Source organism: Henckelia pumila, chromosome 4 (genome assembly GCF_033568475.1).
Source record: "Henckelia pumila isolate YLH828 chromosome 4, ASM3356847v2, whole genome shotgun sequence".
NCBI classification, from domain to species: Eukaryota; Viridiplantae; Streptophyta; class Magnoliopsida; order Lamiales; family Gesneriaceae; genus Henckelia; species Henckelia pumila.
Window position 1 is genome coordinate 111,534,920 of NC_133123.1, and position 72,089 is coordinate 111,607,008.

At 37.4% G+C, this 72,089-nt stretch overlaps 2 protein-coding genes, 2 long non-coding RNA genes and 1 other non-coding gene across 5 annotated transcripts; 3 read left to right on the top strand and 2 right to left on the bottom strand.

Moving 5' to 3' along the window:
* The first annotated feature begins 10,119 nt into the window (after positions 1 to 10,119).
* Positions 10,120 to 10,225, top strand: LOC140870010 (small nucleolar RNA R71). The gene has a single exon (XR_012146996.1). It is a non-coding gene; the product is annotated as a small nucleolar RNA R71 (small nucleolar RNA).
* A 25,695-nt stretch (positions 10,226 to 35,920) lies between these two features.
* On the bottom strand, positions 35,921 to 38,237 carry LOC140866991 (uncharacterized). Its single transcript, XR_012145009.1, has 2 exons — positions 37,853 to 38,237; positions 35,921 to 36,160 (listed from the first exon to the last, which is right to left on the bottom strand). It is a non-coding gene; the product is annotated as an uncharacterized lncRNA (long non-coding RNA).
* Positions 38,238 to 40,567: 2,330 nt separating this feature from the next.
* Positions 40,568 to 41,873, top strand: LOC140860181 (chlorophyll a-b binding protein 5, chloroplastic). Its single transcript, XM_073263036.1, has 2 exons — positions 40,568 to 40,776; positions 41,134 to 41,873. The coding sequence occupies exons 1-2, from the start codon at positions 40,637 to 40,639 to the stop codon at positions 41,783 to 41,785; spliced, it is 792 nt and encodes a 263-aa protein (XP_073119137.1). The 5' UTR covers positions 40,568 to 40,636; the 3' UTR covers positions 41,786 to 41,873.
* A 2,742-nt stretch (positions 41,874 to 44,615) lies between these two features.
* LOC140894397 (uncharacterized) lies at positions 44,616 to 45,600 on the bottom strand. The gene is made up of 3 exons (XR_012153812.1): positions 45,414 to 45,600; positions 45,176 to 45,232; positions 44,616 to 44,836 (listed from the first exon to the last, which is right to left on the bottom strand). It is a non-coding gene; the product is annotated as an uncharacterized lncRNA (long non-coding RNA).
* A 12,342-nt stretch (positions 45,601 to 57,942) lies between these two features.
* On the top strand, positions 57,943 to 62,996 carry LOC140864456 (threonine--tRNA ligase, chloroplastic/mitochondrial 2). The gene is made up of 8 exons (XM_073268648.1): positions 57,943 to 58,262; positions 58,879 to 59,025; positions 59,173 to 59,320; positions 59,479 to 59,732; positions 59,923 to 60,300; positions 61,724 to 62,032; positions 62,123 to 62,323; positions 62,538 to 62,996. Exons 1-8 carry the CDS (start codon positions 57,954 to 57,956, stop codon positions 62,796 to 62,798), a joined length of 2,007 nt encoding a protein of 668 aa, XP_073124749.1. The 5' UTR covers positions 57,943 to 57,953; the 3' UTR covers positions 62,799 to 62,996.
* The last annotated feature ends 9,093 nt before the right edge of the window (positions 62,997 to 72,089 follow it).

Here is a 72,089-nt window from a genome sequence, read left to right on the forward strand (position 1 = left end):
TGACGTAGGAGTTTTGTCTCCGAACATCCATAAACATCTCTGTGTTATTACATTTTTGTCAAGCTATATATTTATTGTTCAATCTGTTATGTGGCCTCTTTCCGCACATATATTTGTTGGTCAATTAACATTGATACACGAAAAAGAATAGAGTTAGTTGCTTAACAACAACTGCTTACATATAAGAAGATTGTCAAGCAAACTGCTCATGGAAGTTGTATAAGAGCAGTTCGGAATCAATCCTATCATTATATTTCTTTGGTATTATTGTTTCCTTCGCACAATTGGATCAAACTTTCCTATATTTATTTCCAGTTGTGCACATTTTTAACTTGCTGAATGTGTTTTTGTTCAACGTCTAGTCTAGAAAATCTTTTGCCACATTGTCTAAGTTTGTTTTCTTCTTATCCTCTATAGTTCATTCACTCCTAGGAGGTTTCTCGATTGTTTGAGGGGCTCCACCACTAACTGCTACTGCGGAATTGGCTTTTGGTGATTTTCATAGGATCATATGTGATTACATACCACATATCGCCATCTCGTGATGCAATATTGGCTTGCATTCTAATATTCAGTCATCAAATTCATATTTGGAGAACATAGAGACTTTGCTGAATGATTCCATTTGGAATATATTTTCAGAAGAAAGAAAGATTCTTGTTCTGATACCATTTGTTAGGATTGTCTTGGTGTGTACGATGAGAGTGAATACACAATAAATAAATATTTTGCTACAAAAAATCAGTTCAATTGAGGTAGCAACTGAACCACTTATTTTCTTGACCATCAATGTAAATTAACCAACAAAAATTGTGCGGAAAGAGGTCAACTGACATATTAGAAAACATGAATAAATGACTTGAAATAAGATCGAATTAAAGTAAATAATCAAGAATATGTTTCTGGATGTTCGACGATTTAAATACTCCTATGTCACCCCTTCTTCCACTCACTAAAAGGATTTCACTAGAAAAACTTTGTGAAGTACAACTTGTAAAACCCCAATTCATTTAGTAATTATCACACTGCCTAAACTGAAACTCCTAGTCTCAACTAAATTATTACGGTATACAATTGATGTGTGGTACAATGAATTACGACTCAAATACTTGCACAAGTGTGATCCTTAATACATGATCAAATGAGAACTTGATATGTGTGCTTGATATGTATTTGAGAATTCAATTGACTCTTTAAAACTCGTGAGTGCTTGATAATGTTTGAAAAATTCAAAGAAGCTTTTCAGTTGATCTTCAACTCCTATTTATAGAAGAACTTCTACAATGGTCACAAATTTCAAAGCTAATTTTTCTTACAAAATAGTAGTCGTTCCTTTGTCCTTTTGTCCACATCATCATCTTTATCCACAATACAAAGTAGTGCGTCTGCATCCCTTATAAATATGTGTTGGAGTGTACAAAAATTATTATCCATAAATGGCTTGGCACAACTAATTGTCCTCTGAGAATGTGACTGGTATATTCGAATATTATTTCAAGTACATTAGTTTTGGTTCTTTTCCAATTATGCTCGGGTCTAGTTGAGTTTTTCTTGTCCAGTTAAGGAAATGGTTTAGTTAAGGTATCAATCCAATCAAGGTGATAACTTCAGTTAAGGATTTCATCCAGTTAAATTTTTTTCAGTCAAGTACTTTATTTAATTTATAAAGTTGTCGAGTTTAGGTACTCCAATTAAGGTTGTGGACCAAGTTCATTAACATAGTTGACCTAATTCAGTTCCTTTGTCATTAATCGTTTATTTAACACCAAAACTTATAAATGATATACCAACAAGCCTCGAGGGTCTAATCTAGCGACGTGAAGCAGTACGAAATGCAAATGTTCAATTGCCTTTTATCCTACGAGCTAGTTTTTAGATCCGGCACAATCGATCTTCATGCAGATCCCTGGCTCTAATATCAGGAATCTCTTTGGGACACTAGAACCTAGATATAATGGCCTTGGAGATGTTGTTTGGAACACTGGAACATTTTAATATTAGCAGGTCAGCCAAATCTCCACGGATCACCCATATTTTCTCTAATCAGGTAATATCATTTTTTGACTACATCACAAACAAAACATACTTTATAATAAAACATTATACAGTTTTTAGGGATGACAACAGAGCGGATCTAGCCTGTAGCGACCCAACCCGGATCCACTACTGATAGTTGTGTTTTGTTTGCATATTTTGTTGGTATTTTGTTAATAGTTTGCATGCATTTAATTGTGTTTGTTCATGTTTTATCTTAGTTTTGTCTTTTGCATGCATTTATATTCATAACATACTCTCGGGTTTAATGTGTAGGAGATTTCAGGATGAAGAAAGCAAAGGAAGAATTCTGGAGATTTTGGTGTGCTCGATCGCATGTACTCAGAAGGATCGAGCGCGGGCCGAGAAGTTGAAAACAGAGAAACTCATATTTTCACGCGATCGATTGGGCGTACTCCATGCGATCGAGCGCGCGGGCCTATTCGAGAATGATTTTTTAATTTTGGAAATTTTGTTATTTTGGACTCTAGGTTTTATTAGACTCTTAATTCTGTTTTTAATTATTATTATCAGATTGTGGAGACTCTCTCTTGGAGGCTAGGTTTTGTTCCTCAATTTTCTTCTCTAGTTTTCTTCTTTTCTTTGAATTTTTATTGATTTGGTGATGAATCGCTGTAGCTAAACCTTTTAATACTTGGTTGAGGGAGACGAAACTTTGATATATTTTATTCATGAGATTCGATTCGTAGTGTTTAATCTTTATTAAGTATCAATCTTTGATCTGTTTGATTTCATGTTTGTATGCGAGATTTTAGAATTGGCCATCTTAGAGTTTTGTATCGCGAACGATAGCTAAATTAGAATTCAAATCCATAATTGTTTGAACAATCTAATTTGCGAAGCAACTATGTTTGATATTTTCTGATGTTGAATTTATTAAATCGTAGGATCAATTATTAACCACGCTAAATACAACCGCTGGGGTTTGTATTGTCTAGGTTTGTCAGTTTTACTAGTTTGAATACTACCGTGGATTTAAATCTAGATTGTTGTTATCAAGTTAATTCATTGGTAAGGGTTAATTTAGAATGCTGTTTTCTAATTAACTAAAATTACGGTGAAACATGAATTTAGTTTTCAGTGACGAATATTTAATAGGATTAATTATTTTTAGGAAATCGATGATTGAATGAATGAATATCAAGGGTGTAGTAGACCGATACCAAGTCTCGTCTCTTATTGATTTCTCCAAGTTTATTATTCAATCTTGCATGTTAGTGAATTTTAATTGTTTAAAATTTTCAGTAGTTAATCTCAAACTTCAAAACCCCCTTTTATTTATTTATAACGCATTAAATTTACCTTTCCTCGTGTGAACGATCCCTACTCACACTACTGCATTATTTGTTTATCTGATTGAGTCGGGTAATTTGGGCGTGACACGATTAAGTGGTACCAAATTTTGGCGCCGTTGCCGGGGAACGGTGTTAATTTATTGTGTTCCTTTTCTTTTTGTTTTGTTTTGATTAATCTCACTCTCTTCTCTTTTCTTTGTTCCTAATTCTCTCTAGTTCATGCTTTCAGGTGATCTTGCTGACGAAGACTTTCTCTACGATCCGAAAATTGAAAGGACTTTGCATAGGCAAAGGAGAGAACTTCATAGGCAACAACAAGAAGCCGCTGCTTGAGCTGATTTTCCGAAAGAAGAAGAAATGGTTGCTAATGCTAACCTGAGTCTCAGAAAATTGGGCACTCCTGATCCCAATCAACAACCTTTATGCATTATTTTTCCTACATTAGAAAATAATGCTACTTTTGAGCTTAAATCTGGATTAATTCACTTACTACCTTCCTTTCATGTCTTGCAGGGGAGGATCCAAATAAACACTTGATGGAGTTTCACGTGGTCTGCACGAGTATAAAACCCCATGAGGTGACAGAGGAGCAAATTTAGCTGAGAGCTTTTCCTTTCTCTTTGAAGAGTGCTGCTAAGGATTGGCTATACTACTTACCCTCTGGCTCCATCACAACTTGGACGGAGATGAAAAGAACCTTCCTGGAGAAATATTTTCCAGCCTCTAGAGTTGCAAACATCCGGAAGGAAATCTATGGGATCAAGCAATACTCCGGAGAATCACTGCATGAATACTGGGAGCGGTTCAAGAAGCTTTGTGCTAGCTGTCCGCAACATCAGATAAGTAAAAATCAATTGATCCAATTTTGCTATGAATGTTTGTTACCTCATGACAGGAGTATGCTAGACGCAGCCAGTGGAGGAATTTTTGTAGACAAAACTCCGGTACAGGCAAGAAATTTAATAGAGAACATGGCTGCCAATTCTCAACAATTTGGCACCATCAGGAATGAGCATCCACCAAGGAAGAACAACGAGGTAAATTTCTCTTCCCTTGAACAGCAATTAATTGAATTGACAACTCTTGTGCGTCAGATGGCTGTAGGGAATGGATAGACTGCAAAGGCATGTGGGATTTGTGCTGCAATGGGACATGCTACTGATATGTGTCTCACACTTCAAGAAGAATCAGTTGAACAGGTCAATGCTATTGGAGGATTTCCTGGACCACCCCAGTGGAAATATGATCCATACTCCAACACATACAATCCTGGTTGGAAGGATCATCCAAATCTAAGATATGGGAATCCTCAAGCAAATCAATCGGGGCCTCAAGCACCACCACATAATCAAAATTATAGGCCGCCGTATCCTCAGCAACAACAGCAGCGTCCTCAGATTCCAAGCCCGGGTGAGTTCCTTGAAAATATTGTTAAGGATCTTTCAACTAACACTGTAGCCTTTCAACAGGAAACAAGAGCAAGTATCCAAAACTTGAACACCCAGATGGGACAGCTCGCCACCGCCATTAACAAGATAGAAGCACAGCATTCCAATGTTTTACCATCTCAAACAATTCCAAACCCAAGAGAAAACGCAAGTGCAATCACTCTAAGGAATGGGAAGGAGCTGAAGATCAAGGAAAAAAAGTGGAGGCTTCACCCAAGGAGAAACCGCAAGAAGAGTCGAAATCGACTGATGGAGAAGCATCTAAGGAGGAAGCGCCAAGAGGTAAGTTTCCTCCACTTTCTGAATATAAGCATGTTGCCCCTTTTCCCTTAGCACTAAAAGAGTCTAGAAAAGATGAAGGGATAAAGGATCTTTTTGAGAATTTTTGTAGATGTGAGGTGAATATTCCGCTGTTAGATGCTATTAAGCAGGTGCCTCGATACGCAAAGTTCTTGAAGGAACTGTGCACAGCCAAGAAGAAACAGACATTGAAGGGTTGTCAAAAAGTGGAACTTGGTGAGAATGTATCTGCTATGATCCAAAAAAAATTGCCCGCAAAATGCAAGGATCCAGGTATGTTTTCTATGCCATGCACCATAGGGAATGTTAGACTTGAGAAGGCCATGTTATATCTAGGAGCATCAATCAATGTTATGCCTTATTCTATCTATGCATCCTTGAAACTTGGCCCATTGAACAAAACTGGAATTGTCATTCAACTAGCTGATAGGTCTAATGCATACCCTAGGGGAGTAGTAGAAGATGTGTTAGTGCAAGTCAATGAATTGGTGTTTCCTGCAGATTTTTATGTGCTAGTGTTGCGTGTTTTTCGCTCGCAAGCACACGATGTCAAGTTATAATATATGAATTAAGTCCAAGTCGATCCCACGGAGAATGAATAAATGATATTATATCAAATATTTGCAACTAATAAAATCCTAATTCTATGTAGAGCTACGAAAGTGGTTTGATTTTTATAAAACTAAAATTTGCAAGAAATAAAACTAAATAACCACGAGTTCACGAGACAAAAAATCAATAAGCGATGAATTCTAGAGGTTCGACTTCACTTGACCATCCACCAGTTTAATTCATAGAGAAATCTATATCATAAATTCTTCTAGTTTACTAACCAAGAATCCCTATTATTTTCTACTACCTCTCTCGAGTGTCAAGCAGAAATTCGTATTCAATAGCAAACTCAATATCTCTATCTAAGTTCAACTATTAAATCCGATAAATAGCATAATAATTCTTACAAAAGCTTCAATGGAGTTATAGGCCTCTCGAACTCTATAAACACCAATGATGTATTTTCCTACGGTCCTATTCAAAATCGCCTCTCTCGAGTGCTAGATTTCAAATAAATTTAACAATTCAAGTAATGATCAGTTAATTGAACGCAATCAATTCAGGAAAACACAAATAAACCGAATGAATAATTTTAATATATCAATCAAAATATCAAAAACATGGTTTCAAGTCAAGCTACGTCGTTCCTCTAGACAAAGGAATTAGTTCATAATGTAAATAAAAATCAAACAAAGCATGTTCTTGAACATCATTCAAAAACTAGGAGAAAGAATGAAATAAAAATGAAGGTAGATGATGCTTCTCCGTCTCCGGTAGTCACTTCGTCCGTCTTCGCGCCAAGAATGCTTCTTCTCCCTTTTCCTTGGTCTTTAGCCGTCCTTAGCCTTCAAAAACTCTGAATACTCTCTAAACCCTCGTATCCCTCAAAAATAAGCTATCAAAACCCTTTTAAATTCGATTAAAGACTTTCCATATTTTTGGAGACTGCGCAGCGCTGGAGCGCTGCTTCCTCGGCGCTGGGGCGCTCAAGTTTCGTATTTTATTTTTTAATGACGGACGTCTAGCGCTGGAGCGCTTCCAAACTGGCGCTGGGGCGCTTAAGACATGAAATTACGGGCGCTGGAGCGCTGGAAAACTAGAGCTGGGGAGCTGAAATTTCGAATAAAATCCTTTTACTGAGCTACAGAGAAGCGCTGGAGCGCTCCCAATGAGGCGCTGGGGCGCTATTCCTTTTGTCCAACGCGCAGCAATCTTGCAAAAATCATATATTGAGTTTTAGCCGTCGGATCAAGCTAAAATTTTGACAGCAACTTTAAAACATCCAAAACTTCAATTTGAACAGTGGAGATTGGATTTGGATATTTTATAAGCTCCAGTAATTTTGTAAACTTTGTTGTCTATAATTCGTCTTTCCGCTTCTTCTTGCTACTTTTCTTCAAATATTTGCAACTCACAAAAACAACAACAAATACACATAATATCCACTAGATACATCACAAAATCCAAGTCAAATCATATATAAATTAAGTGCATAAAATGCACTTATCAAATCCCCCCAAACTTAGACTTTTGCTAGTCCTGAACAAAACAATAATGAGCAATATATCGGCCTCCGAATTTTTACATTCCAAGATTAAATACACATGCAAGCTAATTTTCTCAAGAGTTCTTGTGTGTGTGTGATTTCGCCAATCTCATCTACCCAACCAACTTTCGATAAAATAATGCAATCCGTAAGCTTCACAGATTCATTAATCCCGCCCTCAAGTTTCAAGACACTCTCCACCAAGTTCAACTTCTAATTGCACAGATCAACAGGACTTTTTCGGTTAACATTAGGCTCAAGTATAATCAGCATGAGATAAGCATCCATATGTATATCAATGTAAACAAGGACTCAGGATTCAAAGCAAAGGAAATTGAATATTTTCAATTTGTGCAGGATGATGAGTAGCTAAATTTTTTTTTATTTGCATTGCCAGACATTAGTCTTGGCTTTCTTCTACTCCATATATCTCCATCTTTATGCCTTGTATTTGGACTAGAATTTCAATCCATTTTTTTTTCTTTTCAAGGCCTCCCCTCACCTTACTTTCTCCGCCATTACTTTTCTTTGAACTTTTTAGCTACTCAATTTGTTGTGGATTTTTCATGAATATAGAATGGCTAAAAAAAACTCAATAGATTCGAAAAAAACGCCTAAATCACTTCTGTGTTCATAAAAATCTATCTCAGTTTCAAGCAAAAATCACAAGAGTTAAGAATCAATTCCTCTAATCCACATCACAAATCCACATAATTTTTTTCTAATTGCTAGGAGTATCGAAAATCATGGCATTCGTGCATAAATGTGAGAACTCAAGATTAAATATAGCTAACATAAACTTTTAACACCAAAAATTATTTTTATCATAGGCCAATGCAATTACACATCATGCTAACTCAAACTAACTCATCAAATCCCCCCCCCCCCCCCCCCCCCCCCCCCCCCCCCCCCCCCCCCCCCCCCCCCCAAACTTAAATATGTGCATTTTCCTCAATGTACGATCATTCAATAACAAGAACGGAGAAATGCACATACCTGTGGCATGACCGTCAGTAGTCATAGCCCATCAGAATTTCGGGGGCATGTACATTGATACTCGATATTTTTTTACAAGGACCTAGAGTGGAAAATTCAATGTTAAACAAAAATAAAATAAAACTTGGGTTGCCTCCCAAAAAGCGCTTGGTTTAAAGTCGCCAGCCCGACTTGAAACTGATTTTAGCCAATTCCTGTCACTTTATTGGAGGTTTTGTTCCTCTCTTTCACCCTCCAAACATACTCAAAAATCATCTTGGACTTAGTTTTCTTTTTCACCTTCTTCACCATCTTTGGATTTTGCCCACTTTTCAACTCTATTCCTACACCAAAATTATTCACAGAGGAATCAAATAAATCAATGTGATTACAAGCACGTACTTCATCTTGGTAATTCGTGGTCTTATATATATTAAAAGTGACCGCTTCACCATCAACTCGTAGAGTTAATTCACCCTCCTGCACATCAATTAAAGCTCTTCCAGTTGCCAAGAATGGTCGCCCCAAAATTAGAGGGACATCTTGAGCTTCTTCCATGTCAAGCATTACAAAGTCAGCAGGAAAAATAAATTTATCTACTTTTACCAATACATTCTCCACAATACCGCGAGGATAAGTCAGGGAACGGTCAGCCAACTGCAGAGTAATCGTGGTTGGTTTTACCTCACCAAGCTCCAAAGACCTGAAAATAGAAAAAGGCATTAAATTAATACTTGCACCTAAATCACATAATGCCTTATTAACAGTTGCACCACGAATAATACAAGGAATAGTAAAACTCCCTGGATCTTTCAATTTTTGTGGCAGTTTCTTTTGTAGGATGGCGCTGCACTCCTCTGTCAACTTCACTATTTCAAACTCTTCAAGATTTCTCTTCCTTGCCATCACATCCTTCATGAATTTTGCATAATGTGACATCTGCTCCAAAGCATCAGCGAATGGAATATTAATATGAATTTTCTTGAAGATGTCAAGAAACTTAGAAAACCTCTCATCCAACGCTTTCTTCTTGAACCGCTGAGGATATGGCAGAACAGTTGTTGGCACAGGTGGTTTCTCAGGCATAACTACAGACTTGCTAGAATTTTTACTGACAGATTCTTCAGATTCAACCTCAATCTGTTCAACTCGATCCTCATCATCCACTACTTTTGGTTCATCTACCCCAACTTCCTTACCACTTCTCAAAGTAACAGCCTTGCATTGCTCTATTGGATTCACCTTAGTGTTGCTAGGAAAATATCCTCTCTGCTAATTCATCAAGGCATTTGCAAGTTGACCAATTTGTATTTCAAGATTTTTCATAGAAGCACCCACATTGGTCAGGTGTATCTCCATATTATCAAGCCTATTCTCAGTTCTCTCAAATCTTTTTGTTGACTCGGAAATAAAATTACCAACCAAATCCCCCAAATATGACCTACCCTCATCCTTTTGATTATTGAACTCCGGTGGAGGATTCAACACATTATTATAATTTGCATATGAAAAATTATCATGATTGCGCAAACTAGGATGATATTGATTTGGTAAAGGATTACCTCGATAGCCAGTAAAATTGCGGTTGTTCACATACTGAGCTTGCTCCACACTATCAAATCCATCAGCAGAATTTAAGGCAGTCGCCAGTGATGCTGTCTTTGTAGAACTTTGATTTCCTTTGGTCAGTGCAGCCAACTGTGTAGAAATAGTAGCCATATGAGCAGTCAAGGCAGTGAACGCATCAAACTCATGAATTCCAGCAGGCTTCCTTAGAGCAGATCTCTCACTCGGCCACTGATAACTATTAATCATCATTTGCTCAAGCATCTCATAAGCCTGTTCAGGAAATTTAGAAAATATTGAACCTCCAGCTGCAGCATCCACAGAAATACAAGTTGGCCCATTCAAACCATTGTAGAATAACTCAATCTGTTCCCAATCCAGAAAATTATGGTTTGGACACTTCCTAAGAAACTCCTTGTACCGCTCCCAAGCTTCATAAAGCTGCTCAAAATCTTGCTATTTGAAAGTAGTGATCTCAATTTTCAGCTGGGCAGACTTGGCAGGAGGAAAGTACTTAGCCAGAAATTTGGATGTCATGTCTTCCCATGTAGTGATACTCCCAAGAGGTAGTGACTGCAACCAACTACGAGCATTGTCTCTAAGAGAGAATATGAACAATCGTAGTCTGATGGTGTCCTCAGTAACACCATGAATCATCACTGTGTCAGCAATCTCCAGAAAAGTACGCAGATGCAGATTTGGATCTTCAGTAGCTGCACCCCTGAACTGATTCTGCTGCACCATATTAATCAGAGCTGGCTTCAACTCAAAATTATTTGCCGTGATGTTCTGCCGAGCTATCCCAGAATAATGAGTATTGATCACTGGTCGAAAGTGATCTTTGATCGGCACCGGAGCATTATTGACAGCTCTTTCCCTTTCTTCAGCCATTTGTTGCAACTCTTCTCTTCTAGCTTTTCTCAAAGCTTTAGCAGTTTTCTCGATTTCCGGATCAAAGAGCAGTAAGTCGTAACTTTGGCTTTTTCGCATAAACTGCATAGACAGGAAAGATTAAAATTAGAACCAACAAAATAAAATAAAATGCTCTAAATCAAAATTAAGACCAATTAGCATAATTTAATATAAATCAAATAAAATTCAATCCCCGGCAACGGTGCCAAAAACTTGTTGCGTGTTTTTCGCTCGCAAGCGCACGATGTCAAGTTATAATATAGGAATTAAGTCCAAGTCGATCCCACGGAGAATGAATAAATGATATTATATCAAATATTTGCAACTAATAAAATCCTAATTCTATGTAGAGCTACGAAAGTGGTTTGATTTTTATTAAACTAAAATTTGCAAGAAATAAAATTAAATAACCACGAGTTCACAAAACGAAAATTCAATAAGCAATGAATTCTAGAGGTTCGACTTCACTTGACCATCCACCAGTTTAATTCATAGAGAAATCTATATCATAAATTCTTCTAGTTTACTAACCAAGAATCCCTATTATTTTCTACTACCTCTGTCGAGTGTCAAGCAGAAATTCGTATTCAATAGCAAACTCAATATCTCTATCTAAGTTCAACTATTAAATCCGGTAAATAGCACAATAATTCTTACAAAGGCTTCAATGGAGTTATAGGTCTCTCGAACTCTATAAACACTAATGATGTATTTTCCTACGGTCCTATTCAAAATCGCCTCTCTCGAGTGCTAGATTTCAAATAAATTTAACAATTCAAGTAATGATCAGTTAATTGAACGCAATCAATTCAGGAAAACACAAATAAACCGAATGAATAATTCTAATATATCAATCAAAATATCAAAAACATGGTTTCAAGTCAAGCTACGTCGTTCCTCTAGACAAAGGAATTAGTTCATAATGTAAATAAAAAACAAAGCATGTTCTTGAACATCATTCAAAAACTAGGAGAAAGAATGAAATAAAAATGAAGGTAGATGATGCTTCTCCATCTCCGGTAGTCGCTTCGTCCGTCTTCGCGCCAAAAATGCTTCTTCTCCCTTTTCCTTGGTCTTTAGCCGTCTCTAGCCTTCAAAAACTCTGAATACTCTCTAAACCCTCGTATCCCTAAAAAATAAGGTATCAAAACCCTTTTAAATTCGATTAAAGACTTTCCATATTTTTGGAGACTGCGCAGCGCTGGAGCGCTGCTTCCTCGGTGCTGGGGCGCTCAAGTTTCGTATTTTATTTTTCAATGACGGACGTCTAGCGCTGGAGCGCTTCCAAACTGGCGCTGGGGAGCTTAAGACATGAAATTACGGGTGCTGGAGCGCTGGAAAACTAGAGCTGGGGAGCTGAAATTTCGAATAAAATCTTTTTACTGAGCTACAGAGAAGCGCTGGAGCGCTCCCAATGAGGCGCTGGGGCGCTATTCCTTTTGTCCAACGCGCAGCAATCTTGCAAAAATCATATCTTGAGTTTTAGCCGTCGGATCGAGTTGAAATTTATACAGCAACTTTTAAACATCCAAAATTCAATTTGGTGGAGATTGGATTTGGATGTCTTTATAAGCTCCAGTAATTTTGTAAACTTTGCTGTCTATAATTCGTCTTTCCGCTTCTTCTTACTACTTTTCTTCAAATATTTGCAACTCACAAAAAAAACAACAAATACGCATAATATCCACTCGATACATCACAAAATCCAAGTTAAATCATATATAAATTAAGTGCATAAAATGCACTTATCAGCTTGACATGGAAAACGGTGATCATAATAGTCCTATTTTGTTAGGCAGGCCGTTTTTGAAAACTTCCATGACAAAAATTGATGTTCACAGTGGCACACTTACTATGGAATTCGATGGAGAGGTTGTGAAATTTAATATTTATGATGCCATGAAATTTCCTGATAGTGATTATTGTGTATTTTCTGTTGATATTGTGGATTTCTTGGCCCAAGATTATTGTGAGCATGCAGGGAAAGATGAGCTAGAGGTGGCTATTACAGCACCCACTATGCAGACGAAAGATGGGATTCGATGCAGTCATGAAGTGGAAGAGATTGAGAAACTTCTGAATAGTTCGCCTGAGCTACCTCAGTTAGGTAATGCCTCTTACTTATCCTTGCCAATCTCTAATACTAGGCGTCTTCCATCTGTTTTGCAGGCACCAGTGGTCGAATTAAAGACGCTTCCAAACCATCTGAAGTATGTTTTCCTTGGTGAAGGAGAAACACTACCGGTTATCATCTCCAACAGTTTGGGAGTCGATCAAGAGGAGCAGTTAGTCAAAGTATTGAAAGAGCACAAGACTGCTATTGGATGGACTATAGCAGGCATCAAGGGAATTAGCCCTTCCACATGCATGCACCGAATATTGATGGAGGAAGGAGCAAATCCCTCACGTCAACCGCAAAGAAAGTTAAATCCACCAATGATGGAGGTGGTAAAGGCGGAAATTCTGAAGCTGCTTGAAGTTGGGGTCATCTACCCGATCTCTAACAGTCAGTGGGTCAGTCCTGTCCAAGTGGTACCCAAGAAAACCGGAATTACTGTGGTAAAAAACAAGGATGACGAGATGGTTCCCACCCGTATTCAAAATGGGTGGAGGGTTTGTATTTACTACAGGAAGCTGAATGCCGGAACCCGAAAGGACCACTTTTCTTTACCCTTTATTGATCAAATGATTGAAAGGTTAGCGTGTCATCCTTACTATTGTTTTCTTGATGGATATTCTAGTTATTTTCAGATTGCTATCGCACCGGAGGATCAGGAAAAAGACGACGTTCACATGCCCGTTTGTCACCTTTGCGTATCGACGGATGCCCTTTGGACTTTGCAATGCACCAGCCACTTTCCAACGGTGTATGGTTAGTATTTTTTCGGACTTTATTGAGCATATCTTAGAAGTTTTTATGGATGACTTCACTGTCTATGGTGAGTCCTTTGAAAACTGCCTATCTAACCTTGCACTTGTCCTTAAGAGGTGTGTCGAGACCAACTTGGTTTTAAATTCTGAAAAATGTCATTTTATGGTTAGGCAAGGTGTGGTTTTGGGTCATGTAGTTTCGTCTAAGGGCATAGAGGTAGATAGGGCTAAAATTGATATCATTCACTCTCTCCCTTACCCCCACATGTGTGCAGGAAGTGCGTTCTTTTCTTGGCCATGCAGGTTTCTACAGGAGATACATTCAAGATTTCGCCAAGATCGCATCCCCAATGTGCAAGCTTTTACAAAAAGATGTGTCATTTGAGTTTAATGAGTCTTGAAAATCATCATTTGACAAATTGAAGAACTCCTTGACATATGCACCAATAATCCAGCCGCCGGATTGGAGCAAGCCATTCGAGATTATGTGTGACGCCAGTGACGATGCCGTTGGCATGGTTTTAGGCCAAAAAGTTGGGAAAGCTTCGCATGCTATTTATTACGCTTCGCGTATCCTGAACGATGCCCAACGGAACTACTCCACCACTGAAAAGAAGCTTTTATCAGTTGTTTTTGCATTAGAAAAATTTCGCTCTTATTTGCTTGGTTCTAAAGTTATTGTTTACTCTGATCATGCAGCTTTTCGTTTTCTGATGGCAAAGAAAGAGGCAAAACCAAGACTGATCTGATGGATATTACTTTTGAGCGAATTTGATGTGGAAATCAAGGACAAAAGAGGGGCCGAGAATCAAGTTGCTGATCACTTGAGTCGCCTAGTTCACGTTGATGAGGAGCTGAAATTGCGAGAAGAATTCCCTGATGAGCAATTATTTTCAGCGAGCGCCGAATTACCATGGTACGCAAATATTGTGAATTATTTAGTTACTAATAGTTTCCCATCTGAATTTTCCAAGGCGCAAAGGGACAAAGTGCGAAGCGATGCGAAGTATTATGTGTGGGATGATCCGTACTTGTGGAAACACTGCGTTGATCAAGTTATACGTCGATGTGTCCCCGTGAGCGAGGTAATCCCTATCCTCACGTTTTGCCATTCTTATGAATGTGGTGGCCACTTTGGGGCGAAAAGGACATCCAGGAAGGTGTTGGATAGCGGATTTTTTTGGCCTTCCTTATTTCGAGATGCTTACCTGTTCTGTAAGTCGTGCGCTCAATGCCAAAAGACAGGTAACATCTCCCAACGCAAGGAGATGCCACAACAACCTATTCTAGTTTGTGAGATATTTGATGTGTGGGGCATCGACTTCATGGGATCCTTTCCGAGTTCATATGGTTATGTTTATATATTACTTGCTGTGGATTATGCCTCGAAGTGGGTGGAAGCAAAGGCCACCCGTACTAACAATTCTCAAGTTGTTGCAGAGTTTATCAAGCATAACATTTTCTCTAGGTTTGGAATTCCGAGAGCCCTCATCAGTTATAGAGGTACACACTTCTGCAACCGAACTGTGGCGAGTTTGCTTAAAAAGTATCATGTGACGCACATGATCTCCACTGCATATCATCCACAATCCAACGGTCAAGCTGAGGTATCAAACAGAGAGAACAAATCTATCCTAGAAAAGACCGTGAATCCTACTAGAAAGGATTGGAGCCTGCGTTTGGATGATGCCTTGTGGGCATATAGAACCGCATTTAAGACACCGATTGGAATGTCTCCATATCGGTTGATTTTTGGAAAACCATGTCATCTGCCAGTGGAATTGGAGCATAGAGCCTATTGGGCTATCAAACATTTTAACATGCAGATGGATGAGAGCGGCGAGCACCGGAAGCTGCAGTTGCAAGAGTTGGAAGAGATTCGCAATGACGCATATGCCAGCTCTAAGATCTACAAGGACAAGACAAAGACCTTTCACGACAAGATGATCTCTAGAAGGAAATTCAAAGTCGGTCAGAAAGTTTTGCTCTATCATTCCCAACTTCGGTTGTTTCCAGGTAAGTTACGTTCGCGTTGGAATGGACCGTTTGTTGTAACTAATGTCTTTTCTCATGGTGCAGTCGAAATTCAAAGTTTGGACACATCCAAAACATTCAAGGTGAATGGCCACCGGCTGAAGCACTACCATGAAGGAATCCAAGTGAACGATGGAGAGGACGAGCATGACATCACTCTTGATGCTCCGCCAAATGTCGACTAAATTTGCGGCATGCAGTCGAGCTATAGACTTACTGTAAATTTAGCGCTGACTGGGAGGCAACCTAGTGTTTCTTTCTCTTTTGCTTTTACTTACTTTTATTGCTTTGTTTTAGTGTTGCTTTTTATTGTTTTTGTTTGTTTTTCGTTAAATTTTGAAAAATTTCAAAAATAATTTTTTTTAGCTGTGTGCGCTCGATCGCATTGAACTCACGCAATCGAGCGCACGATTTCACCCCTATTCTCTGTCCGAAATTGTTTGGGGCTCGCTCGATCGCTTCGTACTCACGCGATCGAGCGCGCAGTTTCAACCCCGTTCTCTGCCCCTGATTTATGAAGCGCGCTCGATCGAGCGAACTCAATGCGATCGAGCGCGCTCCCCTGTGGCCGCCTACTTAATGATTTTTTTTTCTTTCCTTAACTTTTTCTTTCCCCCCTTTGCTCGATTTTCCTAGAACCCTAAACCCCCAATTTTTGAATTTTACTAATCCTTACCAATTTCCCTTGAAACATTGCAGGAATCATCCCAAGGATTGCACTCCCCATTCTTCTTTTCTTCTCCACATCTCCAGCGCCAGATTTTGCCAAGAAACACCGGAATTCTTAATGCACGCCAAGTGTTCGATATATTGCCCCGGTCAAGTTTCTTGCTAGGTTACCACAATTATGGGCCCGAAACGCACTCGAGAGCGCGGAGAATTGTCTCACCAAGGAGCTAGGAATACCCAGGACCCAATCCACCCAGCCGGCCAATTCGTCAACCAAGCGGCTCGGGATCGATACGATCATGCTAAAGCCCATCGCTCCCCTATTACTGAGAGGGGTTTTGCTCTAATGGATTACGAAAGAGATGTGGCTAACCAAGTTGTCAACCGAGGGTGGGGGCCATTTTCTCGACAGCCATCCCCAGCTATTGTCCCTATTTTTTAGGGAATTCTATGCCAATGCAGCAGCACTCACGGATGATAAGGCCTTCGTTCGGGGTATTCTAGTTTCATATGCACCACAAGATTTGAATAGCCTTTTGGAGACGCCCAACGTCGATGACAGTTTCTACCAGAGCATAGCTTCCGGCCCGGATTTGGACGAAGTCATTCAGCAAATATGCATGGCCGGGGCTGCTTGGAGGGATCCGATTACATTCAATTGCTTTAAAGAGAAATATCTGCTGATGGATCCGGCAACTTGGTACATCTTTGTAGCCCGCCGCCTCATGCCCATTACCCACACGAGCGAGGTCCATGTTGAGAGGGCCGTCCTACTCTACGCTCTTGATCTTCAATTACCGGTGAATGCGGGGCGTGTGATACACAGTCAGATGAGGCATTCCATCACTACGAGGACGGCGGGTCTCTACTTTCCGATGATTATCACGCAACTGTGCTTGCACGCTGGGGTGCCACATCAACCCGACGAAGAATGGTTACAACCCATGCGTCCTATTGACGGCGCGACTGTCGATGCCAAACGAGAATATCGGAGTAGCCAGTTCACGGTGGACAATCAATTTGTGCCGGTGCCCGACCCACTACGCCCTCCACCGCTTCCACGCCGAACCACTACTGTCACAGTTTGAGCGTTGGCCAATCAAGCCCAATATCAGAATGCTTTCAATGCAGCGGTGGCCTCGAATTTTCAGGCCTTGGACTTTATTTGTCGAGGCATTTCCGAGCGGCTCGAGATTGACCCCACCACATTGCCCCCGGCTATCCCATTTCCACAGCCTTCTGACTTTCAAGGCGCCGATCCCATCCTACCTCCCGAGCATGAAGAGGAAGATGCCGCCGACCATTGAACCGAGTTTTGCTTTTCATTTGTCGCATAGCATATTGTTTCGTTGTTTGTTTGTGTTTTTTCTTGTAATGCATTGAAGACAATGCTTAGGTTAAGTGTGTGTGGGGGGGGGTGCATTTTATGCATTTTGCATTTTTTTTCTTTTATTTTGCATTTTTCTTGTGTTGTTATGCATCGTATTGTTGTGTTGTTGTTTTTGTTGTTCAAATGCATAAGTTGAGGATGAGTTGTTAGCCTATGATGAGGTAGTTGAAAAATGAAATTTTTGAAAAATTTTACTCTTGATTGGATTTGAAAAACCGTAGGTTGTTTGTTGAATATTCTTACACACGCATGTTTAACCGGTGAAGTGTAGTGATGTATTAGACTTTGTGGATGTCTGTTGGACCATTGCATGACAATAGGTGTTTGTGGAACTTGATGGTTCTTAAGTCTTGATGATCCTGTTGATTTAGCATTTACTCTCTTGGGTATTTTTAGAAGTAGGAAAAGAAAAAATCAGCTTTTATAGCATGTTTATGAAGTAATCAACTCCATCCGGGTTGCAAGCAAGATGTTTGAAATCCTACTCATCTTGTTTGTGGCTAAGTCTGCGGAAAAAAATAAAATGGGGTTTAGCCTTGAAAAAAATAAATTAGTAAGGCATCCGTTTTTAATTATTATTATCAGATTGTGGAGACTCTCTCTTGGAGGCTAGGTTTTGTTCCTCAATTTTCTTCTTTTCTTTGAATTTTTATTGATTTGGTGATGAATCGCTGTAGCTAAACCTTTTAATACTTGGTTGAGGGAGACAAAACCTTGATATATTTTATTCATGAGATTCGATTCGTAGTGTTTAATCTTTATTAAGTATCAATCTTTGATCTGTTTGATTTCATGTTTGTATGCGAGATTGTAGGATTGGCCATCTTAGAGTTTTGTATCGCGAACGATAGCTAAATTAGAATTCAAATCTGTAATTGTTTGAACAATCTAATTTGCAAAGCAACTACGTTTGATATTTTCTGCTGTTGAATTTATTAAATCATAGGATCAATTATTGACTAGGCTAAATACAACCGCTGGTGTTTGTATTGTCTAGGTTCGTCAGTTTTACTAGTTTGAATGCTACCGTGGATTTAAATCTAGATTGCTGTTATCGGGTTAATTCATTGGTAAGAGTTAATTTAGAATGTTGTTTTCTAATTAACTAAAATTACGGTGAAACAGGAATTTAGTTTTTAGTGACGAATATTTAATAGGATTAATTATTTTTAGGGAATCGATGATTGAATGAATGAATATCAAGGGTGTAGTCGACCGATACCAAGTCTCGTCTCTTACTGATTTCTCCAAGTTTATTATTCAATATTGCATGTTAATGAATTTTAATTGTTTAAAATTTTCAGTAGTTAATCTCAAACTTCAAAACCCCCTTTTATTTATTTAGAACGCATTAAATTTACCTTCCTCGTGGGAACGATCCCTACTCACATTACTGCATTATTTGTTTATCTGATTGAGTCGGGTAATTTGGGCATGACACGATTAAGCGCTACCAACTACCTAATCAGAGTTAAGAACATAATTAAGCATGCATTAAATAAAAGGCTGTGGAAGACTTAAATAAAAGCAGACCGGCAGAATACAACCGGTTAATAAAATTTGATTCTACAACCCAATCGAATAAATAAGCCTAAAGGGCAAAAACCTACAGCTAATCCTGCTGTCTTCACTGGTCACTGGCTACTCCAAGCTCCTGATGCTCAATCCTGCACTTACACCTGCCCCGTCGAATGGGGTGTCCAGATACACAGAAAACTATTAGAGTAGGTGCCCGTCGAGCCAATGTGTTGGCCGATGGTCCTTGAGAGAACTCTTGTATGACAATTTTTATTTTAATAATATTTGACATTATTTAATTTGGCACATCTTTATCTTTATACCCATGCAAGCTGCATAGATAAAGCCCTTGAATATACAAATAGTAGAAAGAATATGAGATGGTCATGTGATGACTATCATGAAACTCATATTTGGAATACTGTATATTCTAAACTGTTCCTAGTCGATTCAGCCGCCATAAAGAAGGATAAAGGCCGCTCGAGCTTGAGACTAGTATTTGCGATGTGAGTACCATGTTTCATTGGTAGGGGACATGGAGATGTCCAAGCATGCAAATAGGTGCTCCTTGTAGAGTGCACTGAACAACCCTCCCTAAAGGATTTTCCAAGTGGTTCTCACTTATCGAGTGGAGAAGTCCTAGTTTATGGTTGTACACCATTAGTCCTTATAACCCGGGACAACATGGAGACTCTATATGCTAGTGCTTCACTTTGACTTGTTTACCGACTCATCTGGGGTCATCAGGTGGCAATGTTGGGTGTTGTGACGAAACATATTGGAGTCAATGCATTGTAGTCGGGGATTCACCGCTTACCTACGGGTATGGATATCCTATGTTATATCATGCATACGTAGCTTGAAATCTCTGATCAGAGTAAGTGTAATTAAGAAAGGAGTTTCTTGAATTACATTTTCGATGCAACTACGGCATAACACATAGTTATTGATTCAATGACAACTCTCGATAAACCAATGGTTGTCGAATCGGTCCGGATATATGAGTTGAAGGGACCGTACTGTACGCTAACCATAATTGATTGGTTCTTGCAGGCACTATCATTTGATACCTAGGGAGTCATGTAAGCAATGCTGCTAGATGTTTACATGACTGGTTGGGTACTATCAGACTTGAGTTTTCTGACATTCTTATTATCAATGTGTTGATTAATAAGAATGGAGCTATATAGGGTATGCTCATATAAGGGACTTGTTGATCCCGAATCACATGGAGATGTGAACCCACTGCTAGTTGTATCATTGAACCATTGAGGGTCACACAAGTACTAGCTTTCTAGATCTCGTTGAGATTAAAATTAGTTCATTGTGTTGAACAACTTATAAAGGAGTTTATAAGTAAAATAAATTAGAAGTTTGACTTCTAAATTGGAGAATGAATGGAATAAGTAACTTTTAATTTGTGAATGTGTTCCAAGATTAAAAGTTGACTTAAAATAATTAGTTTATGAAAATGGTGATTTTCTAAACTATTATTTTGAACTTAGTTAATTAATTCAAGTGTTGAATTAATTTAACACTAGTAGACATTTTAATGTACAAATAATTAAATTAATTCAAGTGTTGAATTAATTAAACACTATTGAGTCTAGTAGAGCTCAAATTAATATAGTGTTGTATAATTATTGATACTAGTGGACTTGAATGGGTTCAAGTTAAATTTAATTAATTGATTAAACATAAATGGATTTAGGTTTAATAATTAATTAAATATAAGTTCAAATGACATTTGAATATATATATTTATATATGTATATATATATAGGCGTGTATATATATATATATATATATATATATATATATATATATATATATATATATGTGTGTGTGTGTATGGAATTTGAAGGGTTGAAAGATGGTTTGCAATTTTCCATGCATGTCTTGCAATTTTCCATGCATGGCTTAATTGTACTCATTAATCCCTCTCCTTTAATATATTATTTGAAATAATATATACACATATACAATCCATTCCATTCCAATTTTTTGAAGTGGCCGAACACTCCATTATTTTTCTCCAAAAAGTTTTCTTTCATTTTTGTGGGAGAAGGAAAAGAAAATCTCAATGAAAAATCCTCTAAATATTCTAGTGCATATTTAGAGTGGATATAGATCGTCTAGTCGTGGACCTAATTCGGAGGCTCGAAGTGTTGAATCCATTTTGAGCAAGGAGTGCTCTTGTAAGCTTGTAGATTGAGTCTACCATTTTTCAAGAGCCTAGTTGTTTATCAACTTGGTTGGAGCCATAAATCAATCTTTGAGATTGATAGGTAAAATTCTAAACACCCTATGGTTGTTTGAGTTTTTGAATACTACACAAGTGCTCGGATTTCTTTTATTAAAAATTTTATATTTCCGCTGCGTTTCCGGGCACGAGTTAACCGATCCCCTTCAAAAACACTGGACGTGAGCTCTAAGCTCAATATGAAAGCACGAGTAAAACATACAAATATGATGCATGCACATGACAGGGTATCCATATCTGGGATAACTGTATACAACTGCTCAGTAATTGCGCCTAGGACATGAGTGGTACAAACCAGGGAGCAAACCCTGCGTACACTGCTCATTCCTAACAGACGTAAACCGTGTCTTACAGATGCCAGTGCCGGCTAACCCGTCGGTCGATGGGCGCTCGACATCAATCGTCCGAACAGGGCTGAGCGGCCCTACATGGCTCATCCCAAAAGATGGACAGACACAATATGATATGCACATGCTGCATAATAATGACACACAAATGCAACATATAAGCATGCAAAACCCGCTGGCTATCTCAGTCAGTACTTACGTACCTTTCTACAGGTAGTCCTAGCAGTCCCACTCTAGGTTCCAAGCCTATCATCAGCTCTACAATGAAAATACTCATGCATCATTAATTAAGCTCTAAAAGCCTTAACTAAGCTATTGCATACTCCTAAATAATTTAAGGAGACCATAGCTATACCTGCGTTCGTCGTTAGCCCGCTGATGACAATTTCCTCAAAACTAGGCCACAGCTCCGCTACGACGCCTGGATCGCTATGCCACTTCCGAAATCCCGATAGGATTCCTAGATCTCCCTAGATCTGAGTTTGAAGGCTAAGGAATCGAGAGATAAAAAGGAGAGGTGCGAGTTGAAATGAAGCCTCGGATCCCATATTTATAGACATGGAACGGAACGTCCGTTCCTCCATCGTTGCATCAGTTCTCGATCGTTGCGTCCGTTCTCCCATCGTTGCGTCCGATGTCTCATCACGTGCGTAAGCAATGATGTCATCTTGCTGATGTCACGGATGACATCAGTAGGCCAGCACGTTGCTTTCGATCCATGAACTTTTCTTCCGTTCCTGGTCACCCTTCGGGCCTTTTCCGATCATTCTGAATCAATTTCTGAAGTCCGTTAATCCAACAGAAACTTTTTTAATCATGTATTAATAAATCAAAACATGATCACATTATTAATTACTCATTAATCATTAATTCTGGATACGGGTTACTATATTCTCCCCCCTTACTAGAAATCCTTGCTCGAGTGTCTGTCGAAATATCTCCCGACATACTCAGACTCTTGTCGAATTCCCTGCAAGCTCCATTAATGCTGAACCGCATTAAAAACCTCCCAACTGAAGATTACTGCGCTACTGGTTGACATTCAAACTTTCTTGGCACTAATGTATCACAACACTGATACGTCTTCCATACTGACCACGATCTCTTTGATCACGAAAGATACCAACACCCACTTGATCAAGATCATCGTCCCAAGGAAAAGTCTTAGACTGTCGAAGACCAAATCATAACCTGATTGGCTTACGACATTCGTCGAATCACCAAACTATATCTAACCATCTAATGGTTCCAAAAGTTCTCGGTGCTCAACACCTCTAGTCAGGAAACACCAATCCCAACATTGTGCTGACACAAGAAATCCCGAATTTCTCCTCAAGAGAATCTAGTTGCCACAAAGTCATACTTCAACATAACTGCTTATCAAGATTCCCAGACTGGTCATCCTTCTCATGCCCTACCGAAGCAAATGAGCTTCCCAAGAAATACTGAGAATTCAATCTACCATGTCCTGTGAGAATCATAGTTCACGTTTCTCATTATAACTCAACATTATGTCTTGATGAAAACTATCATCGCTCACCGATAATGACGTTAAGTCATCCTTTAACCATTGGCCCACGAAATCACGCATACACTGCAATAGATGTTATTACACCTCTGATGATCTACATCATCTCAACCATAGGTTATTCACCCACGAATTCAATCGATAGACATCCTCCTTATAGTTATAAATACTCGCAATCACTGTGCACACATCAAGACTAAGGCAAGCTCCCACTTATGATCGACTGGGACATTCCACAGTACACAGACATATGGAAACGCTTCTTGTTTCGTCTCAAAACTCGATAATTGCATGTGCCTGGTATAACTCAACTCAGAGTCTCTGGTGATACCATCATCGCTCGTCCCAACCTACCACGGTTGAACATAAAGATTCTGGAAACTAAATTCCAACGGATTCTCAACAGTCAAATCGCTCCTTTGCTGAGAGCATCAGCCTTAGCGCTGAAAGGACTAATTCATCTATTCCATAGTCACTCCGGGAAAACACTTACGCTCGAAGTAACTTGTCACACAAAACGCCTCTGATTGTCGTTCATTGTTAAAACGCAATATCTTTGACAAACAGTCTGCATGGATGTGACTCACTGACTCGAAAGAACAAATTCGATCTGTCACGATCTTGCGAAATCTTCGATCCCAAAGGCAAACCTTGTTGGCTACTAAGTCGATCCTTGACTATCTCAGTCACCTCAGAGATATCGCACATCACTCGCTAAAAGATTAGTGACACAACCTGCTGGATCTCGAGAACTAGATCCCAGCTAATGTCACACCTCACGATCAGACAACTGATGTCCATACGAGTACATAATTCTCGTTGGATCTCAAACCCAACGGTATAATAAGACATCATCACAAGAACACTATCCAGGGAGCTACCAATTCCTTCGCTTTTCTCCACCGTCAAGTTATCACCTAACTTGACCATATAAGTTCAATTGCAATTGTTTCCGATTATATCCATCCCAAATTATTCGTCTCCGGCAATCCTAGAGACTCTAAATCATCCAAATTTTCGAATGCTCTGAGACTGTACAAAGTAGTCATCTCCTAAGCACTAATAGAAAAATACTACCCCAATTATTTCTTAATTGTTACACCTCGATCATCACTGATTGGCTCAACAAATCAAACTTGTCGATCTACTTTGGCTCGCACTCATCAGATCAGACCACCACTGATCATCCATCCTACGTGGCTAGATCAACCTTGATTTCGTTGCCATAACGAATTGTTCCCAACACTGGAATACTCAAATCGCTCTGGTTTCAATACACCCATACTTGATAATCCAGACAATAGATATTGCCTATCGACACAATCTCCTGCTTTACTACTGACAGCTGCCTTGTATACTAAACTTAATCAACCTAACTCTGACAGAGTTAGCCAATAGCCACTAGTAGTCATTAGCACAATTCCCGTGCCACATCAGCATTAGTAATCGATGTTTTATTCACCCAAAGCGAACATCAAGACAAACTAAGCCCAAGATTTCCTCGCGATCTATCAACTTAGACCATTCCCATCCCCTGGAAAATCCTACGCTCAACCTCTGAAAATATCAGACAGTACTTAGTGCAAACACTGGACTCACTATCCTTGCCTCGTTCATTCAGGATGAACATCACGATTCGTCAAGTTCAGAAATCATAACTAAAGAATCCCAAAAATTTCCACAATCTTAGGACACGCTCCTGATTATATCCCTCGCTAATATTGTGCAACAATTCAAGACTAAGGTAGCTTACCACGATAACCCACCTGGACAACCACCAAGGCTTCACGGTCATAGGCCATGCTTCCCTCACATCTCAAATAGTCCTGTACAATCCTCAACATCTGATATAATCCATCACAGATGAAGCCAATCATCATGGAGTAGTCTTCGTATTCGAGTTGAAGTCTTAAAACAACATCACATCCAAGTTCTTGGATGACTTCTATCGCAGGGAAACCCTAAACACAACTCTGATGACAACCCCTATTCATCGCTGGTAGAAATCCGTCCACCTACTAGATCCACACATCTAGCAGTAACCCAAAGGTTAAAACTTATCTGCTCAGAGTACACACTCGTCAAGGAAATCCCTCCAAGATTGGTTCCCACAGCAGAATACTCAACATATATCTCTGGCACACCAGACGATACCAAATCATTGATATCAAACCTGATATCTAATCCAAGGTCATACCTCGTCGTGACTGTTATCAAAACTCTAGACTGAGTAGTCTTCCCATCGTCATCCCCTTAAGCACAAAGACTCCCAGGTACATCGACATAGGATCGCGCATCCTCACGTCAAATCATGGTCATAGTCCACAACTCTCGGCATATTCTGGACCTGAAATTTTGATGAAAACCCATCATCACAAGTCTCAACCTAACGAAGGTCAGACAGCCTACTGTTCTAAGGAAACAACCTAGAACAAAGCCCAATGTTCGAAACCAAACAATATTCCCATGCCTCCAGATGAAACCACCTCATCACTAGCACTAACTTAGTCCACTGACTTATTAGGTCAATCCTAGGGAAACGCCTAGACTAACCATAAGTCAAACAGTTACAATCGGCCCACTCAAACCCCATGAGCTACAATAGTACTTGAACAGTTAATCAACTAGAACCAAGCCAAACTTCCGCACAATCATGCAATCATTCACGAATTGCTGGATAAATAGTACATGTATCATTGCTTCAAGTTACGTACAATTCTTTTTATTACAATTCCATGTAATACAATTATAGTATTCAAAATACAATGAAATGTACAACCGAACTTGAAATGATACAACCAAAGTATGATGATTCATTACAACTGAAATACTGTTTACAAATTACATCAATACAGTATTTAAATCATCGTACTAGTCTTGTTCCTTGAGTATGAAGCTTCTAATCAACACACACATCAAGACAAGAGTACTCCCATCCAAGTCTCTCTACATATCTTCCCGCGAAGAACTCCGGAGAAATGGCACGTGATAGCTAACCAGCTATGCTCTGCGTCAGTGCTTGTCAGTCGACCTCTTCTGCTCACGATCTACTATCAGCTTTCTTCTTGTATTCATATAATGCTTTTGAACATGAAGTTTCCTGTTTGCCTACCGAACGCATCGATACAAGCATACCGGCAAAACCATATTCTGCATGAGTTTAATGAACTTACGCTCGAAACCTGTCATGCCTTAGGCACTCGAGGCATTCCCTGGTGAAGGTCAATATGACATTCTCTCCAACTAAGACTGAAGAATCTTCAGAGTAGTGTCATCATGGTACGGACTGTATAGATGAAAACATCAAGTGTGTCCCAACCAATCCTCTGGCATCCGGTACTCAATCCAAAGCTAGGACCCATATGAGTAGAAGTCTTGAAAACTCGGACACGATTCCTCGCTCCTGTTCGCACTTGCTGGAATCCCATAAGCCAAATCTTCAGAATTCCTGCCGATGATGATAGTCTTCGGGCAACCTAATCGCCGCATCATCACCTCTTCCAAGGTCTCATCAATCCTATAAGGATAACCCAAAGTATTAATACTATATCCCAAGTCTCTTGCATGCATGCTCTGATACCAATAAATGTAGCGACCCAACCCGAATCCACAACCTAATCAGAGTTAAGAGCATAATTAAGCATACATTAAATAAAAGGTTGTGGAAGACTTAAATAAAAGTAGACCGGCATAATACAACCGATTAATAAAATTTGATTATACAACTCAATCAAATAAATAAGCCTAAAGGGCAAAAACCTACAGCTAATCCTGCTATCTTCACTGGTCACTGGCTACTCCAAGCTCCTGGTGCTCAATCCTGCACCTACACCTGCCCCGTCGAATGGGGTGTCCAGATACACAGAAAAGACTAGACGTGAGCTCTAAGCTCAATACGAAAGCACGAATAAAGCATACAAATATGATGCATGCACATAACAGGGTATCCATATCTTGGATAACTGTATACAACTGCTCAGTAATTGAGCCTAGACATGAGTGGTACAAACCGGGGAGCAAACCCTACGTACACTGCTCATTCTTAATGGACGTAGACCGTGTCTTATAGATGCCAGTGCCGGCTAACCCGTTGGTTGCTGGGTGCTCGACATCAACCGTCCGAACAGGGCTGAGCGGCCCTACATGGCTCATCTCAAAAGATGGACAGACACAATATGATATGCACATGCTGCATAATAATATGACACACAAATGCAGCATATAAGCATGCGAAACCCGCTGGCTATCTCAGTCAGTACTTATGCACCTTTCTACAGGCAGTCCTAGAAGTCCCACTCTAGGTTTCAAGCCTATCATCAGCTCTACAATGCAAATATTCATGCATCATTAATTAAGCTCTAAAAGTCTTAACTAAGCTATTGCATACTCCTAAATAATTTAAGGAGACCAAAGCTATACCTGCGTCCGTCGTCAGCCCGCTGATGACAATTGCCTCAAAACTAGGCCATAGCTCTGCTACAACGCCTGGATCGCTATGCCACTTCCGAAATCCCGATAGGATGCCTAGATCTCCCTAGATCTGAGTTTGAAGGCTAAGGAATCGAGAGATAAAAAGGAGAGGTGCGAGTTGAAATGAAGCCTCGGATCCCATATTTATAGACACGGAACGGAACGTTCGTTCCTCCATCGTTGCGTTCGTTCCTGATCGTTGCTTCCGTTCTCTCATCGTTGCGTCGATGTCCCATCACGTGCGTAACCAAGCTGACGTCACAGATGACATCAGTAGGCCAGAACGTTGCTTCCGATCCATGAACGTTGCTTCCGTTCCTGGTCACCCTTCGGACCTTTTCCCATCATTCTGAATCAATTTCTGAAGTCCGTTAATCCAACAGAAACTTTCTTAATCATGTATTAATAAATCAAAACATGATCACATGATTAATTACTCATTAATCATTAATTCTGGATACGGGTTACTACATAGCCAATCCCGTGACCCACCCTGTCCCATGAACCCGACGAGTCCAATCCGGGTCAAACTCGTTTGATCCGTCAGAATTTTTTTAATTTTAAATTTATTGAATAAAAATTTAAAGTTTAAAAATTAACAAAAGTCATTAAATTTAATTTCAACTTTACATTGATAATATTTAGTACGAAAAAATATTCTTTGTTAAAATTTATCAACTTATAATATAATTATTAAAATAATTCTAATGATATATTTTCATATTAAATATATTATAATAAAATAAATTCATTTTAATCTAAAAATATTATAAACTCAAATTATTGATAAACTAAAAATTATTTAGTATAAAATTATAATTATATATTCTTAATATTTCATATATATTTTATATTTATATATATACATATAAATTTTATTTATATATATATACACACTTAGCAGGCGCGGACGCAGACGAGTCTGGCCAAATCCGAGACCCGTCCCTAACTGGCTTGTGGACCCACTTAGCCGGGCCTAAACTCGTCTCAACGAGACGGATTTAATACGGGACCGGATCTAGATTAGACTCATCATCATCCCTCATACTTTTACTTTGATCAGTATTTTCCTTAACAATACAATTAGTTGTCCTATACTCCCAACATAGCTATATGTATGTAACTTTATCATGCAAACAGTCTCGTAGGGGAAAAAAATAGAAAGAAAGATATCGAATCATTGTATGAGTAAATTGTAAATAAATCCCCAAATCCAAACATAATTTTCTTTTAACTACCTAACCAAAGATTTTTTTAAATAACTCCCTAGGACCACCAAACTTGGTTAATCCATGTTTAATTCTTCTACTTGATTTATGCTAATTTGTACTAGATTTTTAAGAATTTATACTAAAATATAAAGATTTTGTGCTCATTCATTGTACAGAGAATTATCCACAAAATTGGTATCAAAGCCTTAGGTTAAATATTCAGACATAATATTATTCGTTAAATCATGCTTATCTTTGATGAGGAGGAGATTTTCTCAAAAAGATCATGAATTCAGACAAAAGTTTGAACAAGATTAATTTCATATATATGGAACTCTATAGACAAGTGAATCTAGTTAAAACTAGAATCTATACCATAGATCCCCTTATTGGGGATCAAGACATGTTCACAAGTTCTGAAGGAATTAAAAAAATATGATTTCTAATTCCCGACCCTTAGAAATTACCACAGATTCCTCTAAACTTTTCGGAGATCTTAGAGAAATCCAAAAGACAGTACAATATTACAATAATCAACTGTATGGTGTACCTCGAGAAATTGAAGAAATTCTTAAGAAACAAGAAGAAATTCTTGTTACGCTAAAAGATCTTCAAAAAAAAATCCAAAATCTAGAGCAAAAATTTGTTTCTAGAAAGGGTAATACAGGAGGAAGGTTTTCACCCTCTTTTGTTACTTTAACTTTGTTACATAAAAAAAGTAAAACCAAAATTTTACAAAAACCTTTAACAGATGAAGAGATGATGATCAATCATATAAAAGCAGTATCAGAGAAAAACACTATCTGATGACTACCTTAGAAATATTGGGTCTCAATGATCTAAAAGATCTTGCAGATTCATTTTCAAATCTTAGAATAGTATATCTAAAGATGAATTCTTCTGGGGGTGAACAACCCAGAGAGAATCCTCCTAGACTTGAGTTTAAAATAGAAGAACCTCAAAGTGAATTCCATGTTGGGGAAAATTCACATCCAGCAGGAACTAGGTCGAGAAGGAATAAAATCCCACTCCACCAAAATCCTTATGAAAAGACGAATTTAGATCCAATACATCCATATGGGGTTATGTTAAATCTCGATTTTTTGGATTTTAAAAACAGAGAAGAACTCATAGATGACTGACGTCAGCTATGAGAATCGCAGCCGGAACTTTAGATCTCAATAAATTGGGATTCATTAAACTTTAAGAAATGAGTCTAATGGGATCGGTAAAAATATATTGGGAAATGGCAATGCTTGAGACTAAAGAATCAGTCTTAGCAAAAAAATCCCTAAGCAAAATTGGAGGAAGAATGACCACCCTATTTAAAGCTTGATTTATAGGTGTGGACTACTTCAACAATCAAGATACAGAAAAGATAAAGAGATATACTCAAGCTCTGTATAGTCTCGAGTTACAAGACATCTGTTTAGTAGATGAATACATTATGTTATTCACTAGATACAGATTGAACTCGGGAGTTGAGGAAAATATAGCAATTCAGCTATTTTTTGCAAAAATGCCAAGTCCCTGGAGAGAAATATAAATTAATATGTTTCAGGCAATCCATATACTTTGACAAAAAGAGCCTCTTTTCGAAAAGTAAAATTGGCAGAATGGTGTCATATGGCAGCATTATAAAAGAACAAGAAAATAAGGAGCATTAATAAACATACACCTTTATGTTGTACAAAAAATGATCTCCCAATGATCATTGGGAATAATTCACAGGGATTTAAGAGAATGAAATTCAGAAATAATCCCTACAACAAAAGGATGAAAAGTTCTTGAAGACTAAGAACAGTTTGGTCCAAATAAAAAGCCAGATCTTATAGATCAGGAAAACGAAGTGGACCACCAAGACGCAGGGTTTCATCCCCAGCAACAAGCTCATCCCAAAGCATGGGAAGAACACCGTCCAGAAGAACTTTCAATAAAGCTCATACAAAAGCAAATGAAAGTTTCAAGGATTGTAACTGCTGGACATGTTGAACTAAAGGACAAATTTCAACAAACTGTCCCGAGAATGAGAAGAAAGGGGTAAAACTCTTTGAATCAACACTTGATATAGATTATGTTGTCTTCTTTCAATATCTAGTTCAAGTATATCAGTTTGGTGATATCCCCTCTGACGAAAGTATATACGAAGAAGAGATACTTTTGAGTCAAGAAGGATCTGATGAAAAATCAGAATCAGAATCAGAATCAGACTAAGGAAGAAGTGTTTCGACATGAAACACATGAAAGTTTGGCTGAACTTTTTAGTCAAACCACTACATCTCATAATATGGTCCAAAGGATTATGAGAGAGAAATCCTACTTTACAAAAGTATCAAGGATTTTTGGCGGGACAAGTGGAAAAAGTCAGGAAATCTGGGCCTAAGACAAAAAAGACACCATTTGATTTACAAGGTATCCAGAATGGAAATGGCAATTCCTATGGAATTAACCAGTAATCAAATAGAAATGCAATTAATTCTTTTTGAAGAAATTAGAGAGGAATTACAGAAATTGAAAAATGAAGTAGCAAGGACAATGTCTTGGATCCATATTGGAGAAATCCATATAATGATCAAAGCTAATTTTAAAGAAGTAATAGATTTACCTATAGATATCGCATTATGCGATAAAAGAATGGGGGATGTTTAAGATGTTGTTCTGGGAACTATCTAAGGAAATCTTTGCGCAAAAAAAATTGTAGGAGTTATTTATCCAAGAATAGCCTACAACTTAGCTGATAAAAATTTTAGTCGAGCCTTGATGTTGCATCATAAATTCAAGGAAAAAAGATTAATGAAGGAAGGTAATAGACCATATTCTAGAACATATCAAATTTCATATGCTCTTTCTAATACTCACCATTCAAAATTATTTATTAGAAATGAGTTTATTGAGATCCAAGAAATCTTTGGTAAAGTTGCTCAAGCAATTTATCCAAAAAGAATCGAGTTTCTTATAATACAGGAAACAGACATTCAAATACAAGATAGATCGGTTCTATACGAAAATCAAAATCTCAAAATAGAATCCCGAAGGTTATCTTTCCAAGATGACATAATTACAAATAGAAGATGGGGAAAAGCCCCTATTCAAAAAATTCAACCAGAAGAAAAAGAGTTTTTCATAATAGAAAAGCATAGATTTCCAGAAGGTTGGAAAGAGATCAGAATAATATTCGAAATCACAAGTTATAGGAACCAATTCCCTTGTAACTCGATATACTATTTGGAACAACAAGTAATCGGAACTTACCAAGGACTAATAAATATCGGTGAATTGGAAGTTTAGATTTATGGAATTCCTGGAAAAGAAGCAGATCAACTGATTCTTGGCTTAGAATTCCTGGAAAACCATAAACTATGGAAACACCTTAAAAAAGGGATAGAGTTTATGGCAAAAGAAAATACTTGGAGGATTCAATAAGAATTATACGATGTGGAAAACCGAGAAAATTGGATTAGGGAAAATCCCTTAATCAGATTTGAAAACTCTGTTCACAAACAGAGAAAAAAGCAAATTTTTCAGTTAGTAAATTATGAATATGATATACTAAAACGTATTAAAAAGTAGAAAAAATGACAATACTCTACCTACTGTGGCCTTAAAAATACTAAGGCAAAATAGTTTTAAGCGAATTACTGAGTTACAATTTAGTTTACTTAAAATGGTGGGGCCATTTAGTAATCCTTTTAAGTAATATGACAACTAGTCCTTTCTCTATATACATTCCAATAGGGATGTTGTATAAACAATATAAAGCTGAATACTTTGCAGCTTATATTGATTCAGGAGCAGGAATTTGCACTGCAAAAAGAGGACTCTTCCCTAAGGAATTAGAATAAGACTTGCCAAAAATTTCTGGACGAGATTTCTCTCGAAGAATTTTAATTCTTTGCAAAGGAATAAAACAAGAAGAGATTCTCATTGGAAGAGCAGGTCAAACATCTAGGTACAAGGTAAAAACACCGCCAATATATTTCCATGATGCAAGAGCTGATATCCTGTTAGAAAATAACTTCTTACAAATGTTTAAGAAGTACACACAGGATAATGAGTCAAAACGACTTATGTTCACTACAATTTGTGACCATAAAATAATCATTCAAAGACTCAAGGTTTCCTTTTATCGACAATTGCCGATAATATTTCACAACCAGCGTGGTGATAAATGACAACTTTTTCACCCAAAAATGAAAGATCCCAGAAGGTTTGGAGAGACCATGTTGAAAATAGCAACAGAACAAGAACTCCAGACAGAGGATATAGAATTCCTCAAGGTAACTCTACATCACAGGGATATAGATTTGAAAAACAAGGTTTCCCTAGAAGATATCAAAAAGAAGCTCAAAGAAAGTTATAATGAGCATCCCTTGGTATGGTGGGATAGAAATCAACTCAGAGTCAGCCTTACTTTAAAGGAAGGCAAAAAGTATGAATTATTTAGATACAAACCTATCCCAATGAATATAACAAATCAGAAGGATATGAGAATGATTATCAAGGAACATTTAGTCCTTGGTTTAATCAAAGCAGAAGTTTCACCATACAGCAGTCCAGGTTTCCTGGTTAGAAATCATGTTGAAATAAAAAGAGAAAAACCCAAGTTGGATATTAACTACCAAGGTATTAATAAAATCATGGAATTTGATGGGTACTTCATACCCAGTAGAAAACATCTAATTGTTGTGTATGCAATGCTAAAGTGTTCTCAAAGTTTGATTGTAAGTTTGAGTTTTATCAAATCCGGATGGAAGAAGGCAGTAAGAAATTCACAAACTTCTATACACCACAAGGACACTATATTTGAGAAGTTATGCATATGGGATTGGCCAATGCACCTCAAATATTTCAAAGAAAGATGGATAATCTTTTTAAAAAATATTTCAACTTTATGTTTGTTTATATTGATGATATTCTTATAGAATCAAAAAAATATAGATGAACATGTCAAAAATTTAGAGATTTTCTTAAAAATTTGCAAACTAGAAGGAATGGTTTTATCTGAAAAGAAAGCAGTCATAGCAACAAGGAAAATTGAATTTCTTGGCATTGAGATTGATGAATCGGAATAATTCTACAACCCCACATTATGGAAAAGGTACAGAATTTTTCAGAAAAACTCAAAGACGTAAAACAACTCCAAATTTTTCTAGGAGTAGTTAATTTTGCAGGGATGTTCATAAACAACCTAGCGATGCACAGGAAGGTGTTCAGTACTTTGTTAAAAAAGGATGCAAGGTTCATATGGATCGATGAACACACTTAGGGGGTTAACCAATTAAAAGAGATATGTAAGAATCTCCCAAAAATGGCTATACCCTTAGATGAAGTTGATCTAGTGTTATTTACAGATGTCAGTGACGAATAATGGGCAGCGGTCCTTACTAAGCTTAATCCAGATGGGGAAGTACCATGCAGATACTGTAGCGGTCTATTTACAGAATCTGAGGGTATCTGATGACATATCAACGAAAAGGAATTTATGCAGTTAAAAAGACTTTTGAAAAATGGCAATTATTTTTACTTGCAAAAAAATTTACTTTAAAGGTTGATAACACACATGTATAAGCTTTCTTAAGAAATAAAATTGAATCTAAACCTGAGAAAGCTAGGCTTTTAAGATGGCAAGCTTTATGTCAAAATTATATTTTTGATATTGTTATCATTAAATCTCATGAGAATATTCTTGCAGATTTTCAAACAAGAGATGAAAGGTAGTGATGACGATTCCATCATAAAGATGCAGAGACACCTCAGGGAACACCTTGGGTTGCTTCAATCTGAGTTCAACCAGCTAATCATAAATGCAGATATGGCAGGCCAGTTACAAGCTGATAGGAGCAAAGTTTCTAATCAAATTACAGGATGTATGCAAGCTCAAAAACAATTATGGGTCGCTATACAAGGGCCGATTCTTCGAGCTATCAAGAAACCACTGGTTTCTCAAAAACAAGAAATGCTAAAACCATCGATTTTACTAAAACAAAAAATGCAACCATTGGTTTTAGAACAAGATATTGGGGATTCTAATACCCAGGAGACAAGTGTTAATCCATCGCTAGCTTTTGATAACTTGGACCAAGAAACAATTGATGAGTAAGAATCATCAAGTCAACCCTCCGCCTCTGGGGTAAAAGAGGAAGAGATCAATCTTAGGCCTAATCTGAACAAAAGCAAATCTAAGATTGATACTAATCAAGATGATATTTCTCCATTTCAGGTATATCAACAAAAATGGGATAAATTGAATACAAGAAGATAAATCAACCCAAATACTTGTAGGGTTGACATTGCTGGAAAATATCCAAGGATTTGGTTAAATAATAATGTCAATCCTAAGGACATAAAGATATGGTATGAATTTGGAGCTTTGGCCTCGGTTTATATGAAATCACCAAGATTCTCTGAAATCTCACAATTACCAAAGTGGATTCGGAAAGCAGTTCAAGAAACATGGGCAAATAATGATCATTTGTCCAGAGGAGATGTTCTGGAATTATATTTCTACAGTGCAGCTCCAGAACCAACAAGGAAAGGCTCACACGAGGCCTTTCATTTCATCAAACTTAGGAGACCTGATTCAAACAACCAAATATTTATCAAGGATCCTATGACTGAAGAAATACCACTGGTTTCTACGTTTGGAGAGGATGAAATATCTACCTGAAGAGCATGGGGTATTAGGGTCTGTCTCACTGAGATGGACAAAGTTAAGTTCTCATTCAAGTTTTACCAAAATTCTGTGAATGGATCTTTCCTGTTAAATACAATGACAGGAAAAACTACTGGATTTGCGGAAGAACTGAAACGACCCTAACTCTACTTTAAATTAAACTAAATAAAATACAGATTTTTTTTTAAAATTTTCGGCATGACCTATCTATTCATATAACCAACCACCTGTCACAGACAACAAGTTTAAAAAATGCAAACAACACTAAATAAACTAGACTGAGAAAGGAACGAGAACTGGAGAAAAGATTCGACATTTAAACATCAAAAGATTAAGCAATCACATAATTACATACCCATAAATAATTCTAAAGAATATTATCTTTACATTTGCATTTACTAAATTAACAAGATGAAAGACTTTAAAGTGCTAAAATAAACTTTTTTTGGAAGACTGGCATGGTCAGAGGGATGTGCCGTGCCCGCATCACAGTCCACCCGATAGTCCTATCCCGCAATCTCAATGAATACTCCTCACCTGAAAACAATAAGTGTAGTGAGTCTAAAAGACTCAACAAGAATATTAGGGGGATGGATAACGAGTACTACATAAATACAAACACATGCAAATTAAAAAATACCTGATACTAAATGTACTTTTATTTTTGTGCCCCTTTCTTTAAACAAAAATATTTTTTTTAAAAAAAAATGAGAGAACATGAATATAACATATGCATGACTAAGTCGAACATAATCAATGTAATTGAATAAACTGTACTGAAACATGGTCGTAAATGATTTGAACTGTAACTGTGAACTTAGATCCTTGAATTGTGACTCTGTGATTTCGATCATGATCATGGCTGCAGTTCACTATGCCGCAAGGAAGTCAGGATAACTCTCAAACTCGTCTTGCCCATACTTGGTAAGGGAAGTCAGGATTTCTCCCAAACTCGTCCAAACCCATACTTGGTAAGGAAAGTTAGTATTTCTCCCGAATTCGTCCAAACTCATAAATTTGGTAAGGGAAGTCAGATCGTCTCCCAACTCGTCCAAACCCATATTTTTCTATAGTCACAATCATCTCACTTCGTTCAAAATATTTTCTTTCATACTTTCTTTCTTTCTTGCCTTGAGATAAGAGCTTAGCATGCATATGTAAATATAATGTACTTGTAAATATTTACTCAATAATCATGCAAGAGACTCCAATATGGTTGACCGGGATGGTGATTTAGGAGACAAACCAAAGGATAGAATTCTAAACCATAAATTTGCACTAAGGACAATTCGAGCAGTTCGCCCGTAAAATTTTTAACTTACTCATTTCTTATTCAAAAAGAGTTCCGCTTGAAACCACGACTCTCACACACTTAGAACTAAATTACGAAGTCATCCTCGGGGTATTACTCTTATCCAAACATTTTATAAACATCTCAATTCCGGGCAGCAACCTTATTAAATCCAAAATTCTGAACCTCTGTAAGCAAATGTCTAGAACTTGACCAAAACTTAACCGAATTATTTCCGCTTGAAACGACATATTCCCAACATCCTAAACCAATTCCATACCCGATCCCTTAGCCAAATTCTTATTTTAACCCAACCTTAGCCACAAGTTTCCGGACAGCTCAACCATTTCTAAAAAATTCTGCTCAAGCCTACTTCTTGTACTTATTCAAAAACTCAAATATGAAACTCCCAAGTTCCAAGACACTAGACTAGGACCAATGCCACACTTAGGCTCATCCCAAACTCCTAAAAACTCACCCCAAACCAGCTCACTTTACTAAAAAAAAAAAAACAGCCCTTAACAGTCCCCATAACCGAGCTCCCACAACTAAAATCGATGATCCCCTTCTCCTCAACTTCACAAGCTAGCACCTACTCACCCTAAGCACTACCATGTGAGCTACATTCTCACCCATGGTAGTCTCTAATCACCATCCAATCAACACAATTAAGCACACAATAGTTCGGACCAAACATTGCAAGATAATAAATTTCTGAAAAATTTCAAAAGCTTGGTACCAAAGAATCACCATTTCAAATTTCAGAGTTTACATCAATCCCCAACATACATCATAATATCACCGTTCATAAACACAAGCACGGCCAAATCCATCATGAAATTTTCGAAACAGGGCACCTTATTTTCGAATAAAACATGAAAAGTACAAACACACTAAATAATAATCTACAGGGTGAAGGAAAGAAACCACATCCTTGCCTTAGCTACAAAAATTGAAGAACAAGAGCTCAAATGAGCTATGGCCGATTCGATGGTGAGCTGAAATTATGCTGAAACCGAGCTGCCAAGAAAATGGATGCACCAACTCCTTCAGCTCGCCGAAATGAAGCTTTGCCGGAGAAGAAGGAGAGAAATAAAGCTGTTGCGATCGAGCTTGAAGAAAATGGCCGATTCTAGGGGCTGCTTCGAGCTGAAAAATCGAGCTCAATGGAAGAAGAAATCCCGCCCAGCTCGCCTAGAAGATGTCTCGCTGGAGAAGAAAAGAAGATGGAGGAGCTGCGGCGGCGTGAATGGTGGAGGAAAGTGAAAGCTGATGGATTGGGCTTGGGGAAGAAGAACAGGGGAAAATATATCGTGAAGGGTGTGTGTGTAATGAGTGAGATTTGAGTGTGAAATTTAGGGATTAGGGTTATATATTAAATTGAGTGTATGAGGATTTATTAAATAAAAAGAAAATGCTACACACTTTTAAAAATACTACCTAAACTTAGGAACTAGGATTTAACGAATTTAATTTGCACTAATAAAAATACAAGCTTAAAATTCTAATTTAAAATAATATATTGGGTTTCACTAGTTCGGGAATTAAAGTGCTTAATTTTTCGCAAGAATTTAAAAATAAGCTCTAGAATGCGGAACTAGAAGCTATTGAATCCAAGAATTAAAAATTAATACTTTAAATATTTTGATGTCGCAGCGTTAAATAAAATTTTTAAACAACAGACAGAGCGATTAAAATAATTTTACACAAACTAGTCAAACGTTTAAAAGAAGTTTAAATAAATACACAAGCGGAAATAAAAACCTTTAAAATGATTTGGACAATAAAAACATTTAAATAATTAATCTAGGCATTCAAAATAATTTAACATAATTTAAAATAACTAACCGCTAAACTTAGGTTATTTAAAATAAATAAGTTGGACACTCGAAAATGTTTAAACAAATAAGCTAAACAGTTAAAATCATTTAAAATAATAAACTAAACAATTAAAATTAAAATCATTTAAATATGCAAGCCTAAACCTTTAAAATATTAAAGAAATTTAAATTGCACAATAAAATTATTTAGACACATAAATTTAAACAATTAAAAACATTAATTAAATAGTTAGTAAAATAAAATCATTTGAACAAATAATAAAATATTTTATTAGCAAATAATTTTAAATAAAGAATTTAAATTAATTAAACGTAAAAAAATTAATAATCATAATATTTATTAAATTAATGCATGTAATTTAGTAAATTGGATTTTAGTCGTCACAAGAACGCTTCAAAAAGAAGAGAAATCTTTTGTGGAATAGCAAACTTCCAGGAAGTAAAGAGACTCGCCGGAAATTTTGCAACATGGCTCATGTGAGAAGATGGTCAGAAGTTATTTGCCCGGAGTGCCCAAACCAAAAGGAGCCTGAATTTGGGAAAATTTTTCGATCCCGAACGGATCGAAAATATTTTTTCGAAACAAGTGAAAACCCATCCATCGACATAAGAAAAATGTGAGGAGGATAGAACCAAAAGAAAAATGCAGACATGTGACTCCTTCACTAGAAAAAGATGTCATCAATAATGACATAAAAATACAAGGTAGACAGCTGTGAGATTCCCTGAAGTTTCTCGGTGAAACGAGTGAAATCACAACTATAAATACAAACATTCAAGGAAGCTGAAGACATCGATCATTCCCTTCAGTTTTCTTACAAATAAATTATTGTAATATTTCTCGTTCTATTTTCTAATAAGTTTATAAGTTTTATGTGTTTCAAGAACAAGTCTACCATGAGTAGCTAAAACAAGTTGTCTCCTCCTCTTCAAAGGAGTTGATTTATGTAATAATATTATGTGTGAATAAATTTCTGTAAGTCTCTTGTTCTTCTATGCTCACATTTTATACTCTACGCCTTATGGTAGAAAACGAATTAAGGCTGTGATGAGTGCCGTTGAAGGAGCTTGCGCAGAAACCACCTGTTGCGAGTGCGTGGTTGGATTGTGGGAAGCAATTCGTAAACTCGGCAGGTATGACCCGATGACATTATGATCAAAAAGATATTTAAGTTTTATTCATTATTCGAAAGCATGCATGTTGGACTCTAATCTAAAATATATCGGCTGAAAATCTTGCGTAACCAATAGTTTTACATGGATTGAACTAATTCGATAGGTAAAACAATGTCGCTTACAAAGAATTAGTTATTAATTACATAATTAATTCTAATTTAGGACCACTTGAGAGTAAAAACAAAAAAAATTGGCTAAGGGGAGTTAAAAGAAAGAAATGTTTGGGAAAAAGGATTTTAAAATAATTTACCATCATTGTATTTATCATTATTAATATTTAATGCATCAAAATTTCAATTTAGATAAGTTGTCACGGAAATTGATCATTTTCTCTAACTCTATTTATCCATCACAAAATGAAGAACATGTACGTATGCCTCCACGGGAATTAAAAGTGAAAACCCATCCATCGGCTTGCAATATTCCAACGTAAAATTATCCCATCGACAAAATCCAATTTGTGGCCAAAAAGAGGCAATCGGGATTGCTGAGTGCCACATGGCAAAGCCTGTGGGAGAGAATTTGAAGAGAAATCTAAATCCCATATACGAGCCAATAACCAAGTGCCTATGTGTACATATCGCAATCCACAAGACCATCAAAGTTTCATGTATAAGTAAATGAGCAAACCCCCTGTCTTCCACCACATTGTACCCTCAAGCTCAAAGTCCCAAAGCAAATAAAGCATATAACAATATATCAAGAATGGCAACTTCAGCAATTCAACAGGCCGCCGCCTTGAAACCTCAGAATGAGCTCGTCCGAAAGGTTGGAAATGCCGCCGGAAACGGCGTCGGACGCTACACCATGAGGCGTACCGTCAAAAGCACTCCTCCTAGCATCTGGTATATATTATATACTACTTTTTTTCCGATTATTTCTACATCTTGTTCAATGTTTTTTTCCCCCTAACAGATGGATTACTTTCAACAATAAATTATAATTATTTTCTTTGAAAAAATATTTACGTACCATTTAGTGCTGTAACTACATAGTTCGATGCATCAAATCAAACTCTTTCAAAGAGATGTGGAAATAATTAGTGTTGATGCATGTAATTTCCTAATTTTTTTTAAATTACCCTTGCACAATATATGGATGCCCAGCCTAACCATCTTATTATTTAAAATTTAAATTCATTGTCAATTGAGTTGTTAATGCACTGCTATATATTAATGGAGAAATTTGAATTGTGGAAATAGGTACGGGCCGGACAGGCCCAAGTACTTGGGCCCATTCTCGAGCCAGACCCCATCATATCTGACCGGCGAGTACCCCGGCGACTACGGGTGGGACACCGCCGGGCTCTCCGCCGACCCGGAGACATACGCCAGGAACCGGGAGCTGGAAGTGATCCACTCCCGGTGGGCCATGCTGGGAGCCCTGGGTTGCGTCACCCCCGAACTCCTGGCCAAGAACGGCGTGAAATTCGGCGAAAGCGTGTGGTTCAAAGCCGGATCCCAAATCTTCTCCGACGGAGGACTGGACTATCTTGGAAACCCCAACCTCATCCATGCCCAAAGCATTCTGGCCATCTGGGCCTCACAGGTTGTACTAATGGGATTAATCGAAGGGTACAGAGTGGGCGGGGGCCCGCTGGGTGAGGGGCTGGACAAGGTGTACCCGGGCGGAGCATTCGACCCGTTGGGTTTGGCGGATGACCCGGATACCTTCGCTGAGTTGAAGGTGAAGGAGCTGAAGAACGGGAGACTGGCCATGTTCTCCATGTTCGGATTCTTCGTGCAAGCCATTGTTACAGGGAAAGGCCCCATCGAGAATTTGTACGATCATCTTGCTGATCCTGTGGCTAACAATGCTTGGGCTTATGCCACTAACTTTACTCCTGGAAAGTAGTCGTGAGGATTATTCCAATTGTTTTGAGTTTTATGTAATAAGGATCGATCTTCAAATTACAGTTTGCGTGACTACTGAAATTATTATATATGTGTTCTTATGAGTCCTTCCTTTCTTGAGAAATTTTTTATTTTATTTTACTATTTGGTTTTAGGATAAATCAACATTTTAAACTAATAATAATAATTATTATAGGGGATAATTCATACCCAAAATCACATACAATATGCTAAAATGTAACTTTCGGCTTAATGATTTTCGTTTCCCCAAAATTTTCAAAATCTATATCTCGGTAAATGCGATATTTTTTCCCGAAAATTCGATATATTTTTTTACTTTAATAATGATAATTTTAGAAATATTTGTAATCACTAAAAAGTGAAAGTTGGCTTTTGATTTAAATAATTATTTTGCGTGTATTCAACCCTAATTAACTGATGAAAAGTTAATTCTGTTTTTAAAATAATAATTTTAGTAAAAAAAATATATTATAATCACTTATTTATAAAACAATATTAATTTGTTATTTTCAGTTTTTCACTCTGTTTTTCAAACACAACATACTTCTCTCCATTTCTCAATAATCTATAACATGTTAAAAAAATCTTTTCTAAACACTCCCATAATTAGGCGCTTAAGTTGTTACAACAATATAAGCAATATTAATAATTTGTTGCCCATAGGGGCATAGGCGAGTTGGTAAGGCCTGAGGTGACGTGGAAGAAATTCCCCAGCGTTGCGAGTTTAATCCTCATGTGGAGAATATTCCCTGCTAGAATATTGTGGGGGGTATGCTCTGGGGATTGGGCCATGTGCTTCCTCCTTTAGGTCTCTGCCGCTCGTGCACATCCCTCGATTTACCCTCCGCATGAGCCAATGGATCTCTAACTCATGTGAAATGGGGTCCCCTTGGAGTCAATCCTTTTTCAATATTAATAATTTGTTAAGAAAAGAGAGAGAGAGAGAGCTTTGGCCAAATTAATGTGAGTTCAGTCTCACACTTTTTATTAGTTTTTATCAATAATTGAATATTGTCGATCGGAGCAACATATCACATTTTTTTATTAGGTTTGCAAATTTAATCTCAAACTTCACCAAGTAATTGAAAGATTGTTAATTAAAGATTTTTTATTTTAATAATATAGTAAGATATTTTCATATAATTTTGCGTTTTTTTATTAAAAATTTAAATCAATTCCAAAAATAATTAACCTAAAAAAAAAACCAAAGGTACTGGTTTTAAAAAATTCCAACTCCGCGACCACAAATTCAGCCCATTTTGTCAACAAAAAATTCATAACATATCGTATCATGGATCAATTTTATAAGACAAATACAAGATTTATTTTTTCAAAAAAAAAATATTACATTTATAACACGGATATCTCCCAGAAGATCTATTGTTTTGTCAAACATTCGAATTTGGGCCGTGTACATTTAGTTTCGAGAAATAATTATTCTCTTTTCAGGCGACAAATATCGGAACTATCTATGATAATGTTGAAGGACAAGGTGATGTTACCTTATATTCTACAAAACCTTTTCCCTTTATCATTTTGCCTCTTTTGCCTTACTTCAGCAACCCCTCCATATTATTCCATTTCCCTCTCCAACTTATCCTCTAGGATTTTTGCACCAAAGTCGTCTCATTCCCGTCTTGTTAATTGCATCACTAATCTCTAAATCGCAAAATTCGTAAACTTGTGGCCGAAAAACAATACCATTCTTCCCTATATATATTGCATATATCTACATGTACATGGACAACACACGCAAATCTTTCCTAGAAATTAAACCCATTCACGTTTCTTGCATATATATTGCATAAACCGTTTTTATTTTAATATAGTTTACATTTTATACTTATTATGGCATCTGTATACTCATGCTACCTCAATAAGTAAAGACCTTGAATGTACTATAGTATTATAAATATGAGGTTGTACATCTAATGACAATCATGAAATATAAATTTGAGTTACTGCATAATCTAATTAAAGAAGTTCCTACTTGATTAAGCCGCTTGAAAAATGATAGAAGTTGCTTGAGCTACTAACATCTATGATTTTGTGTATCATGTTTCATTGGTATAACATATATATAGAAATGATCAAACAAACAAGATGTTTGCTCATTTGATGAGTTAACTGAATAACCCTCCTTAAGACATTCCGAGTGGCTATCATTCATCGATCGAGTAAATAAGTCCGTGTGATTATAAGATTAGTCCTTATGAACTGGGGCAAAACTGAAGTTTTACGTGTTAGGGCTGCACTTTGACTCATTTACTGTAGTGACTCGCTCTGTAATCACCTACTAACAGAGATTTTAGGCATAAAATTAAACTTAAACAACAATAATCAGAGAAACTGCGGAAAGCTTAAGTCAAATACTAAACATGACATAAATACAACTGGTAAAACACTGAAAACCCAACATTAAAATAATACAACTACTACAAGAAAAAAGGTGAAAGACAACGCTTTTTCCGCGTTGTTAATGTCACCGAAAAAGCGTTGTCATAGTCAGTGTTGTAAAAGACCACGCTCAAAGATAACGCGGAAAAAGCGTTGTCGTTTTGGACAAAGACAACGCATAAAAAGCATTGTCGTTTCAGAAAAAGACAACACATAAAAAGCATTGTCGTTTCTAAAAAAGACAACACGTAAAAAGCGTTGTCGTTTCTGGTAAAGACAACGCTTAAAAAGCGTTGTTGTTTCATAAAAAACGTTGTCATTTCTGGTAAAGACAACACATAAAAAAGCGTTGTCTTTTTTTAAATAAAAAACAAAAAAAAATTTAAATCACAAATTTTCAATATTATAAATCACTCAAAATTCAAAAAATTTTAAAATAAAATTTAATATACAATCTTCCAATATTATATATCATTCAAATATAAAAAATAATCGAATTCTAAATTAATAAACACTAGGAAAAAAATATGCATTAATCTTGAAAAACCTTGATTCCTCACTTCAGCACATGTTAGCATCTCAAGCTTTCATAAAAGCCGCAACAATCTTTTTTCCTTTAATTTGTATCTCCATACTGTAAATTATTAAAAATAAAAACAAACATAAAACAAATATGAATAGATTAAAATGAAAAGTAAACTTAAAACACATATTTATCAGTAAAAGAACATGAACTACGAATGACGAAATTATCACTAAGCGATTAGAATTATCAAATGAACTACGGATTACAAAATTATCAACAAGCGATTGGAATTATCAAAAGATATTTTCCTTGTCAACGACCCAGCCAATACAATCAGAAAAATCTAGCAATGCCAAAATCTTCATTTCAAACAGCAAAACAAAGAAGAGAACAAATGACTTATACAAAAATAACAGCACAAAACCAATCATTCCTCAACATCATTACCTCAAGATCGCCATCGGCCCATCACCCTCGTTCAATGTCAGACTATGGAGCATCATGCTGCATTGAAACAAAATTTTAAAATCATTTAAATTTTGATTGCTGGGGTGGGAATGAATAAAAGATCTGAAACTAAATCACCTCCCAAATGACATATTGACATCCTCCTCTAGAGGAGCACATACTACTGGACATATGGACCAATCTAAAATATACTTATTGCACTTGCTCACAAACAAACCTCACAAAAGCTCTTAAAAACAGAGTCAGCTGCAATGAACTCTTGCATGCTAGAAGTTCTCAAAATAATCCGGAGAACAGAATTTAGGGCAGGCTCAACTTGTGGCTCCTCCCCAAGTACTTTACTTGCAAGGGCATCACGATTCTTATGGTGATTGATGACTAGGTCACCAATACATCTGAGTGCCTGACAAAAGTTACAACATCAAATGAGAACATCAGAAACTATACAGAAAATAAGACATGATAAACTTGATAATATTTTACGAGGAAAGAAAACCACCACATTTGCACATTGAAAATGAAAATGGTATTGTAATTTGACCAATTAATGAACATTGTTACTGCATTCTTGATATTCTACACTCTGTGACATCCTTAGGTCATGCATTTGCATTATTTCGTGAATAAATAAACTGGTGAACTTGTTTTGTATTTTTTGGATGAAATATGGTGAAAATCAAATTAACCATAAATTTATCCTTTGGGATTTGAATTTCAGTTGTGTTACATGCGGTGTGGAGTTTTTTTTTTAGTTTTGGGATTTATCATATATTGATTTAACTAGATTATTGCCTTGTATATTAAGTTTTCAAGTTTCCAAATATTTCAAAACTCATTAATCTCTTTGACAATTACAGTGTGATGATTGAGAGAATTGTGATGTTACTGGCTAATGGATTTTTTACTCTGTCTTTGTCTCTTCAAATTGAAACATTAGAGCTTAATATTGACACTTAGCCTGTTCATTTGCACCGTTGTTCTCTTAGCCTCTCTCTATTCTATTTCTATGTGAATTATTTAATTCTTTCATAATCTCACTCACAATTGCAGGAAACAAGTTTGATCAAGATTTTTTCTGGAGATGATTTTTAAGATGAGGATTTGAGATCGTTTCTCACCCAGAACCCTTAGTTGGTGGTGTTTCTTCCTCTGTTGCTAAGGAAGATTTCATTGGTTTATTTTGTTTGGTAAAATTGAAGAAAGAAAGTGGAGAACCCTCGAAGACTACTGTGCATGAATCTGATGATAAGCCCATGTCGAGTTGGCTATGATGCTGATAACAGGCCCTCCAAGTCCACAAAATCATCCAGTTCCTCCTCTGATTCCTCTTTTGATGTTAATAGGTCAGAATCTTCTTCTGAGGACACTGAGATATCTTATGTTAGTACAGACGATGTTTCCAACATCGATGGTGACAACATCGACGTAACAGATGGGAAATAATGTGGACAAAAAGTCTTTTGAGAATCACAACTTGGACTCCTTTCTAGTGGATCATGTTTGTGAGAAAGACTTCGCAAAGTTTGGGAGCCTATGTTCAAGGTCGTCTTCATCTAAACAATCTGCTGAATTAGATGTTGCTGCAGATGATGTTGCCAACACTAATATTGAAAACATTGAAGCAGATGATGAATTTTGTTCGTGCAGAAGACGAACCACTTTATGTTGAGGGGGAGACTGTCAAGATCGATCCTACTTTTCTCAAGGGTAATTTGAAGATTGATCTATCTTGGATGGGTATACCTCTGCGTACTGATGTTATTTTCGATGTTGCCAACATCAAGGCACCAACATCAGAATTTGTGCAACTTTCACTTGTCTACCTGGAGTTTGAAATCATGTTTGCTGAGTACCAGATCTTTAATGCTCAATCTCTCATTGTTCACTACATTTATTAGGTCGTTGATTACAAGCTTCTCCTTGACATTGCCATTCATGGACAAAAAGGGGTAGATGATGTTAATGATTTTGGGGTTGCTATGTTGAGGATTCTAAACAAGAAGCTGGACTGAAAATCTGGCACAACTCAGAATGATGTTGAATAATCTTAGGCTTGATTTGATTAGTTGAAAACTTATTAATGTTTGCTCTCTGCTCATTATTATTTTATTGTTGATGTTGTTCCTCCCATGTTGTCCACATTTGGTGACAACACCGTGAACTGATATGATCAAATTTAGGGGGAGCCTAAGTTATCTAACTCAGGGGGAGCAACTAATAATCATTATGCTTTGTTTTGTCCAGAAAGGAAAAAAGGGGGAGATTGAAAGGAAAATATGTCTTGGAGATAAGACATAAATTCTATTCAGTTGTTTTTATTTTAATTAATATTTTTCTACATGTTTTGCCTTTCTTGTATTCGATATTATCTTTAATTAAAATATGATAATCTTTTATTTAAGTAATATTGATATATGATTTGATCATGCTTACTTTTTAATTGAATATTTGTTTCCATCTTTACAGGACTTTATCTAAAGGAAATAAATCATTCTACTTATATATAAGCGTGAAGAAGGAGCAGAAGAGTAAGAGAGAGCATACAAAGCAAGATCAGATATACAGAGAATATGCATGAAGAGCATAGAAGAAAAAGGAGAAACTGATTCCAGAATTCGGAGACCAAGCGTTTGAAGATTTAATTCTTCGGTTAAAGAATTCCAGCCACTGTCATCGTGAATACTATCTGACAGAGAGATTTCAAAATCTTCCCTGTGGCTTTGTTTCTTTCTTTGACTACACCTCTGATTTTCCTATATTACTTTCATAGTATTTAGGGTGTAGTTTTAATATCTCGATTGGTTGAGATATTTGTTTGTTTAGTTTACACTCCATAGTTTTCGTTTTCAATCTTTGATTGAATTTAAAATGTTGTTAAGATTTCTCAAAGTGTTGAGAATCTAACTTTGATAGGTTTACTAGGATTGGTTTTGTAATTGAATATTACTTTGTCCTAGTAATAATTTTTGTCATGAGGCATCGCACAAGTCTTTGTACTTGTGCACAATAATTTTTGTGTTTTTATTTCCGCTGCGTAATTATGCTTAATTGATAATAATTTTTCGTAAATTCTGATCTATTTGAATATAATTATTTAATTTGTTTTGAATGATGTTGTACCTTGATGTTGCTGACATCGTAGGACAATATTAGAGTATCTAACTTTATATGTTTTTGTTAATAACCTGCGTAGATAATTCTTACACAAAGTAAACAAATTTTGGTACGGTGGTTGACGATAATCTTGTTAACCGATCGAAGAGTTGCTGAAGGTGCGTTGAAGAAGTATGGAGTTGTTGTTACCTATGTTGAGGGCGGAAAATCTGCTTCAGAGTTGCTCAATCCTCCTCACAAGTTTGATGCTTTCTTTATGGATCTCTTAATGCCCGAAATGGATGGGTAAATCTTGCGGCATTTCCTAGTTTGATGTGTCGAATTAAAGGAACGATTTTCTAATTCTTGGTCTTGTTCTTGTAGGTTTGATGCTACCCAAAGAATTCGTAGTCTTGAGAGCAAATTTAACAAAACAACTACTTCTAAAGATGATTATGTTGGTACAGCTAGAAATCTCCCTATTTGGCACACTCCAATACTAGCTATGATAGCCGATGTGAGTGTAGCAACAAACGAAGAGTAGTGTACAAAGTGCGGGATGGATGATTATGTTTCTAAGCCGTTTGGAGAAGAAGAACTTTATTCGGTTGTGGCACGATTTTTTGAGACCGAAGCTTTCGCTGATATGGGATGGTGCATTCATAATAATCTCTATTGATGAAGAATTAGTCGGTTCAGATATTTCACTATTGACGAGCGATCTTCTATCACTGAAGCGACTAAGCCATACATTCGGTCGGAGATCATACTTGCTTGGTCTATCATGGTAACTTTCTATCTTTATTTGATTTGAGGTGTTCTTCTGTTTGTCTTATTTATGCGTTCTTAAATTTTCATCTAACCTGCATCATCATTTGGAGAGAATTCATGAGAAATGGTCCAACTGCAGTTTTATATTTTAACAATCATATATATGTCAAATTTCAATTTAGAAATTACTGTGAACTTTCAACTCGATGAGCCATTTTTCACTCTCCTTTCTCCCAGGACTCAAAGCTGCAAAAATAGTACACGCATAATAAAAGACGAGCCACCATTTATCGAGGTCAAGCTTTCTAACAAGCACTTGCACTCTGGCAAAGATTGCATGTGGTTTCTGAGTTTTGTAGCAGGCGTTAACGCACTAAACTTGTGTACAAGAATCGTTGCGTGTATGGGAAATTTCTGGGCACGACAATCTATACTTGTGTGAATGTAGAATTTGAGATGGTAACTGGCTGGTCTCTTGGTTGGAATGTGTCACGCCCCGCGCCCGGGGTCGGGTGACATCGCCGTTGCTTTCAAATAAAATTCAAAAACAACCATGATCTTAGTACAAAATTTAACTAAAACTAGTCTATTTCATAGATAAAATCCATAATAAATATTCTGTACAACTCAAAATTTCCAAATTTGAAATAAACTTTTTCGGAAATGTTTTACAACTTAAAAATCAGTATAATAACTATAAAATCTCAAAACTATCTTCATCACCATCTCCAAGACATGACTTGTTCTCGATTTCTTCGACTTGATCTTCATTCCTATCTGGAGAGGAAAGTAAGGGGTGAGTGTTTTGGAAAACACTCAGCAAGTGGGGGCCGATCGATCATACCAAAATATATACATATATATATTTATTTCAAAAACTTCATGAATAATTCAAGGCATAAGCATTTCATATCATGTCTCAACATAACATAGCATGAACATCATCATAACATAGTTGACATGACATAACATAATTTTGGCCAGACACTGAAATTCCTCTCATTATTCGTGGCTAACTGATCAGTCCCCTATATGTAATCCCTCTAAGGGGTGATGTCATAGAACAGTTATTATTACCCACCGCATCAGGGCCATAACATAACATGGTTCGGAAATTTCCTTTCCACTCATAATTTGAGTCATAATAGTGCCAAAACATACTCTTAAAAAATCTTATCATCATGAATAATAATTACATAGCAAAATTCCAAAGATTATCATGAACGATCGAATTTTAAATCATACATAATATTTTAAAACAATGACCACTTACAGAATATACTTGTGCGGAATCAAATACTTGAATAAGCCTGAACCAAAAACTTCAATGAAACCTCGAAGGCACTCACGAGACCCCTATTCCTTTAACCAATCAGAGCAAGCCTTTTCTTCTTTTAATCTATTCTCCTCTCACCAAAGCCTCTGACACTAATTCTATCAATTCTTTTTCCTCCCCAAATTCCAAGGTCACCCACGTGAGATTGAGAAACTAATGAACAACCTTGAATTCGAAAGTGGTCTGACACTTGGGACAAAAATTCGAAAATAAAGAAAAGAAGGTGGACCGAGTGTAGTTTGCTGCTCTCGAAAATATAGAGAGGGAAATGAGTGAATGAGTAGGGTTTTGGACGAGAGTATCCTGAGAGTTGAAGGGTGGTTCTTGCACTTAAATAGGAGGCCAATAATCGGCAAAAAAGAAAGAAAATCTCCTTGATTTCATGCATTAAGGAAGGAAAAATCTGCATTTACATTCCTTGATTAACTTCTGAAATTAAGCTGATTGCGTCCCAAAAATTCAACCATCGGTATTTAGTAAAAAGGCAAGAATATAATTTCCATGCTTGAGAAATCCTTCCAAGATGGTGTATGCTTGATGTCCAAGTTTCGGGTTTCACAGAATGTGTATTTACTCTTCATCTTGTAGGACTTGGATATGATTCTTTGGCATCTTGATTGCTGCCAATTTTAAGATCCATTGTACAAAAAGCTTGAATATTGAGGTGAAGAAAATTTGTGTCGAGGCCTTGTTTATAGTTGCGAAGCAGTAAAGCCAGTTTTTTCTTTTATTTTTCCCCTATTCAGGAAAACTTTACATAGTTGAAATTTTTATATCATATAGTTATGTATATTTCGATTTTACCCTATGTAAGAGCCACAGGTTCAGAAAAAACAAGTACTATATGTGAATTAGAGCACAATTTTTTGTGTAGTAGAAAGTACACCAAAATAAATTATATGATTTTATTTCTGTTGTTAATGATTTGTACTGTATACATCTGCAAAAAATAAGAATACTAGTTTTATTTTGGTTTCCCAATTAAAATGCTAGTTCAGGAGCACATTTTATCAAGTATAGATATAAACCGCAAGAAATGCTATTTAAGTTCCGACCAACAATAAGATTAAAAAAAAAGAAAAAAAAGAGAAGAAATTGCTACTGATAGTATGGACGGTGTCGGTTTGACTTTTCCACATGAGGCATGTTGGCAGAATAATAAATGCATGTGGACAACTCATGTGAACAGCTGTGCAAAAGTTGAAACATATTAGCAAAAACAATTCAGAATTGAATTGTGTTTCTTGCGTTCAGACTAAAATCCGCAACTATAAATACATGCATTCTGCATCAGTTTCAGATCATCCCAACATCGAGTTCTTTTCTCTCGTTTTAAACATTCAAGTGATTTGAGTGTTTTCTATATATATTTGTGAGATAGGTTTTTTCTTGTATAAGAGAGTGAGTAACTATTTGGAAACACAGAGAGAGGTTATAATTCTCCAAATATTATAGTGGAATCTTTTGGTCTTGCCCGTGGTTTTTACCCTAATAATTTTTGGGGGTTTTCCACGTAAATCTTGGTGTCTATTTATTCTTCAATTTCCATAGTTTCAATCTCGTGATGCCGCACCTGGGACCAACAAGTGGTATCAGAGCCTTGGCATAAAATTTCTTAAAATTCTGAGTATGCTCTGTGGTTGCAGCTTTGACTGATCTTCCACATCAGAAAAGATTTTTTGAAGATTTTATAAGGCAGGATTCTTGTAGTCAAGATGACGGCAAAATACGAGATAGAGAAAGTTCAATGGGAGCAATTTTTTGCTGTGGAAATTGAAGGTGCAAGCAATTCTAACAAAGTAGCGTTGCTTGGAAGCTATTGGAGATAGACCGGCGGACGTCACGGACAATCAAAAGTGAAATGAGATGAATCACAATGCTGTTGCCAATTTGCACTTGGATATAGCGGATGAAGTTTTGTCAAGTATCTCTGAAATAAAAAGCGCAAAAGTTATTTGGGATACTTTGGCAAAACTGTACGAGGTCAAGTCACTACACAACAAAATTTTCTTAAAGAAAAAGCTTTATACTCTTCGGATGGCGGAATCCTCATCGATGACCGACCATATCAACACACTGAATACTCTATTTTCCCGGCTCACCTCTATGGGGAATAAAATAGAGGAAAAAGAACGTGCGGAACTTCTACTTCAGAGTCTACCAGATTCATACAATCAGCTCATCATCAATGTTACCAACAATGTTCTTTCGGATAATTTAAATTTTGACGACGTCTTAACTACGGTTCTTGGAGAAGAGAGTCGTCGAAGGAACAAGGAAGATAGGTTGGCAAAGTCGAAGCAAGCAGAGACTTTACTGATGACGAGAGGAAGATTGACGGAGCGTGAATCCAGTGGAAGCCATAGATATGGTAGATCCAAGTCAAGAAGTAAGAAGAAAAATATTTACTGCTTTAAATGTGGCGGTAAAGGGCACTTCAAGAGAGAGTGTACGAAGAGCATCGAGAAGGGATCTCAAGGAAATGTGGCCAGTAATTCAGGCGGTGGTGAAATATTATTCAGCGAAGAAGCAACGGTTGCGGAAGGCAGACACAAATTTTGTGATGCATGGATTATGGATTCAGGAGCGACGTGGCACATGACGTCAAGGAGAGAATGGTTCGATCAGTATGAACCAGTCTCAGGAGGATCTGTATTCATGGGAAATGATCATGCCTTGGAAATCGCTGGGGTCGGTATCATAAAAATTAAAATGTTTGATGGTACTATTCGCACCATACAGGAGGTACGACATGTGAAGGGCCTGACAAAGAATCTTTTGTCTTTGGGGCAATTGGATGATCTTGGGTGCAAAACTCGTATCGAGAAAGGGATCATGAAAATTGTGAAAGGCGCGCTTGTGGTTATGAAGGCAAAAAAGGTTGCTGCAAATCTGTATGTATTGTTGGGGAAAACACACAAAGAGGCGGAACTAGCTGTTGCATCAATTGGTTCGGGGGAAGAATCAACAGTGTTGTGGCATAGAAAGCTTGGGCATATGTCAGAACGAGGAATGAATATTCTTTCAGAACGGGAGCTGTTGCTGGGGCTTACAAAAGTGACTCTACCCTTTTGTGAGCATTGTGTTATCAGTAAACAACACAGATTAAAGTTTGACACATCTACTGCCAAAAGCAAAGGCATATTGGAGCTGATTCATTCTGATGTTTGGAAAGCACCGGTGGTATCCCTAGGAGAAGCGAGATACTTTGTCTCGTTTATTGATGATTTCTATAGGAGATGTTTGGTGTATCCAATCAAGAAGAAGTAAGATGTTTTTTTAAAGTCTTCAAAGTTTTCAAAGCGCGGGTTGAACTTGATTCTGACAAGAAAATCAAGTGTTTGAGGACGGACAATGGAGGAGAATATATCAGTGATGAGTTTGATGCAATTTTCCAGCATGAGGGCATCAAAAGACAGTTCACGACGGCTTACACGCCTCAACAGAATGGAGTGGCAGAGCGGATGAACAAAACTTTGTTGGACATAACAAGGGCCATGTTGAGTACTGCGGGTCTACCAAAGTCATTTTGGGCAGAAGCAGTCAAAACCGCTTCTTACATCATCAATCGTTCTCCTTCAGTGGCGATTGATTTGAAGACTCCGATGGAGATGTGGTCTGACAAGCCAGCTGATTATTCTCGGTTACATACATTTGGAAGTCCGGTGTACATTTTGTACAATGAGCAAGAAAGATCAAAGTTGGATTCTCAATCCAGAAAGTGTATCTTCTTGGGGTATGCTGATGGAGTAAAGGGGTTTTGCTTGTGGGATCCTACTGTCCACAAGCTTATCATCAGCAGAGATGTTATCTTCGAGGACGATAAAGTGAATGGAGACAAAGGCACACTGAATTCAGAAACTACTATCATTCAGGTGAAAAATACGAGAGACGAAGATCATGTTTCTTGTGAAGCAGTACCAGAGCATGAGGTACAAGAACCAGTTGAGTAAGAGGTTTCCAAAGTGAGGCAGTCAACTCGAGAGAGAAGACCACCAGGTTGGCTTTCAGATTATGTCACTGAAAGCAACATTGCATATTGTCTATTAACAGAGGATGGTGAGCCATAATAGTTTCCATGAGGCTACTCAAAGCTCGGATGTATCCCTGTGGATGACAGCGATGCAGGAAGAATTGGAAGCATTGGATAGGAATAAAACTTGGGATCTTGTTACACTACCACGAGGAAGGAAAGCTATCGGTAACAGATGGGTCTATAAGATCAAGCGTGATGGCAATAACCAAGTGGAGCGGTATCGTGCGAGATTGATTGTCAAAAGGTATGCTCAGAAAGAAGGCATCGACTTCAATGAGATATTTTCTCCTGTGGTTCGACTTTCAACAGTTAGAGTAGTATTGGCAATGTGTGCGGTGTTTGACCTACATCTAGAACAGCTAGATGTGAAAACAACATTTTTTCATGGCGATCTTGAAGAAGAAATCTATATGCTCCAACCAGAAGGTTTTGCAAAAAAAGGCAAAGAGAACTTGGTTTGCAAGTTGAACAAATCTCTGTACGGTCTCAAACAGGCGCCGAGGTGTTGGTATAAGAGATTTAATTCCTATATCATGAGCCTTGGATACAACAGACTCAGTGCAGACCCTTGTGCATATTTCAAGAGGTCTGGTGATGATGATTATATCATTTTGTTGTTGTACATGGACGACATGTTGGTAGCAGGCCCCAACAAAGATCGGGTCCAAGAATTGAAGGCACAGTTGGCTAGAGAATTTGATATGAAGGACTTGGGACCAGCAAACAAGATTCTAGGGATGCAAGTTCACCGAGACAGAAGCAATAGGAAGATTTGGCTTTCCCAGAAAAATTATTTGAAGAAAGTCTTGCACCGCTTCAACATGCAAGATAGTAAGCCAGTTTCAACCCCTCTTCCTATTAACTTCAAGTTATCTTCTGAGATGTGTCCTAGCAGTGAAGCAGAGAGGATTGAGATGTCTCGAGTACCGTATGCATCAGCAGTTGGAAATTTAATGTTCGCCATGATTTGTACAAGACCAGACATTGCACAAGCAGTGGGAGCAGTCAGTCGGTACATGGCGAATCCTGGACAAGAGCATTGGAGCACAGTTAAGAGGATCCTTAGATACATTAAGGGTACCTCGGATGCTGCTTTATGTTTTGGAGGATCTGATTTTACACTCAGGGGCTATGTGGATTCAAAATATGCGGGTGATCCAGATAAGAGAAAATCTACTACTGTTTATGTGTTTACAGTTGCAGGAGGTGCAGTCAGCTGGGTTTCAAAACTACAAACAGTTGTGACGTTATCTACAACGAAAACAGAATACATGACAGCTACTCAAGCTTGCAAGAAGGCAATATGGATTAAAAGGTTATTGGAGGAGCTTGGGCACAAACAAGAAAAGATTCCTCTATTTTATGACAGTCAGAGCACCTTGCACATTGCAAGGAATCCAGCCTTTCATTCTAGGACTAAACACATTGGAGTTCAATTTCACTTTGTTCGGGAAGTAGTAGAGGAAGGAAGTGTGGACATGCTAAAGATCCATACAAAGGATAACATTGCTGATTTTCTGACCAAGCTAGTGAGTACAGACAAGTTCGAATGGTGTAGATCCTCAAATGGCCTCGCAGGAACGTAAGCAGCGGGAATGGCAAGATTGAAAAGATGTGTGGAGATGTGTTTGATTCTCAATCAAATCTCCAAGTGGGAGAAATGCCGGTTTGACTTTTCCACATGAGGCATGTTGGCAGAATAATAAATGCATGTGGACAACTCATGTGAGCAGCTGTGCAAAAGTTGAAACGTATTAGCAAAAACAATTCAGAATTGAATTGTGTTTCTTGCGTTCAGACTAAAATCCGCAACTATAAATACATGCATTCTGCATCAGTTTCAGATCATCCCAACATCGAGTTCTTTTCTCTCGTTTTAAACATTCAAGTGATTTGAGTGTTTTCTATATATATTTGTGAGATATGTTTTTTCTTGTATAAGAGAGTGAGTAACTCTTTGGAAACACAGAGAGAGGTTGTAATTTTCCAAATATGATAGTGGAATCTTTTGGTCTTGCCCGTGGTTTTTACCCTAATAATTTTTGGGGGTTTTTCACGTAAATTTTGGTGTCTATTTATTCTTCAATTTCCATAGTTTCAATCTCATGATGCCGCACCTGGGACCAACAGACGGAACTACGACCCACTAAACCCATGATAGTTCCAACAAACAAGATACAAATTCAATGTATTAAGCATATTTTTATATTGTTAGAGTAGATGTTCTACCCGAGTTGAAGATTTTATTGGTGCCTGTGTAATGAATAATTTTTATTTTAACATAATCTCTATCTCATATTTATTTTGGCATTTAGTTTATTTGTGTATCAATGCAAGCTGCATAAATAAATATCATGAAAATACAATCATGAAACACATATTTACTGAAAGCTGTATATTATAAATAAGTTTTTAGTCGATTCAGTCGCCTAAAAGAAGGATAAAGATCTCTTGAGCTCGAGACTAACATATGTGATGTTGTGTACCACGTTTCATTGATAAAGACATAGAGATGTTCAAATATACAATGCTCATCTGATAAGCACTTAACAATCTTCCCAAGACTTTCCAAGTGGTTACCATTCGTCGAGTTGAGAAGCCTGTGGTTATGGTAGTACATAATTAGTCCTTTTGACCTAGGACATTACTGAATCTCTACATGCTAGGGTTGCGCTTTGACTTGTTTACTGACTCCATAAGGGTCATCAAGTGACGAGATTGTGTGTAGTTACGACATATATAGCGTAGGGGTGTCACTACGGGTGGGGTTGGGTTGACACAAGGTATTATTAAAATATTTCTCGACCCGAACTCGAACCAACCTAAAAATAATCAACACGAACCTGAACCCAACTAACCTGATCAACCCAAATAAATCACTATTTGATTTTTTTTTAAAAAAACAAAATAATAAAATAAAAATTCAGATAACACAATAATAATAGTGATATTTTCATTTAAATACATAATAAAAAATTCTTGCTTATATATAATTTAAATTTGAAAATTTAATGATAAAAATTTAAAGTATACTTATTACAAAAATAAAAAAATTAAAACAAAATTTTACAAACTAAATATTAAATGATAAAAGTTTATATGAATGACAATGTACAATATTTTTCAAACATATATATATATATATATATATATAAATATAAATGTAATCAATATTTTTTAATTTTATATAAAAATAATAATAATAAAAATTTTGGGTCATCTTGAGGAAACCTGAGGTTGGGTCAAGCAAATCTGACTTGAATCCGAAAATTGCCAATCCTAACACAATAATTTTTGGGTCAACTCGGATTGTTTGCGAATCATAACACTATTAAATTTCAAAATATATTTTAATAATAAATGTATATACGTGGGTTGATATTTCACTTGATTAATAGGATTTATTTCATGGAAAAAATATTTAAAAAATAATATAAATTAAAAAAAATATTCAAGAGAGAAATAAAGCTTCCACCACACATTCTTCGTATCTTCACTATATACATTATACAAACTCAACCATGTTCGTTGTTCACAGAAGTACAGTAATGGCGGCTTTCTCATTATCGTTATCGAAACACTGTTTCCGCACTTTCCCATCTTCTCCCAGTCGCCGCCACCTCAACCTTTTTGCGATTTCGCCGTCCTCTTTTGCTGTCCAACCCCATTTCCACGACAATAATAATGCGCGCAAGTTATGGCGGGCGAAATTCTCCTATGCCGCTACCGAAGTGACAAAGACACCACCCGCTGTCCCTCCGGCTGATCAGGTCAAACTGGTGCTTCCCACGAACGAATCCTCCCAAAGTCTCCTCAGAATTCGTCACACGGTAACGAATCTGTATTTGACTTTTACTGGGTTCTTAGGGAAGTGCTTGTTGTGAATTGTGATGTTTTGGATTGGACTCGGTTTCGTGCTCCATGTGATTTTAAGACATTTGCACTTACTGTTATTGATTTTTTTTTTCTTTTTGGTTTCAATTCTATGGTTTGAAATGGTGCAGAAACTTTATCCAATAAAACATGCTGAGAGTAAATTGTTGAGAAATTATTTTGAGTGCGGCGGACATTGTTTTTTGCAGCATCATAATGGTTTTTTGGGGACTGAATTACAATTATGTTTATAAATTTTCCATCTTTTTAGATCTTCAATCCTGTTTTAGGGACCGAATTTCAATTATATTGGAAAGTTACAATCTTTTTAGATCTTGAATTGAATTTCATTTCTGAAATGCCAGTTTGTGCTACCAATCAACTGCTGAGGCAGACTGGAAGATTAAAAGTCTATAGGAACAAGTTTTTCTGTCGAAATCAAGTTTGATGCATGGAACTGGATTGATATGATAGGATAAAGCTAAAAGCTTGGTTGGATGGTGCAGCTATCAGCTCACCGGATACTGATTAGTTGTAGTACTTACTGAAAAGTTGTGATTCGTTTGTATGCAGTGTGCTCATGTAATGGCCATGGCTGTTCAAAAGCTTTACCCAAATGCGAAAGTGACAATTGGTCCGTGGATTGAGAATGGGTTTTATTATGACTTTGATATGGAACCTCTGACAGACAAGGACCTTAAGAACATTAAAAAAGAAATGGTGAGCTTATTTTTGTCTTGTGCTGTCCTCACAATTTTCCATTTTTCATTCTTTTTTGTTTTTACTACTGCATGGGAGGTCATTGTGTATGAATTCATTGGATTACGCATTTCTGTGTACTGAATTTATGTCTTGAATTAACTGTAGGATCGCATTATTGGTCGTAATTTACCTTTAATTAGAGAAGAAGTAACCAGAGATGAAGCTCAGAGAAGAATAACGTCTATCAATGAGCCCTACAAGATTGAGATTCTAGAATCCATTAAAGAGGAACCTATCACCATCTATCATATAGGTATTGTTTGTTCAGTCCGTTCATTGCAAAACTATTTATCACTCAACCATTAATCAGCTAGGGCTGCATCCGAAAGGTTTAAACACGTTTGGCTTCCGGAATGATGGGTGCTTTGTGCTGGTTGCCAAATAATTTGTCCTTCCTTTGTCTTCCTGTAGGAGATGAATGGTGGGATCTCTGTGCTGGGCCGCATGTTGATTTCACTGGAAGCATAAATAGAAAAGCTGTTGAACTTGAGTCTGTTGCCGGTGCTTATTGGAGAGGAGACACAAATAAACCAATGCTGCAAAGAATTTATGGCACTGCTTGGGAGAGTGAGGAACAACTGAAAGCTTATCTTCACTTCAAAGAGGAGGCTAAAAGACGGGATCACCGTCGAATCGGTCAAGATCTCGATCTGTTTTCCATACAGGTGCATTGCTAAATTGAAGTACTCTCTGTAGTCATACTCTTTGTACCAAATGAATTTTTTAAGTTCTCAGTTTAATTCAGTTTTCTGAGACTAATTGACGAACAAATGGATTTGCATGATTGTAATTCATCCAAGTTCCATAACATTTTTGTGAGGTGATTGAAGCTTCAATTCCACCTGATACATGCAGGATGATGCTGGTGGCGGCTTAGTATTCTGGCATCCCAAGGGTTCTATTATAAGGCACATAATTGAGGATTCTTGGAAAAAGATTCACATACAGAAAGGATATGACCTACTCTATACTCCACATGTGGCAAAGGCAGATCTTTGGAAGGTCAGTGGTCATCTGGACTTCTACAAAGAGAATATGTTTGATCAAATGGAGATTGAGGATGAACTTTATCAGCTTCGACCGATGAATTGCCCTTACCATGTATTGGTTTACAAACGGAAGTTGCACTCTTACAGGGATTTTCCTGTCAGGGTTGCAGAGCTTGGAACAGTGTACAGATACGAGTTGTCCGGAAGTTTACATGGCCTGTTTCGTGTAAGAGGATTTACCCAGGTAAACACATAATTTTTTCTCATGGATTTGTAGAAATTTTAGGTATGTTCTTTGGATGCTTTTTTGGGTCTCAGATACAGTAATGTCTTTGAAACATCTGAGATGTACAAAGGTCGCAGTAATACTTCAAAGTTTTGTATTTTTGTGAACCATGTACTGATGTACGACTTAATCCTGTCCATCGATAAAAATCTTATTTGAGCCATGCATTTGAAAACTTTCTGCCCGTGTGTTATTTTTTGTAAAATTAAGTGGATGTTTCGGGCGCAAAAAAGTGTCTTTATTCATTATATCAATCAGTTTATTGACCAGAAGATACTGTGGATTAATTTCCAATTAACACAACTACCTTTTCTGTAAGAAATATTTTGAAGTGAAATTGCAAATTTATTTCATTGGTTGGATGTCTGTGTTCTCTGCTAATTAAGTTTTGTTCTTTGATGTTGAAAATAACGTTTCTTGATGGATGAGGCTCTTATGGGTATTATTGTCTAAAGGACAAATAGACATCAAACCATTAGAATATTTTCCTCCAGTGTACATAGTCTCTCTACCATATTAATACTGGTAGATCATAAGATGCCACAACTGGGTGCCTATGACATATTCGTGACTGCTCCCAGTTTTTCATAAATTTCTCTAGTGTCCTTCTTGCCCGGCAAACTGCTTCTGATCACATCCTTGATACTAAACACTGAAAGAATGAACAACCTACAGGCAATGCAGGTCACAACAGTGGACTCATGTTTCAAAGTGCAGGTTCATATGGTAGCGTCATGCACCTGTAGCAACTGTTGTGTTCTCTTAACAGTCCTCAGAACTAAATTTGAGCCATATAGGGACAGTGAAAAATCATATGGAATATAGATTTACCTTATTACCACATGTGGACACGTAGGATCAGAAGTAATAACCTATTCCACCAGTCTGTCCATAGTCTCTAATTGGCACAGAAATGAAACCTCTCCAGATAATCCAAGAGCTGACTGGAGTCAATTGATTTATATATGACAGCAGCAACTAGAAAACAAAGCATAAACAATTCTGACTTGATGGATGATCATTTTCAATCCATGATATCTTGGAATAGTCGAGCAAAAGTTTTTTAAATTCAACAGTGAGGATACAAGATGGAATGGTTTCCTACGGCTTCCTAAATTTCCACCTCTGAGCTGTATGATTCAATTGAATCCTTGAAGTAACCATAGTGGTTCCTGCTTTTCTGTCACTGGTTATTATCTTCTTAGCATATGCATCAATAGCAGACCCACTGCTCATATATTATTCCTGATGTTATCATGCATCGGTAGGATATATTTTCTACTCTCTGATAAATTGATACCATTCTGTTCCTATTCATTTTCCAAGCACATAGTGATCTAGATGCTTATGTTTATAATACTTCTATGTGATGGTTTTGCAGGATGATGCCCACATTTTTTGTTTGGAGGATCAACTTAGAGATGAAATTAGGGGTGTACTGGATCTTACCGAGGCAATATTATTGCAATTTGGCTTTGATAGATATATAGTAAACCTCTCAACAAAACCAGAGAAAGCAGTGGGAGATGATGATATATGGGAGAAAGCTACATCAGCCCTGAAGGATGCTTTAAATGACAAAAGGTGGAGTTACCAGATTGATGAAGGTGGTGGTGCCTTTTATGGGCCAAAAATTGATCTCAAAATAGAGGATGCTCTGGGAAGAAAGTGGCAATGCTCCACCATACAGGTATTTTCGGATGAGAATTTTACAACTTTTATATCCAATGAGCCAATTTAGTTGGAAATGAGATATGAACACAAACAATGTCTTGTTCAGGTGGATTTTAATTTGCCTCAGCGCTTTGACATTACATATGTTGATTCCGATCAAGAGAGAAAGAGACCAATCATGATACATAGAGCAGTTCTTGGATCCATAGAACGGTTTTTTGGGGTTCTTATTGAGCATTATGCTGGAGATTTTCCATTATGGCTTTCTCCAATTCAGGCTCGAGTATTGCCCGTCACTGACCTTCAGGTAAAGAAGAGTTTATATCTTCTTCTGCCAGGTTCAGAATGATAAAATTTTCAGGATATCATCATCTGAAATCAATGAAATTGCATGCTTTTAGAAATCACCTCATAATCTATGAATCTGGATATTGATGCTTGTTAAATTAGTCTGTGTTTATGTTTACTTGAGATTTATGGGTTTTGACTTGGTGATTAATTGTCGCACGTCTTTTTTACAGCTTGAGTATTGCAATGAGGTGACTAAAAGATTGAAAGATAATGGTATTCGGGCTGAAATGTCCAGTGGTGAACGCCTCCCGAAGCTTATTAGAACCTCAGAAAAGCTCAAGATCCCATTAATGGCAGTGGTAGGTCCAAAAGAAGTCGAAACACAAACAGTAACGGTGAGATCCAGGTTCGGAGGAGAATTGGGAACAATGACAGTTGATGATTTTATCTACAGAACAAAGTATGCAGTTGAAAACAAAACAAAACTTTAAATTTTGAACTCATTTATTTGCTAGACGTAAGTGGCATCATAGGCTTTGTTAATAGCCCAGCTTCGTAGTGGGTTAGGTGTATCCCTCACTCTTTCTTGAAAAAAGATAGTGATACATGGGTAAGTGGATTATATCAAAATCTGTCGACAAAAAGAGTTGCAAGATTTTACTGGCAGTGACGTCCCAGATGTTACATAGTCTTATATGCATTTTATTAATATGGAAAAATTTAATAAAATAAAGCATAGTGTATCACAGGTTAGAATTTAAGGAAAACACAATGCCAAACATGGGAGCATGTTTTTTCCTTTTTTTTTTTTAATAATTTCATTACGGGTAGCAAGGGCAGTGGCCCGGTGCTCGAAGCCTAGTGCCCCAGCATTACCTGATCGTCGGGGGAGCATCCTGCACTAAGGATCTTAGGGTTTATGGTCTCAGTTTTGATCAGTGTTCTAAAAAAGCGGCGCCTAGGTGCCGCATAGGCGCTAGGCTGTTGTCCACCGCCTCGTTTTCTTGTTAGGCTATGCCTCTAGGTGTTTTCCGCCTAATCTCTCGCCTAAACGGTTCCAAGCCGCCTAGGCGGGCAGAAATCCGCCTAGGCGCGCGGTTACTATTTTTTATAATAGAAAAATGAAAAATCAAAAACTAAAACAAGAGAAGCGACGCAAGAAACAAACACAGAATGAACGAGAAGCGCAAAAAATAAAGTCAAGCGAAAAGTTAAATCTCATATTACATATAAAGACTTGATATCTATTAATATATATATTGTTGTTGTTATTATTATTATTAAAATTTTATAAAAATTTCGTATAAAAATTAAAAAACATAAGACATAAAAATTATATTTTATAGTAAAACTCATAAATATATTTTATTTAGGTTTTATATAAAAAAACCATTTAGGCCGGCCTAGGCGGCTAGGTGTTAGGCGGTGGGTCGCCGTCCGCCTATCGCCTAAAGTTTTTTAGAACATTGATTTTGATTATCGAATGTGATAAAAGATTGCAAAAATAAATGCAAGAACACACAAGATTTATAGTGGTTCATCTCTATGTGAGTGTTACGCCCACTTATTTTTGCTCCACATTTTCATTATAATGAAACAAAGAAAACAAATAATTTTTTTTACAAGAATGCCACATTTCATAACTATTTTGTTTGTCACTGTCGGTATCTTTATGTGTGTAAATCATATATATAATGATGACTACAAACAAATATAAATAGTATTGACGCTACATCAATATATGTAATATACTTGAAATTAGGGGTGATCAATTTTTTTCAAAAACCGTCCGAACCGACCGCTTCGCACCGCCGTATCTCATTTTTTAAAATAACTGCGGTTTAAAAAAATAATGAAAACCGTCCCGCCGCCACGGTTCGGTTATTTTTTTTGGCCCAAACCGCCCCGCCCCGCACCGTCGTGTATAATTATATTTAGCTATAATTATTTTATAGCACATTGTATATACATTATATGCAATAGATTCCTATGTCGCCTCCATTCTATTCTCTCTCCCAACTCTTCTTCAAAAAAATTTCCTTCTTTCTTTCTTCTTAATATATTTACTACTTCTCTATACAAATATTAATCTTCTACCTTGTCTAAATATATTATAGTTGATTAATTTTATTTTATTTTATTTTATTTTATTTATTATATTTTCCAATCATTGTTCTAATAATTTGAGTAGTTTTACTTTTTTTCCATTTTACTTATCATAATAAAAAAAACCCGCGAACCGACTGCAACCGCTTAAAATCGCCAAAAACCGCGAAAATGATTTTACATATAAAACCGCAAATAAAAAAATAAAATATAACCGAACCGCAATCGACAATTCGATTTTAATTTCTTACGAAAAACCGTCAAACCGCACCATGATGACCCCTACTTGAAATACATTTTAATGAAATCCTGGCTCCACACATTAATAATCTCTCAATTGGAGATTAATACATCATAAATAGTATTGACGCTACATAAATATATGTAATATACATACATACATTTTAATAAAAACCTGGCTCCACACATTAATAATTTCTCAATTGGAGATTAATAAATCATTATTTATGGTTCTCACTTGCAGTTGTGGAGTTGAGTTTCTCAACTGTTGCAGTATTAGTTAACATATTAACTTGATTGCAACTTTTTCAATCTTTTCAGGAGTCGGAATTTCATCATCCATCTCTAATATTATGAAGTTCAGAATGTTTTGCCAATATGTAGTAGCACTCATTTTTCAAAAAGAAAACACCATATGGTCGGGGACTGTGAGGACCCGGATTCTAATCATCTAATCATAAATAATTCATGCAATTAACGATGTAAAAGATAAACAACAATTTTTTTTAAAGGGGAGGGGCCGCGCCCTTTAGCGGCGCGGGCGCGCACAGCGCCCTGTCCGGGGGGTGCAGGTCGTGCGAGCGCGCTGCTCCTACTGTTCCTGCTCCGAAAACAACTCCAAAAGTATAATATAACACCCGGAAACACTCCGTGATGATTCAACTAAAATCTTTGAATAACAAGATATCCGAATGCACATACAAGAGTCGAAAACAAGAAGTTTGATACAAGATAGTTCTAAAATTATCCGAGTACACCAATATAGAACAAACATGTTTGAAATAAGAGTTTGAAATAAATCAACTCCTAAAAACCAACTTCAAGCCCTCACTCTATCCACTCGACCACCTAGCTATGCGATCTCTGACTCGGTCCTGCCCCACCTGTTGCCAAGCACACATACAAAGACAAGACAACAGCCAGATAAACCGGTGAGAATAATATTCCCAGTAAAAGAGACAAACATGTTATATCAAATAAGAATTTGAAAAAAAATACATCAACTTCCAAATATCCAAATGAAAGTAATGAATGCATGACTTCAAAAGGTTAGATTATCAATCCGGATAATCAAAAGGCGAATCATTCCTCCATTCTCTGGTTTGGGATCCCGAGGATGAAATATCACAACAATCACACCGACTTTCCCTTCCGAGGTGGACGATTATACCCCAATCCTCCAGACTTTGGGGCGTTCAATAGAGAGTTGATCGATAACTGTAGTAAATAGCCTACCAGTGCCACTCGAATATAACCCCCAGATTGTCTAATTCAAAAGCAACGAAACGTTCGGCTCAATATGAATGCATATGAAAAACTAAAACACTCAATCAAATAATTCAAGTAATTCACATAGACATGCAAGTATATGATTTCTCTACGACACTCGAATCAATCCGGATTCAAGTTAATCGTCCTATTCCATCCAAAGTCGTCTTATACCTTTCTCGATGATTCACAATCTTCAAATATGTAAAGCAATAAAATCTCATTCAAAACTCATTCAACTTCCTAATCGATAATAAAAAAATCGATACTATACCGGATTCGATCTTCAAATGATACGAATTCTGTCAACTCCGCACTCCACGGCCTTCAGACCAATCTAAAAACAAGTAGCAAAGGCCCGGAATTAACAATAAAACCCAACTGAAAACGGTTCAACAATTCAAACGAATCTAAATTCCCAAAACTCAAACCGGCGGCATAAAGACTATTTTTTGATCAAACCGAAAACACAGACAACAGTATAATATCGATACCAACTCAAAACAATACCAAATCATCAATAGAGACTCAAACCCATCAAATCGCAAAACTAAAAATTTTGAATTACGCCTCAAAAATCATAACAATTCCGAACGACGCTCTATTTCAATTTCGTCTGAGAATAAACTATAAGAACTATGTCAATAACATCATACCCGAAAAGAATCGAGTTCCAACTACACCCGAAAAATAAAATATATCGGATCGAAGAAATACTTACGATAGAATGAAGCTCTCGCAACGTGATCGCTAAACTGCCTTCAGTTATAAATTCTAACGGACGGATCGATCGAAAACCCAAATCTGAAAGCTTGAAGAAATGTTTTCTTCAACAATGGAGGATAGAGGCATGGAGAGGATGAAGGAGAAGGGGAAAGAATAATGAAGACCAAGTCAAGACTCCATATAATATAACAAATCTCATTTTTACATTTTAGTCTCTGAAAATTTCGAAAACTGCAAAATAGACCCTGAAAAATATCAAAACGGCCCTCGAATTCTAAAATCTCTGATTATCTCAAATAAACTCAATTAAGATAATTTTGGGGCGCTACAATTCTCCCCCTCTAAGAAGAGATTTCGTCCTCGAAATTAGATAAAATCAACACATAAGATACAGAATCAAGAAACTGAATAAGGACTCACGTCAGATAAATAACTCCGGAAATATTTGTCGCATATCAGATTCTGTCTCCCAAGTCGCTTCCTCGACTCCGTGGCAACTCCACTGAACCTTCACCAACGGAATCGACTTGGTTCTGAGATGCTTTTCCTTTTGATTGAGGATCTGAATCGATCGTTCAAAGTAGCTCAGAGTCTCGTCAAGCTCGGCCTCGTCAGGCTGAAGAATATGAGAATGATCTAGATGATATTTCCACAACATAGAGACGTGAAAACATCGTGAATACCAGATAAAGAAGGAGGAAAAGCTAATCTGTAGGCAAGATCTCCTATCTTCTCCAGAATCTCGTACGGATCGATGAATCTAGGTGACAACTTCCCTCTCTTCCCGAATCTAACAGTGCCTCTGAAAGAAGAAATCTTCAAAAATACTCGGTCTCCCTGATCAAAATCCAGAGGTTTGCGTCTGATATTCGCATACTTCGCTTGTCTGTCTTGTGCCGTCTTAATTCTCAATCGAATAATCTTAACCTGCTCAGACATAACGAATCATATCTGGTCCCAAGTCTGGCTACTCAAAAATCTCATCCCAATATAACGGAGATCTGCACTTCTTTCCGTACAACGCTTCAAAAGGGGCCATACCAATGCTAGTCTGAAAGCTGTTGTTGTATAAAAACTCGACCAAAGGCAACGAATCCTGCCAACTAGTGCCAAAGTCAAGCACTACGGCTCGCAGCATATCATCAAGAGTCTGTATCTTCAGCTCTGACTGACCATCGGTCTGAGGATGATAAGCTGTACTCAAGTGTAAACGAGTACCAAGAGACTCATGAAGACTGTGCCAGAAATGAGAAGTAAACTGAGGATCTCGGTCAGAAACAATCGACCTCGGCACACCGTGCAATCTAACAATCTCCCTGACATACAACTCGGCCATCTGATCATGATGATAAGTCATCCGGTATGGAATGAAACAAGCAGATTTTGTCAGTCGATCAATCACTACCCAGATAGCATCACAACCTCGAGCTGATCGCGGTAGCATCGTGACAAAATCCATTGAGATGTGATCCCATTTTCACTCAGGAGCGGATAAGCTTTGCATTAGACCACCCGGTCTTTTCCTCTCGGCATTCACCTGCTAACAATTCAGACAACGGGATACAAACCTCGTGACATCAACTTTCATCTTCTTCGACCAAAACTGACTCCTCAGATCGTTATACATCTTCCTGCCTCCAGGATGAACACTAAATCAACTGCAATATGCCTCTCGCAGAATACACTGTCTCAACTCAGGAATATCAGACACAACAATACGATTATTCACAAACAAGATATCATCCCTGACCTGAAATTCAGACTGATGTCCGGATCTAAATTTCTCTATCTAACTCTGGAATTCAAATATGTTTTATGTGCTTCTCTGATCCTCACCAACAACCCTAGTTCGGCCTGAATAGCAGAAACTCTGATATACCTCCTATCTGATTCAAACTCCAAACCAGAAGTGCAACAGTCCTCAATCAGCTGAGAAACACCAATAGTCGAAAGAGATAAAGAACAAAGCTTTCGGCTCAAAGCATCTGCAGCAACATTCGACTTCCCCGGATAATACTTGATCTCGCAGTCAAAATCCTTCAACAAATCTAGCCATCTCCTCTGTCTTATATTCAGCTCGGACTGTGAAAAAAAATATTTCAGGCTCTTATGGTCAGAAAAGATCTCAAAGGACTCACCATAAAGATAATGATGCCAAATCTTCAACGCAAACACGATCGCAGCAAGCTCAAGATAGTGAATCAGATATCGAGTCTCGTGCGGATTCAACTGCCTCGATGCATAGGCTATCACGTGCTTCCTCTTCATAAGAACACATCCAAGACCTAGAAGAGAAGCATCGCAATAAACGGTAAAACCTCCAATACCTGATGGAATAGAAAGAATCGGAGCACTGATCAATCTTTTCTTCAGATCAATAAAAATGGCCTTACACTCCTCAGTCCAAACAAAAGGAGAATTCTTCTGAGTCAGCTGGGTAATAGACTTGGCAATAGATGAGAATCCCTCGATGAATCTCCGATAATAACCCGCTAAACCCATGAAACTTTGGATCTCAGGCACAGACGTCGGTCTACGCCAGTTCATAACTGCTTCGATCTTACTGGGATCCACAAAAATCCCATCTTAAGAGATAATGTGATCGAGAAAGACGACTCGGTCCAACCAGAACTCGCACTTCGATAACTTGGCATACAATTGTTCCATCCTCAAAACCTGTAAGACAATCCTCAAATGCTTTGCATGGTCAGCACGGCTCTTTGAATAGATCAGGATATCATCAATGAAAATAATAACGAACTCATCCAGATAATGCTGAAAGATACGGTTCATCAAACCCATAAAGGCTGCTGGAGCGTTAGTCAAACCGAACGGCATGACAATGAACTCAAAGTGGACATACCTCGTTCTAAACGCAGTCTTAGGAACGTCTTCATCACGAACCCTCAGCTGATGATATCCGGACCTCAAATCAATCTTCGAATAAACACATGAACCCTGCATTTGATCAAAGAGGTCATCTATTCGAGGTAAAGGATATTTGTTCTTTACCGTCGCTTGATTCAGTTGGCGGTAGTCGATGCAAAGTCTCATGGAACCATCTTTCTTTCGAACGAAAAGTACCGGAGCACCCCAAGGCGATACACTAGGTCGGATGTATCCCTTGGCAATCAAGTCCCCAACTGTTCTTTCAATTCCTGCAATTCAATCGGAGCCATTCGATATGGAGCTTTGGAAATCGACTGAGTACCTGACAACAATTCAATACTGAATTCTACCTCACGAATAGGCGGTAATCCAGGAATCTCCTCCGGGATTACGTCGGGAAACTCTCTAACCACTGGTATGTCAGTCAACCTAGGGCCAGACTTTGAAACATCCATAGCATAAATTAGAAATCCCTCTGCTCCTCTCTGTAACAGTCGAGTCATAGACAAAACAGATATCAATGGAATTTTGGATCGAGAACCTTACCAAAGAATTTCCATTCATCGTCCATCTCCGGTCTGAATCTGACTACCTTCTAAAAACAATCGACTGGAGCCCTGTACTTGGTCAAAGCATCTATACCAACAATGCAATCGAAATCGAATAACCCTTGTACAATACAATCAATTTCAATCACATTCCCATCAATAGCAGTTCACAGTTCCTGACTAACCTCACAGAAACAATTCCTCCACCCAAAGATGAAGTAACAGTAACTACAGCAGGCAAAGGCTCGCAAGGCAAGGCATGCATCATAACAAATTTCTCATAAATAAAAGAGTGAGACGCACCCGTATCAATCAAAACAAGAGCAGGATAACCAAATATCGAACAGTTACTTGCTATAACGTCATCAGGTGCTGCCTGAGCCTGATCCTCATTCAAAAAAAAAACTCCGGCCTGCTGTCTAGGAGGCTGATTTGAGTTATTTCCACCTCCCTATTGACTCTGCTGTTGTGGCTTAAAAGAATGTACAGCAGACGCTTGCCTCTCGGGCTGAGCTGACGGTCTTGACAAACTTCCGCCCTGTGATCTCTCAGGAACACGCTGAGGATAGAATCTCGCGTAGTGTCCAGACTGTTGACAGATATAACAACTCCCGGACACACCTCTACACTGATCACTGGAGTGGCGACCTCCACACTTGTTACAAGTCATTCCTGAGGATCCTGAACTCTGTCCTGAACTATACTGCTTTGAGCCACCTGAACTCGAAGAACTGCTCCCTGATTTCTTAAACTATTTTCCCTTGGGACAAAAGTAGTCCTTCCTATTGCCTCCACTACTACCACCCTCAGATATTCGTGGTTGATTTTGGAAATGAGACGGTTGTGCCTGAAACTGCCTCTGCTGTTGCTGAGGTGCAAACTGATTCCATCTCTGTCTCATCAGTCCTGTCTCAGCACCCTTGGCCTGATCCATTGCATCTGCAAAATTATTGGGCCTTCCAGTATTCACAAGAGTAAAGATATCAGGATTCAAGCCGTTGATGAAATTATTGGCTTTCGCTTCTTCATTGTCAGCAATGTGCGGTGCGAACCTCAATAAGCTGTCAAACTTGGTAACATAATCCTCAATATTCAAGTTCCTTTGTTTCATATTAGAGAACTCGGCACCCTTATCCTTTCGGTACGAAACTGGGAAAAACCGCTTATAAAACTCAGATTTGAACAAGTTCCAATTAATAGCCGTACCTCGATTCTCAATAGCTCTCTTTGTCGTGACCCACCAGTTCTTAGCAACACCATGCAACTGATGAATGACTAACCTGGTTCGGCGATCATCGGAATAATCAAAGGAATCGAACAACTGATCAATGTCGTCCAACCAGCTCTCACAGTCAACAAGGTTTTCAATGCCCTTCAAAGTCGGCAGTTTGAACGACTGAAACCTCTTCAGTAAGGTTTACATAGGAGTTGCTGTGGCATCCATCTGATCAGTTACATTACTACCCTGCTCATTCGGAGGAGTAACTGACGGAGGATTTCTGTTAATTACTCGACGAGGACCCATCTAATAATCAAAGGGTTAGGACACAAATAATCCAATTCCATTAATTCAATTTGGGGCCCAAAAACCTCTTTCTCGAATAATCCAACCATCTCGAGAAGATTCAATTCAATCCAGGAATCCAAGCTATTGATATCTCAAGTAAATCATGCTTTAGAAATTTAAATCATATAATCATGTAATTCAAATAATTCTAAATTAATAAATCATGCTTGCATGGTATTTAATAAACCAATTAAATAACTCAAACACATGCGAGAATTCAAGCCAAGCGGACTCGATCTACCCCGCTCACTCTAATTCAGTCCAAGAATCTTATCTCTCTGATATCACTTAATGTGAGGACCCGGATTCTAATCATCTAATCATAAATAATTCATGCAATTAACGATCAAGAGGTAAAAATAAAAAACAATTTTTTTTAAAGGGAAGGGGCCGCGTGGCCGCGCACAGCGCCCTGTCCGGGGGGTGCAGGCCGCGCG

Coding starts and splice junctions, on each gene's coding strand:
- LOC140860181 (XM_073263036.1), top strand. CDS start 40,637: ATGGCAACTTCAGCAATTCAACAGGCCGCCGCCTTGAAACCTCAGAAT. Junction 40,777..41,133: donor AGCACTCCTCCTAGCATCTG/GTATATATTATA, acceptor TTGTGGAAATAG/GTACGGGCCGGACAGGCCCA.
- LOC140864456 (XM_073268648.1), top strand. CDS start 57,954: ATGTTCGTTGTTCACAGAAGTACAGTAATGGCGGCTTTCTCATTATCG. Junction 59,733..59,922: donor TCGATCTGTTTTCCATACAG/GTGCATTGCTAA, acceptor TGATACATGCAG/GATGATGCTGGTGGCGGCTT. Junction 62,324..62,537: donor TGCCCGTCACTGACCTTCAG/GTAAAGAAGAGT, acceptor TCTTTTTTACAG/CTTGAGTATTGCAATGAGGT.